The sequence below is a fragment of the Spermophilus citellus genome (assembly GCF_964194105.1).
Source record: "Spermophilus citellus genome assembly, chromosome: 1".
NCBI classification, from domain to species: domain Eukaryota; kingdom Metazoa; phylum Chordata; class Mammalia; order Rodentia; family Sciuridae; genus Spermophilus; species Spermophilus citellus.
Genome location: NC_138182.1, coordinates 14,091,694 through 14,163,782, shown reverse-complemented (window position 1 = coordinate 14,163,782; position 72,089 = coordinate 14,091,694). Strand labels below are relative to the sequence as shown.

Below are 72,089 nucleotides of genomic sequence, written 5' to 3'. Positions count from 1 at the left end.
TGCAATAGTCAAAAATACAAGAAATCATCCAAGAGTCTTTCATATTGTTAAATGAACAAATAAATTATGGCACTTCTGCACAAATTGACTATCAGTTATCAACAAAAAGAACAATATTGATTCAGCACAAATGTTGATAAATCTCAAAAGTATAATGTTAATTGAAAGACGTAACAAAAAGATGTAAGAGTGTGCATTCTATTGATATGAAATTTTCAAAAATCAATAAAGTACATCAGAAGTCTCTAGAGCTTGGAGGTGCGGGAAGAGGACGGATACAAGGAATATGTGAGAAATTTTTGGCATGATAAAAGTGTCCTACATAATGACTGTGGTGGTGATCTGCACTACTGTGCAAATTTTTCAAAATGCAATGGATTTTACCTATAAATTTGATGGATTCTATTGTATGTGAATTATACCTTAAGAATGCTGACCAAAACACTCATGCATTTCATTAATTAACTAATTAATTAATATTTTGTCTTTCTGCCAGCTAACACAGAAGTCAGCAAGCGTTTCCTGTCAGGGACCAGAAAGGCCTTATAGTTCCTACAGTTTCTATTGTAAAGTATACAACTCAGCCACGATAACTTCAAAGCAGCCACAGATGAAACATAAACAATGACAATTTCATTGATGACACTAAAATCTGAATTTCGTATATCTCTCATGCATCAAAAATATTCTTCTGATTTTTTTTCAACCATTTAAAAATGAAAAAATAAAAATAAAATAGCCAGTGGGTCATACAAAAACAGAGAGACTATATTTGGTTAATAGACTATATTTGGTTAATAGTTGGTTTGTAGACTCTTGAGTTAGGAAATTCAGTTCGGCATTGAGTGAAAACCATCATGGTGGCACCATCAATTTGCTTTCCCTTTCTAGGAAAGACATTGGACATTTCACCATTATTATATTTGTTATGGGTTCCTCATTAGATAGGTAGGGTAAGAAAGTTTGCTTCTATTTCTAGTTTGCTAAGAATTTGTATCATAAATGGAAGTTGGATTTACTGAATGTTTCTGTATTTATTGAAAAGATCATATTATTTTCCTGTTTACTTTTTTAAATAAAGTGAATCATGGTTTGGATCTGGACCTGATAGCTCATGTGCTGAATGCTGGTCCCCAGAGCAGCACGGTTCAGAGGTGGAGTTTAGGCAAGATCAGGAGAGCCTGACCTCAGCAGTAGATCAAATCAGTTGATGGACTACAGGGAGTTGGAGCTGGGTGGAGGGTTAGGTCCCTGGGGTCTGTCCTGAAAGTGTCTCTGTCTCCTCAGCAGGAGCTGAGCAGCTTTCCGCCACCACACCCTTCTCCAGGATCTTCTTCTCCACCTCAGCCCCAGAGCAATGGAACATACAACTATGGAGTCAAACTTCCCAAACCCTGAACTAAAATTGATTTCCCCTCCTCCAAGTTGTTGTTATCAGGCATTTTTGATCACAGTGTGGAAAAGCTGACTATATACAAATCTATTTTAAAATGTTAAATCAATGTTGCATTCTTGGAATTAACTCATCCATTTATGTTGCATTATCTCTTTAAAAATACATTATTAAACTAGTTTTGTTTTTTGTTGGCAGGGGCCAGGAGGGCTTTTTACATTTGTGTCCACCAGTGAGTTCAAACCCTGTTTTTCTTTCTTTTACAATACTTACATTTTTCTTTCTTTCTTTGTAAATCCAAGTTAGACTATTCTCTGTTTTCCAGGCATAATATTTTGTGAATATGCTTTTTGAATGCTTGATAGAAGTTGCTTGCCTGTTCATTTGGACTTGGTGTTTCTTTAGTGGACTACCTGAAATTCATAATTTTATTTTTTTCATTATTATAGATCCATTCCATTTTTTTATTCTTCATAGGTTATAAGCTTGTTTTATATTTTTGATGTGTCTAAAATCCATAAGCAAAATCCACAAAAGTGTCTAAAAATCTACATTTGTCTCTTAAAAAAAAAGACAGATTAAACTACTCTGACATGTAGTCTGAATTTCATTTTCAAGCCTTTTATGTTTATTGTGATCACAGTCATTTTTTGCATTTACTCTTCCACCTTATTTTATGGTTTCTGTTTGTCCCATTTTTGTTTCTTTTCTCCCTTTACTTCTTGATTTCATTTGGTCTAATTGGTATTTATTTAAGCATATGAAATAATTCTTTATAATTCTTAGGTGGAATTAGATTAATCATAATCCTCTTTGTTCCATGAGAGACGCTCACCATTGATGTATGAAAAGTCTTCCTTTGCCTAATTGCCTGATGGCTTGTTTCTTATTACAACTAACACTCATGATCTAATGACACAACTAAGCAGCAGTATCAACAGCAGCTAACTCAGGTGTGCTCTCTGCTACTCCTCCTGTTTTGCTTTTTCCTTATCTTTCTGCTGAATTATCATATATTTAAATTATTTAAGTTTGTTCTTTCAGAGGTTTTTAAGCCCTTGATGTTTTCACACTGAAAAGTAACACACCCTAAAGACATTCGGCAAATTTACTTTCCTCCTCAACAGTACAAATATCTTCTTGCACTCCTTACAGTATCTCTTCTCCCAAAGTAAATACTAACAGTCCTCAATGTTTTAGTTTCACCTTGTGTTTTAAACCCTCCCAAATAAAGTACTATCATTATTGTTGTATAAGGCAATTCTCGTTTACTTTTACCTAGACTACTGCAAACATTCTTGTGCACACCATTTCTTTTTGTCACTAAGATGTTGACATGTTTGTCCTTCTTCCAGAACGACATTCCTTGAAATTTTCTTTGGTGAGTCTGTGGATGGTAAACTTTCTAACTCTTCTTTACTTGTAATGTTACATTTTAAAATGCTTTGCTTCTCAAATGGTACTGTTTCTGAATACAAAATTCTCTATTAATGCCTAGTTTCTTTTTGGACATATTGGAGACTTTTCATACTCTTGTAACTTATAATTTTGCAATTAAAGTCAGTCTTCAGTCTTACAGACACTCCTCTGCAAGAGATTTATCATTTCTCTCTGGCTGACTTTGATGGTCTGTACTTTATCTGATGTGTTCAGTTATCGATTTGTTTTGATTTACACTCCCCTCCCCGGATTTGGGGGCCTTGCAACAAGAGGGCCTGAGAGTTTTCAGTAATTCTGGAAATCTATCAGCCCTAATCTTTTCAAATGCTTTTGTTGATTTTTGTTTGTTTGTTTGTTTTATTTTCCTTCACTGTTCTCTCTTTTATTTTCTTCTGAAAATCTTTTCAGTTATATGCCAAACATTCTTGCTCTAGTCCAGATCAAGTTTGTTCCTAAATTTCATTTTCTTGCTTCTTTTGGGTTGCATTTCAGCTCATTTTTTCCTGATCTCACTTCCAGTACATAATTCTCTGCTTGCTGTATCTAATCTACCATTTTTATTTCAATTTATTACTTTTGTTTTTTCTAAAAGTCATTTTTTTTCAACTTTACTGATTCATTTTCAAAGATTCATTTTCCTTGTTTATTTCTCCAACCATCTCCTTTATTGTTTCAAATGCAGTCTACATACTATTTTACAACCAGCATCTGATATTTCTCAGATATGAAATCTTCGAGGGTCTGATCCTTCTAACTTCTAATCTCATGTATTTCCTATATTTCCACCTGTGAAACATTCAAGGGTCTGACTCTTCTACCCTCTAACCCTAATGTATTTTTCACACTGGGCCTCTGTGTTGGCATTTCTTACGATTTCTTTTTTAATGTGTTTCTCATTATCCTTGGAAACTATGCCAACGGGAATTTTTGGAGACTGGGGTTAAACTTGTGTTCCCTTAAACAGGTTTAGCATATGCTGCTACAATTACCTGGTGGTACTACCCATCTGGAAATTCCTTTGAAATCAATTCTCCACTTGAACTTCAAATTTTACCATGCAGGTAAACAACACATTTACATGTAAGCTGGATGCTGACTTTGATTTCTTGGGGGTGGGGGGTGGGGGCAAATTCATTTTTCTTCTATCCAGTGTCAAAGTCAATGCAGGCTATTTTGCATAGTCCCTTTCTATTCTGTAGTTTATTTGTCTTTCACCTTAATGAGGAGAATGCAGCCCATTGATAGGCATATTTTTGCAGAACCCGACTGCTAGAATCCCCACCTTGGTGGAGATGCATCCTTAGGTCCTAGCTGTCATGCTCAACCTGATCACACATCATTCCAGAAACTTTGAAGAATAAAGGTAGGTGCTATTAATGATTGTACTGGAGAACCCAGGATGTATGATCAACCTACATATCTCAACACAGATGTCAAAACTTAGTCTAAAAAGCTACCAGGATGTTCCAGATGCCGTTGGGAAAATTGCTGCTCTTGTTACTTGCCAACTTCTAAGTCCCCACCTTTACTTTTTCCCTTATAGGATTCTTTAGTTTCTTACCAGCTCAACATTTTTGGGGGTCGGCAAGATTCTACTGGGGATTGAACTCAGAGGCACTCAACCACTGAGCCACATCCCCAGCCTTTTTTTTTTGGTATTTTATTTAGAGACAGGGCCTCACTGAATTGCTTAGCGTCTTGTTTTTGCTGAGGCTGGCCTTGAACCATCGATCTTCCTGCCTCAGCCTCTGGAGCTGTAGGGATATAAGCATGCACCATCACACCTGGCAGCAAGCACGTTTATAGATATTTATAAAAATATTTTATTTATCTGTTTTTATGGTTTTCAACCAGAAGGGTATGCAGTAGATTGAATCCAGAATGTTAGCGAAGACAGAAGTCAGTCCCTTGTGAAAGGCAACACAAAGATTCAATTAAAGCAGGAATCTTCGATTTCAAGCAATTGGCCAAGTAAGCATTAGGATTCAAAGCAGGTGACTTCTGTTTCTAAAAGAGGCTTAGTTTTGTTATGGTTCTGTATATGATACCTCCTAGGATATTGCTGTGTGCCAGGAACACCCAGAAATGTGACTGTGCATTGAAGAAGTTGATAGCATTGGGGAGAGAGAAATCACAGGGACGCAGAAGACTGGAGCCCAGGTCCTGTAGGAGAAATGCCCCAAATGCTTCAGAAACAAACCAACAAATAAAAGATGTGGAGCCACTTACTCTGAACTAGATAGTTGGAGAAATATTCACAAAAGCTGAATTTTAGCACTATTTTCATGAATAGTTGAGATTTGAATAAAGATGTCTACATTGGCCTTGTTTTAGTTCTTTAATATGAATACTGTCTCCATTTGTCCTTAAATTTAAAGGAAAAACATCAGCTCCACTATTTCACCTTTTAGATGTTCTATATGAATTGGAAAACATTTTATAAAAAGGAGATAAGTTGTTGCTTGAGCACTGCTTATGGTGAGTGTGTAGGATTTATTCTTCATTTTATCAGTGTAGGATTCAGATGTTCACAATGTTTCCTTCAATGATGTGATAATAGCAAGTTTGTAACAATAAAAACTGTCTTGCTCTTCTCCTGCATGCTTCAAATAGCTAATTAGGGCATTTGACCATATACAACTAGCAACCAAGGATCTCTGTATATATTTGGGACACACTTTAGGGTTATTAGTGAGAGGGATTTAGATAGATAGATATTTTTGAAATGTATCCCTTGTGAACTCAGAATATAGCTAGAATAATGGTTCACTACAGTTGCCAAAAGAGCTGGGTAAATATTTTGTTGACTTTTGATAAGCAAGTGCACCATACCAATCACTCAAACTAAAAGGTACACATGACTAATGTGGCTAGTTTGCAATAATGTGCTATCTTTGAAATTAGAACTGTTTTCTTATGCAGGTTTTAATCTAGGGTATACCATGGTTCCTTGCACACAGTAGGGGCTCAAAAGATGCTGGTGTTCACTTACCAGAAGTGCAGTTAAAACAAATACACCTGCAAGTCACGCATGCTTCTGTTCTATAAGTCCTTGCTTTTATAATCCAAGACATAATCAAAGAATATTTTATGCTTCTTTGCTTTATTTTTTAGATGTTTGTAGAAGCTATTGTGATTAATCAAAAACAAATATTTAGCAGTATTAATATAGTGTAAATGAGCATTTTCAAAAGAAAAACAGTATGCTTAGGCTACAGATATATTTTTTAATCATGGAAAACAAATTTTATGTTGTTATCCATAATATATATTCACATACCATATAATATGTAATCTCCAAGGTAGGATAAGTATAAGCAAATAGAGCAACTCTAAGAAACTTATTGATTAAAGAGCAGGTTTTAGAAAGCCTGCTCCTCTAAAACCTCCAAAATGCATACAAAATAACAAAAATCAGAGTACTTTACCTGCAAATCTGGAAATAACTCTGCCATCGCACTACCAGCCCCTAAGACTCTCTTCTAACAGGATCAGTGGAGAGAAGATGCCAGGATTCCACCCCTCCTGCCTACCCTGGGCTCCCAGGAACAAAGCACATACCAGATCTTAGCAGTTAGTGGAGGGCATTTGGAATAACCCCCTAATCTCCCTGGCTTAGTAACCAAGAGCTCTTTTAGTTCTTCAAACGTTCATTTCTGTTTCAAGGATGTCTCTAAGTATATTAATTACTGCTTTTTTGAAGTTTTTTTTTTTTTTTTCTTATGCTGTCTGCGGTATTTGCTTTCTGAGGACTTCTTTTTTCTTTGTTTTTATTTTGGAATCTCTAATTCCCATTACTGGCCTGCTTGAGCTGCCTGGTTATTTATGGCTGCCCACTCATCCTGAAGAGGAAGGCCCTAAGTCAGTTCCCCCTGTGAGTGAGCAAGTCCATAACTGGGTGAGCACCTGGAGCAGCTCCTCATCTGTTGGCTCTAGAATGGTCTCTCCTTTGGTGCAAGGAACCATGTGTGGTGTGCTTCTTCTACCCACTGGTTCTGGAGTCCGCCTGCCTGTGTTCATGAAGCAGGCAGTTAAAACAAAGTTCAGCACACGACTAATGCTATATAAGTTGCATATATTAATGCTACATTTTTCATTATTGTAGAGACTTCGCCAAGATTTCGCTGGGAATTGGAAGCCTGAGCTGCCAGTGATATCAGAGCCAAGTACTTCTACTCGATATTTGGGACTTTTACTGTGCTTTAGTACGTTTTTATTTTGTGTAGTTTTGGTTACTTGTGGTCAACTGTGGTCCCAAAATATTGCATGGAAAATTCCAGAATTCACAAGTTTTAAATTGCACATCATTCTGAATAACATGATGACATCTCATGCCATCCTGCTTTATCCCACCCAGGACACGAATCATCTGGTGTATCCAAACCATATATGCCGCCTTCCCATCAGTCACTTAACAGCTGTCTCAGTTATGAGATCGATGGTTCTATCACTGCACTTGTGTCCAAGTAATCCTTCTTTTACTTAACAGTGGCCCCAAAGTGCAAGTGTAGTGATGCAGGAAATTTTAATAGAGTATATTGTTATAATTGTTCTATTTTATTAGTTATCATCAATCTCTTACTATGCTTAATTTATAAACTAAACATTATAATAAACACACATGTAAAGAAAAAATAGTTTATATGGGATTTGTATTATTTGTAGTTTCCAGTATCAACTGGAGTCTTGGAACCTATCCCCATGATAAGGGGACTAATGTATGAAAATTGACCTCAGCCTTTCCTATCCTCTACTATCCCCCCTCCCCTCCCCTCCCATCTTCTCTCTCTACCCCATCTACAGTAATTCATTTCTCCCCCTTGTTTTTTCCCTTTCCCCTCACTTCCTCTTATATGTAACTTTGTATAACAATGAGGGTCTCCTTCCATTTCCATGCAATTTCCCTTCTCTCTCCCTTTCCCTCCCACCTCTGTCCCTGTTTAATGTTAATCTTCTTCTCATGCTCTCTCTCCCTGCTCTGTTCTTAGTTGCTCTCCTTATATCAAATAAGACATTTGGCATTTGTATTTTTAGGGATTGGCTAGCTTCACTTAGCATAATCTGCTCTAATGCCATCCATTTCCCTGCAAATTCCATGATTTTGTCATTTTTTAGTGCAGAGTAATACTCCATTGTGTATAAATACCACATTTTTTTTATCCATTCATCTATTGAAGAGCATCTAGGTTGGTTCCACAGTCTAGCTATTGTGAATTGTGCTGCTATGAACATCGATGTGGCAGTATCCCTGTAGCATGCTCTTTTTAGGTCTTTAGGGAATAGACCAAGAAGGGGAATAGCTGGGTCAAATGGTGTTTCCATTCCCAGCTTTCCAAGGAATCTCCATACTGCTTTCCAAATTGGCCGCACCAATTTGCAGTCCCACCAGCAATGTACAAGTGTACCCTTTTCCCCACATCCTTGCCAGCACTTGTTGTTGTTTGACTTCATAGTGGCTGCCAATCTTACTGGAGTGAGATGGTATCTTAGGGTGGTTTTGATTTGCATTTCTCTGACTGCTAGAGATGGTGAGCATTTTTTCATGTACTTGTTGATTGATTGTATGTCCTCCTCTGAGAAGTGTCTGTTCAGGTCCTTGGCCCATTTGTTGATTGGGTTATTTGTTTTCTTAATGTTTAATTTTTTGAGTTCTTTGTATACTCTGGATATTAGGGCTCTATCTGAAGTGTGAGGAGTAAAAATTTGTTCCCAGGATGTAGGCTCCCTATTTACCTCTCTTATTGTTTCTCTTGCTGAGAAAAAAACTTTTTAGTTTGAGTAAGTCCCATTTGTTGATTCTTGTTATTAACTCTTGTGCTATGGGTGTCCTATTAAGGAATTTGGAGCCCGACCCCACAATATGTAGATCGGAGCCAACTTTTTCTTTTATCAGATGCAGAGTCTCTGATTTGATATCAAGCTCTTTGATCCATTTTGAGTTAACTTTTGTGCATGGCGAGAGAAAGGGCAGCAGAACACATCAGACACTAGTATGGCAATATGTAAAACAGTGGATGTGTAGACCGATGTTATTCTGCAATCTGTATATGGGGTAAAAATTAGAGTTCATAACCCACTTGAATCAAATGTATGAATATGATATGTCAAGAACTATGTAATGTTTTGAACAACCAATAATAAAAATGAAAAAAAAAAAAAGAAAATTGACCTCAGGTCAAGAGTCTTTCTGCTTCATTCTTTCCAGAATGAAAAATCTAGAATTCTCCTGGTGTAGAAAACGGTTAATCTTTGCTTTGCACAAGACAAGGGAAAGTATCTAGGGGTATAATGTATAATTGTTTCTTATTCAAGTTTAAATCAAATTTTCTTTTGTAACTCTTGTAATTCTCTTTCAGAGGAAACTGGCAGCTCTAATTCCTGAGTAGTTTGGATTTAAGCAGAATGCAACCTGCCTTTGGTTCTCTCTGCTATAAGATTTGGATCCATTTGGTTTCATGGATTAGGTGATGGCTCTCCTGACCTAATCATTTTGCCTTTGAACATTTCTGCATTAACATAGGAACTCAGTTTCCAAAAATTTAAATATATATATATATATATATATATATATATATATACAGGTCTAATCCCAAAGGCAAAATGATTAGGTCAGGAGAGCCATCACCTAATCCATTCACCCAAGTTTGAATGGATTGACTGGGTGGTAATCATAGGCAGGAAGGTGTGGTTGGAGGAGGTGGGTCACTGGGATCATGCCCTGAAAGGGTTCACCTTCCCTATGAGCACTTCTCCTTTCCCTCTCTGCTTCCTGCCCGCCATGCCGAGCAGCACTCCTCTGCCTTGCCCTTTGGCTGATCACCTTGCCCTTTGGCTGATGCTCCACCTCACCTGTTACCTAGAGCAATTCAGCCAGCCCTCCATGGATGGAACCTCTGAAACATGGGCCAAAATAAACTATTTTCATCCTCTAAGTTGTTCTTGTCAATTTTGTTTGTTTGTTTTTGTCACCGTGATGAAAAAATTACTAATATAAAATGTTGTTCCTGGGAAGTGGTTCTGTCTGTGACTAATCTGTGTGACTCAGAAGAGTTTAGAACTGGTTTGTGGGAGCAGTTTGCAAAAGTTTGGTTGGAGAAGTCTTTGAATGTTGTACTCAGATCTTAATGGGTGTTTCTGGTCGGAGCTGAAAAGACCAGAATGCCAATATAAATGTGGACAGTCAAGACTGTGCTCATAAGGTTTCAGAGGCGAACAGGGACTCCCCTGGATATTGGACTAGAGACAGTCACATTATGTTTTCACAAAGAACTTGCCTACATTTGGCCCATATCCTGAGACTTTGTGAGAGGCTGAACTTAATTCAGGTGGTGGACTAATTAATCTGGTGGAGAAAATTTCAAGGTAGTACAGCATTCAGGCAGGTGGGATGTGATTGGAGGAGGTGGATCACTTGGGAAGTGCCCTGGAAAGATTTACCTTCCCTGTGGCCAGCCCTCCCACGTCCACATTTTCTGGCCACAGTAAGTGGAGCAGTGCCTGCATCATACCATTCCAATATGATACACCTCCTAACTAGGGCCCAGACCAATGGAGGAGTCCTGTTCATGGATTGAACCTCTGAAATGTGAACCAAAATAGACTTTCCCCTAAGTTGTTCTTGTCAGGTATTATGGTCACAGCAATGAAAAGCTAGCTAACACAAACACCTTAGAGGGGAAATAGTCAAAAGCTTGCGTGGGATGCCCAGGAAGCATTCTGTGTGGGTCCACTCCCTCACCTAGGATAGGTCGTACGGAATAGAAGAGAGGGGTTTTCTCACTGTTAACAACAATAAAAGTGGACAAAATATATTAAGCCAAAATTTTAGGCATGGGACAATAGACAGAGCGGTAGCATGAGTCTCACACTCCCCAAACCCCTGCCTCCTTCCTGGCTATGGGGCAGTGCACTGGAGTTCCACAGAACACAACAGTCCCTTTGAACTGAGGAGGTAGAGGTCAAACTTGGACATAACCGGAGTGTCTTCCGTATCTGGAACTGGACACCAAAGCAGAGGGAATCCCTGGAGGAGTCAACTCAGAAGGAATGTTATGGTTTGGATATGAGGGGGGCCCCCTAAAGCTCCTGTGTTAATGTAAGAATAATCAGAAGTATAATGATTGAATTGTGAGAGCTGCATCCTACTCAGTCCGTCCTAGTTTGAACGGACCAACCGGGTATTAACCACAGGCAGGTGGAGCACGGCTAGAGGAGAGGGGACACTGAGGCAATGTCTTGGAAGGGTTCGTCTTCCATGAAGGCCCTTTCTCTCTCTGTTTCCTGGCCACCATGAATGGGAAAGCACTTCTCTACCATGCCTTTCCTCCATGGGGTTGTATCTCACCTTGGGCTCAGAACCAAAGACTAAACCTCTGGAACTGTGAACAACAACAACAAAAACCTTTTCCTTCTCTAGTTGTTCTTGTCAGGTATTTTGGTTACAGCTTCAAAAAAGCTGACTCATATGAGTAGATTCCTGGGTCAAGGGCTGTTTGTACAGGGAGGCTACTTGAGTCTCCTCAGAAAGAAGTTGTTGTGCAGACAGAGATACCAGTGGCCACGTGGTACCAGGGCACATTAGAGTCCTGACCCGACTAGAGGGGGAAAACCTCATTACTACCCCGTCATCTCATCTAGCTACAGAAAACTGTAGAACAGCCGGAAAGGCCATGCCCTAGAGAAAGTCCCACCCTAGATCTGCTTTGAAAATTATGAAGAAAAAAGCAGCCATTTAAATATGTTTAAAGAGTTGAAGGAAATATAATTTACTAAGTGAACAAGGAAAGTTGAGAAGAGAAATAGAAAGTATAGATTCCAAAAGTAAAATAATGGAAATAAAAAACTCACTGAATAAGCTTAATGGTAAATTGGAGATAACAAAAGAGAACTTAAAATAGATCAGAAAGAAAGAGGGTCATAAGATGGAAAAGAAATGAGCAGATCTGAGGCTTGGAGAGACACAATAAATAACAAAATGAAATTAAAAACTGCCAGACCTACAATGTAGAAAATTCTACAGGACAAACCACTTGGTTCTTCATGACAGAAGTGGTAATAAAGGAAGGAGACGCTCTGATAGATCAGGAGGAGGGCTGGAGTTATACCAATGAAATGCAAGGCCTGGGGCTTATTTGTATCCTGATTTTGGGCAAAAACTATATATATATATAACACTTTTGAGGCAGAAAGAGAAAGGAAAAGCAGATTACTATTCAATAATATTAAAGAATAATCCTTACTTTGGTTTGGTTTGGTATGTTTCAAAGGAGATCAATATTGAAGCAGTTATTGGTGAAACTATATTTTGGCTAGAACTTGCCTTTAAATATTGAAGCCGCCAAACATGGAAAGAGATGGATAAAGCAAGAATGTTAGGATAGTGACTAAATGGTGAAATTCAGACAGAGGTGTGTGAGGTAATTCACTTCTTTCTCTAGTTTTGTGCCTGAAAATTTCTGATATAATGTTAAAACCAAACGGGAGGTGCTACTGTGCCTCACAGGTTGGGGACAGGATTCCCAGGTGTGCCTGTACTCTGGGGCAGGGAGCCTGACCCGAGCCAGTCCATAAACTGCCAGCACACCCACCCAAGTAGCTCCCTCCGGCAGAGTCAGTCTGAGCTCTGTTCTTTTGATCTCATACTTTCTCTTTTTTGGCTATTTGTATGAGGCAAGGTCACAGGGGTCCCATTCAAGTCTGGGAAGTGTCATCAATCCCTTTTTTTGGCCTCAGTTCAAAATGCAACCTCGAGCAAAATTAGCCCAGATCTCTTTACTTTGGAAAATAAAATTGACCCTTTGAATTCAATTTAGCTCAGATCTAGGTGATCAAGTTCAATCCGCAGAGCCCTGGAGGGCCGGCTGTCATCTGCACCTAACCCGCAACTGTGGGAAACAGGTCAGGTAACACAGTGACAGAAAAGCTGAATTGAGGGAAGGTTTTTGAGGATAATGGGAAATTATGCATGCTCCCAAGCTAAGGTCAATGATCCAGGGTAATAAAAATGTTAAAAACTTGAGAAAGAGGGATTAAGCATTAAAGCCAGGTCCCAAAGAGAGCAAAATAAGGATCATAGATAAAGCTGAAGAATTCATTTCAGAAAGAGAGGTGATTTATTTTTCTGTACATTGGTGGGGAGAAAAAGAAACAGCAAAAGAAACTACAGAACAAGGTAAGATGGACATGAAGGAGGCGGAGGTAGCATTTCTCTGGTGAGAGGGATTTTTGAAGTCAGAAGGAATAGAGAAGGAGAGAAAGGAAAGGGCTTAGGCTCAGGGCTAGAATAACACTAGTGGTATAAAGGCTCATCGGGTGCTCTTCAGTGATGGCCCAGGAGTTGGACTGGGCACTAGAGAGAGGATAGGGGAAAGCCAGAGAGCTGCCCAGGTTCCTAGTGGACCTCTGAATGTGACTTCAGGCTGTACAGTAAATATGGATGGGCGAGTAGGGGTCCTCCAGTCAAATAGCTCATTTCATGTGGAACAGAAAGACCAGGAGAGGACAGTTCAGAAGGTGGTGGTTAAAGGGCACCATGCTGCAGGGAAGTTCATGTTCAGAGCCATCAGCTTGCCTCTCTCTCCCACACCCCACTGCCTGCCTGGCCAAGGTCCCTGGTGAACAAGCTGGCTTAGATCTAAATAAGAGGCAACACCCTAAACAACCCTGGAGGGCATGGAGCATTCCTATGCTACCCTTTCCTCTGCTTAAGTCATGTTTTACAGCCCATTCTACAACAGATGTGTAAGCTTATCTTTGTTCTCTCACCATGGAGAAAATAAGTGTCATGTCAATGTAATAATGACAAGGCTGCATTTTCACACACAGAGAAAATATGGGCAGCCTATATTTTAAAGTAAGTTTATTTTTTTCTTTTTTTATTTTATTAATTTTTAAAATTTATATATGACAGCAGAATGTATTACAATTCTTATTACACATAGAGAGCACAATTTTTCATATCTCTAGTTGTATACAAAGTATATTCACACCAATTCATGTCTTTATACATGTACTTTGGATAATAATGTCCATCACATTCCACCATCATTTCTAACCCCATTCCCCCTCCCTTACCCTCCCACCCCTCTGCCCTATCTAGAGTTCCTCTGTTCCTCCCCTGATCCCCCTCCCTACCCCACTATAAGTCAATCACCTTATATCAGAGAAAACATTTGGCATTTATTTTTTGGGGATTGGCTAACTTCACTTAGCATTATCTTCTCTAACTCCACCATTTACTTGCCAATGCCATGATTTTATTCTGTTTTATTGCTGAGTAATATTCCATTGTGTATAAGTGCCACTTTTTTAAAAACCATTCATCTATTGAAGGGCATCTAGGTTGGTTCCACAGTTTAGCTATTGTGAATTGTGCTGCTAAAAACATTAATGTGGCTGTGTCCCTGTAGTATGCTGTTTTTAAGTCCTTTGGGTATAGACCGAAGAGAGGGATAGCTAGGTCAAATGGTGGTTCCATTCCCAGATTTCCAAGGAAACTCCATACTGCTTTCCACTAGTGTTATTCTAACCCTGAGCCTAGATTGCACCAATTTGCAGTCCTACCAGCAGTGTATGAGTGTACCTTTTTCCCTACATTGTCACCAACACTTATTGTTGTTTGTATTCATAATAGCTGCCATTCTGACTGGAGTGAGATGAAATTTTAGAGTAGTTTTGATTTTTCATTTATCTAATTGCTAGTGATGATGAATCACTTTTTCATATATTTGTTGATTGATTGTATATCATCTTTGATCAAGTGGAATTCATTCCAGGGATGCAAGTTGGTCCAACATACAGAAATCAATAAATGTAATTCATCACATCAATAGATTTAAAGATAAGAATCATATAGATACATAAAAAGCATTTGACAAAATACAGCACCCTTTCATGTTCAAACATTAGAAAAATTAGGAATCAAAGGAACATATCTCAACATCATAAAGGCTATCTATGCTAAGCCCAGCCCAGCATCATTCTAAATGGAGAAAAATTGAAGGCATTCCCTCTAAAAACTGGAAAGAGACAGGGATGCCCTCTTTCACCACTTCTATTTAACATAGTTCTTGAAAAATTGGTCAGAGCAATTGGACAAGTGAAAGAAATTAAAGGGATACACATAGGAAAAGAAGAACTCAAATTGACACTATTTGCTGATAATATGATTCTGTACCCAGAAGACCCAAAAAGTTCCACCAGAAAACTTTTAAAACTAGTAAATGAATACAGCAATGTAGCAGTATATGAAATCAACACCCATAAATCAAATACATTTCTGTATATCAATGACAAATCCTCAGAAAGGGTAATTACCCCATTTACAATAGCCCCCCCCCCCCAAAAAATACTTGGGAATCAACTTAACAAAAGAGGTGAAAGATCTATATAATAAAAATTACAGAACCCTAAAAAAAGAAATCAAAGAAGACCTTAGAAGACCTTGCTCTTGGATAGGCAGAATTAGTATTATCAAAATGACCATACTACCAAAAGCACTATACAAATTTAATGTAATTCCAATCAAAATACCAATGATATTCCTCATATAAATAGAAAAAGCAATCATGAAATTCATCTGGAAAAATAAGAGACCCAGAATAGCTAAAGTAATCCTTATCAGGAGGAGTGAAGCAGGTGGATTCACTATACCAGACCTTAAACTATACTATAGAGCAATAGTAACAAAAACAGCATGATATTGGCACCCAAACAGACTGATAGACCAATGGTACAGAATAGAGGACACAGAGACTAACCCACAAAACTACAATTATCTTATATTAGACAAAGGTGCCAAAAACATCCATTGGAGAAAAGATAGCCTCTTCAACAAACAGTGCTGGGAAAACAGGAAATCCATGTGCATCAAAATGAAATTAAAACCCTATCTCTCACCATGCAAAAAACTCAACTCAAAATGGATCATGGACCTAGGAATAAAACCAGAGATCCTGTGTCTAATTGAAGAAAAAGCATGCTCTAATCTCCATCATGTGGGATTAGGCTCCAACTTCCTTAATAAGACGTTTTTGGTGCAAGAATTAAAATCAAGAATCAATAAATGTGATGGATTCAAACTAAAAAGTTTCTTCTCAGCAAAAGAAACAATCTGTGAGGTGAACAGAGAGCCTACATTTTGGGAGCAAATCTTTACTCCTCACACATCAGATAGAGCACTATCTCTAGGGTATATAAAGAACTCAAAAAGCTAAGCACCAAAAAACCAAATAACCCAATTGATAAATGGGCCAAGGACCTGAACAGACACTTCTCAGAAGATGATATACAATTAATTAAAGTAAGTTTATTAATTGTATCAACACACCTACTAGGGATTTAAATATTTACACCAGATATTTTCTCAAATATTTCCTCTTACTGATAATCGAGCACACACAGACACATTTCAAAGAATAAATTCAGCAGTTTCAATTATATATTTTGTTTATAGTCACAAAAGAACAAAATATTTAAAGATAATTAATATTTCCTGGAGTGTTTCCCCATAGAAATCAAAACATTATTAGGTTTGACTTAACACCCAATGCATGCATGCTGTTAGAAAGTACTTCTGTTCCTCAAATGTGTGACCTCCTTCCCCAGGTCATATTGATAATTACAAATGCTAATCAGTCTTATAAATTCAGTTAACAACTTTTAAGATGCTCTACAACAATAAAGATATAGCACCCTCCATATCTTGCAGGTACTATTTACATTGACATCTTGTATAATGAATCTTGTTGGCTTGCTTCAATTTATACAACTGACCAAACCCAGTGAACAGACCCAGTTCAATGATCTCAAAGCAAAGTTTGAAGGACATGAAACTTGGAGCAAAGAGATTGTTTGTTTTGTTTTTCTAACTTGGCACTAATTTAAGATCCAGGAAACTCACATGAACTTCAGTTTCCACATATATCTAACAAGCTGATAGAATGAGAGATTCCCTGAGATGCCCCTCAGTCCAGTCATCTATAATTCTGCTTGATTGCTTTACTGGTGAGCATACATCTCTTATTTCTACCTACAGGAAGATCCCAACAAGCAGATTGTAGAGAACTCTAGTGCCCAGCCCTTGACTTTAGCCATAATTACCTGAATACACAGTATCAGCTGGGAGTTCATTGAAGGGGATATTCTGGACTTCTCAGAAGTGTAAGTAAATTATCAATAGGATTTTATTTTTGGTTGAGTATATGAAGTATCTCAAGGGTTATTTGAACAACTGACTTTCTTTGCTTGCTCAAGGTCCCCGCTTTCTTTGCACCTCACTATTGAGCAGATGGCCTGCTGGAAGTTGTTGCTGACCACCACGTAGAGTAACAGGTTACCAAATGTGTTCAGAGCAGCCAAGGGTCTAGAAACAATGTAAGCTTCATGGATCTGATTCTCGATGGAGCAGCTGATGGAAAGCAGGCGAGATTCAATCCGAATGACCCTCAAGACATGGAATGGTAAAAAACATATATAAAATACGAGCAGGAGCAGTATGGTCAGCCTGCGAGCTTTCTGTTTAAGGCAGCTCTGAGTCTGAGGTCCATGAGTTAGGGTGTTGATAATTGTCGTATAGCAAAGTGTCACGATCACCAAGGGGAGGCAGAAAGTGGTGGCAGTCAAAATTAGATTGTACCATTTGATAGTGGTGAGGTCATCTGAACTGGTGAGGTCAAGACAGGTGGATCGATTGGTCATGTTAGTTGATGTAATCAGGAAGGTCATGGGCATGACCGCCACCAGCGAAATGATCCACACCACCGCACAGGCTACCACCGTCCACCGAGTCTTGTGGATGGAAAAGCAGCTCATTGGGTGGATGATCACGATGTAGCGGAAGATGCTGAAACAGGTGAGCAGGAGGATGCTGCTGTACAGGTTGAAATGGAAGCCGAAGCGGATGAACTTGCACATGAACTCCCCAAAGATCCAGTTTTCCCCGCTGGCGTAGTAGTGGATGAGGAAAGGGAGGCTGGTTAGGTACAGCAGGTCGGTGCAGGCCAGGTTCAGCATGATGATGGTGCTGCTTCTCCAGGGCCGCATCTTGAAAATGTAAGTGGAGATGGCTACTGCGTTCCCCGGGAAGCCCACGAGAAAGATGATGCCATAGATAACAGGGAGGTAGTGCATCTTGAGGGAGATTTTTTCATCAGTGCAATTTCCAAAAGCAGCTGCATAATCGGGGAAATCAGAAGCGTTTGCTAAACCATCCAGTGGCTCATTCATGGTTGTCTCCTTTCATCTTGCAAGGAAACAAGAGGGTTCACTTTAGCAACATGAATGAAGTAAGGAGTAACTGGCTGGGAAAGGAAAACAGAAACCCTTAATGAGAAGGGAATGAAAACAATGATCGACTTTTAAATGAAAATTGCTCTTAACACCCTAAATTTGCCACTTTTTTTTCCTCTTTAATCTCAAAAGAGACCCTGTGGAGAAGAGATTGAATTTCTCAGAAACTGACTGTGAGGCAAGTTACTAAAGGCATCTAATAATAATATAAAAGTTAAATTGCCATGAGAATTAAAGTGAAGGATTGGGAAAGAAACTGCACATGGTGGGGGGGGGGGGACACAATTTATCAAGGTGACTGTTTGGCAAGTCATCGCTATCATCATTGGAGACCCGGCAACAAGGCCTACCATGCATCAAACCCAATACACATCTCTGACATATTAAGTCTAAGTTCATGAAATGTTGCAAAATGTTTCTTATTTTCTTAAGTTCATGAAATGTTGCAAAATGTTTCTCTTTTACAGAAGACACTAAGACCAAGAGAGGTTTTGCAACCTGTCCCTGATAACACACCGGGTGGTTTAGCAAGGGATTCAGCCCCCTGTTCTTCTGATTTCAAAGCTGTTCTCTAGCTTACCTCTCTGAACTCTCAATCTATATTTTATTGATTTTTCACCAGTGTTATGGTTGGATGTGAGGTGTACCCCAAGAGCTTACATGTGAAACAATATAAAATGGTTTAAAGGAGAAATAATTGGTTTATGAGAGTCTTAACCCAATCAGTGAATGAATTCCCCTGATGGGATTAACTGGGTGGTAGCTGAAGGCAGGTAGGGTGTGGCTGCAGGAGGTGGGTCATTGGGAGCATGCCTTTGGGGTATATATTTTGTTCCTGGGGAGTGGAATCTCTCTGTTTCCTGCTCATCACGTGAGCTGCTTCCCTCTGCCACACTCTTCTGCCATGGTGTTCTGCCCCACCTGGAGCCCCGAGGAATGAAGCCAGCCTTCTATGGACTGAGACTTCTGAACCATGAGCTCTCAAAACTTTTCCTCCTCTAAAATTGTTCTGGTCAGATCTTTTAGTCACATGAGTGAAAAAGCTGGCTAAGACACCCAGGATTATCCTCGATAACTGAGGGAACAGGAAGTGTGAAAACGTGAAAAGACTGAATACTGTGAGTTTCTTAAATCTGGATTTTTAATGCATTGCAACGGTATGTGTGTGAAAGATTCAATTGCAAATTTCCGCTCCTCTAATCTGTTTTAACAGCAGCTCTAATCTATTCCGTGTGTGTGTGTGTGTGTGTGTGTGTGTGTGTGTGTGTGTAGGGTGGGATCAGCTGTGCAGTACAGCAGTTAGGAGCTTGGGCTGTGGGGCGGGGGAATGATCTTGATGCTGGTTTAGCCATTTAGTAGCTCTGTGTCCTTGAGCAGGTTGCTTACACTTTTTAGGGCTGGAGGAAGTGCAGTTTTAACTCCCTTCATCTGGATTCTCAGTTCCTTCTAACATTTTGACAGTGAGTTTCTGCAATGACTAAAGCACAAAGACTGTTTAAAAGAGTTACTTAATTATAATGGATTCAAATAGCTGTTGGTAAAATACATCCCCTTATACACTGGGGAGGCCCCCACTGTGTATTAATTAGGCACTCTGCCAGGTCCCAGAGATAATGAATGAATAACCACAGAGAAGTACTGGGGGAGATAGACACAGAAAATTATTTTAACAAAATATAACATTATCTCATGGAGCTGTAAACATATTTGGTAAAATAGCAAGAAAAACACCCGGCACACTCCCAGGCACATAATAAGCTCAATAAAAGTTAGGTAGCTGTTAATTGTTAAGCCATTTGATAGAAAAATGACCCGAGGATACTGAGACCACACACACACACACACACACACACACCAGTTACCTGGAGAACAGGAAAGAGCACTAAAGGAAAGTCACTGAGAGGGAACACTTAAGCTGAATTTAGCAAGAGGAAGGATTTTTTTGAATCAAGGATGGAAAGGTATTCTATGCAAAGGGGACAGCAGCTTGTGCAAAGGCACCAAGAGATGACAGGGACAGGGAGGTCCGGGACCTTACTAGCCAGCATGGCTGCTCTGTTAAGGGGCACTGGGAGATGAAGATGGAAAAGAAAAAAATAACTAATGAGAAAAATAATAGTGCCTCCTTTGCAGAAAGCACTCCTCTAATTTAAATTCATCTAATCCTCCCAACAGATGAGGTAGGACTGTGACTGTCCCCATCTTACAGAGGCGTGAAGAGGCAGTGTGCCCAGGGTCCCAGTGCTGGTTGCGGCTGAGCCATCTGCCTGCAGGACAGGCTGCCTCTCACAATGGGGAGGCAACAGTGCCCCACGGTAGTGAAGATGAGTTGGACGTTGTCCCAGGAGAGCTCAATAAACACAGGCTGCAACTGTGACCCAGGGCTAAATGCCAATAATACCTACTTCTTTGGGTTGAGAGGAGATTAAATGATTTAAATAATTTAAACACAGAGTTGAGAAGGGTGCCTGGCTCCTGGCTTGTGCTCTCTCAGTATTTCCTGTTATTATTGCCATTATCTGATCTTAAATCTATACTATCAAGCATTTCTCAGAGTAGTTTTGAGACATAGTTCAGACTGGCCCAAACTAATGAATCTGAAATTGGTAGGCAAGAGGCAAGCCGATGGCTCTGAACATGAACTTCCCTGTATGATGGTGCCTTTTAACCACCACCTTCTGAACTGTCCTCTCCTGGTCTTTCTGTTCCACATGAAATGAGCTATTTGACTGGAGGACCACTACTCGCCCATCCACATTTACTGTACAGCCTGAAGTCACATTCAGAGGTCCACTAGGAACCTGGGCAGCTCTCTGGCTTTCCCCTATCCTCTCTCTAGTGCCCAGTCCAACTCCTGGGCCATCACTGAAGGGCATCTGATGATGAAATGATGAAACCATTTCCTGTCCTGTTGACTGGCCTTCAGTAGACTCCTCCAGACCTCATGTAGGGTGCAGGATGGAAGGCATATCTGGTCATTACTCTTATTCTGTATGAACTGGGGAAAGAATAGGTCAGGGATATGGGGCTTGCCTCTGTCACTGTTAGGATGCTCAGGGGAGAGGATCTCTGGGACCATGCAGTGCTGAATGGGCGGGCTTCTTGTTGAGTTAACTTACTCTAATTGGAAGCACTATGCACAGAACTAGCACCTTCACAGCCCTGGAGGTGACATCAGAACCCCCACCCCCAACCCCCCGACCCTGTGCAGCAAGGTGCTCTGAGGCCAGGAACCCACATGGGCAGCCTCTCCCTTGGCCAAATCCCTTACATGGGATCCTGCACTGAGCACAGGCAGTAACCTAACCCTGAAAGGAAAGGGTCACAGTCCGGAATCCCTGGAGCCCCCACCTCACAAAGTCAGTTCTGAGGATGTCCAGAGGCCACTCACTCACTTGTGTTTCTGAAGCAAAGATGTAAAGATTGTTTTGGTAACAACCAAAGGAGTCTTCCAGAATATCTCATTCTAATTGGAATTTGGCTTAAAGAGACGTGAGAGGGAGAGAAGAGGCGAGAACTCCAGTCCAAGCTGCTGTCAGCTCCATGAAAGCAGAAACACAAGACACCCCATACTACCCAGGGGATGATACTCAGAAGGGGCTCAATAAATATTACTGAATGCATTAAAGAACAATCTGTAGCATCCGCAAATGGTATTCTGTGCTGAAGGGCCAAGGAAGCCGTACCGATAATTCAATAACAAAACGAAAACCAGAGCTTGTTTCCGTAATGTCTTAGAGTAAGGATCAAAATTACTACTCTTGTCATTGCCAAATAAAACCCTGGCCTTGATCTGAGGACATTTTTAACAATAATCACATCAGGCAAAGGCAGATTGTAGGTAGAAACAATCACCTTATTGTTTTAAAAAGCAACAGTTCAACTTGGAATTTAATGGAGACTGACTAACCAATTGGAAGGCAAAAGGGATTGACTGAGAAACTTAAGCTGTCATGCATAACCTCACAGGTGTGGTCTGAGTTTACAAAATATGTGTGATATCAAGAACAAAACATAAAAACCAGCCTGTGCAGTGGGAAGGTAGGGTGAAGCAGTTTCTCTTCTCCCTCATTCCAGGGTCCCATCACGCAGTGCCCAGAATGCCCAATCCACAAACAAAACAGTTAAACTTTGAGGACATTAAATAATAATCTGCCACAGCCCCAGGGGAATTCCCTGTCTTTTGCCACAATAGAGGTTCTGGGACTTGAGGAGACTACAGACCACCCCGGACTAATGGGCTCTTTATATACTGAAAATATGGGTGTTCTGAGCTTCAATGTTACCCCATATGTGAGTGTTAACCAAACTATACGCAGTGTGAATAAAAGCAAGCACCGAAGGTTTGGGACTTTTTGAAGAAAAATATGTAATTTAAATCTCGTGTCTTTTCCATTGAAGTTGAGGAGCGGTTATGATCCTTTGAAGCTAGCTATAGACTGTCAGTGTTTGGGACCCCTGTCTTAATGCCCCCTCACCCCTGAACGTCACAGATTGAGGATCCCAGGTGCTGGGTAAAGAAGGCAGAATCAGAAGCGGTATCTACCTGGGGATCGGCATGTACCCCTCCACCTCCACAGGGTCCACGTGTCCATTCAGTGGAGTTACTGACATGAGATGGTGCTAGGGTGTCTGTCAGCTTTGCAGCAAACTATGATCCAACCACCACCCCCTCTGCGAGCTCCGCCTCCTTCTCCCCTCTCACCCTGGGCAGTTCCCATGCTGCTGGCTCTTCACAGCGGCTCTCTCCCCTTATCCCAAGCTGCCAATGGACCAGGAGGAACACACTGAGTGCACAGCCTTCACTTCTCCAGTCAGAGACTTTCATTCATGTAGAAGACTCATCTCGTCTCCAGTCTATACATTTGCATACTGAGTTGACTCCATACAGGTGGAAACAGCAATTCTTAACCTAGAAAATCTGTGGCTGGGTGAATATGATTCCCTAGGTGTCCTGGGCTCTTATCTCCATAAGGAAGGGCCGCGATCCATTCAAAAGATGAAGACTGCTCCTTCCCCAAAGTAGCCAACCCCAAAGACCCCACACTTCGTGTTGAAACAAAATTCCAACTGTGCTAGGCACTGCGGACTCTCTCTCTCTCTCTCTCTCTCTCTCTCTCTCTCTCTCTCTCTCTCTCTCTCTCTCTCTCCCTCCCTCCCTCCCTCCCTCCAGGATCCAGGGTGCTCCTGCTGCCTCCAAAAGAAGACACTGTGGGGAGGAGGCGCTGCTCTGCCCAGCCCGGTGTCCTGCATCGGGACACCCGGGCACCTGGCCCGCTCGGGACTATGCAGGGTCCCCAAGCACCTGCTCTCTCCGCTCGCCGCCTGGCTCCCAGATAGCTCTTCCCGGTAGCGCTGGGCTCACCTGGCGCCCTGGGCTCCGCCGACGCCCTGCGTGGCGGTCGCACTCTGGCTGCGACCGGGAGGGCAGAGGCGTCCCAGCAGACCCGCGCGCCGCCTCGGCCCCTCCCACCACGCCTGGCCCTGCAAACAGGTGCGCGCTCTGACCTCACCCAGCAGAGTGGCGGGCGGCATCCTCCCCCGCTGGCTTTCCAGGGCGCTGGGGACAGCACCTTCCACTCCTAGGATCTCAGGTCAGCCTCCGTCCCAGTTGGCGTGAAACTGGCCCAAAGGAAGTGTTTGCAGAGGTGTAAACAGCCTGGTAGGAGGGTGCTCGCCCCAGAAGGGTTGCGGTTCCGGGCCTCTTATTTAGCACTTAGTGGAAGTAACTTACTAAGGGTTGTCCTTTCAGGGCGTCCATCTACAGTCCTGCCCTCCACCGCTCAAGGTGGTTTCAGATACTTTCTGTCAGTGTGGGACAAATTATTTTTTGGACAAATTATTCTCAGTTTTACTGTTTTTAATCAAATAGTTCAAAGTGAACATTACTTTTGACCCTATTTTGTCCCATTCTTTCGACTGCATTCTCCAGATCTAGGAAGTAATACTGTCCCCACATGACTTGGGGACAGCACCCTCCCTTCTCTGAAAGTCAGCTGCAGCATCCAACACAACAGGACCCAAGGTCTTCCACCTTCAGAGGCTAGGCGGGTGTGCAGAGAACACCGGCTCTCTGCCGCGTCCTGGAGGAGTGTTGAATGTACCTTCTGGGTTTCCTTGTTGATGGATAGTAAATAACCTCAAAGAGTCCAGGCAACGTGGAAATGGTCTTAAAGATCAGCTTACTTAGAAACAAGTATCAGGTCCTAGAATTTTAGATGTGGAAGGGATATTTTAAAATATCTATTCTTGGAAATGCAAAACGGTGCAAGTGCCAGGGGAAAACAGTGAACAGCTCCTCTAAGGATTAAAATAAAAAGTCCACCCTCTGATAACAACACCAGCAGGAGCAAGGATGATAAACCAGGCATCCCATCACCCAGGTGAGATGACTGGCATAACCCTCCATTGGATATCATCGTTATTATTATTATCACCCTTATGATTATTTTTGCATATTTGGACAAATTATTCTCAGTTTTACTGGTTTTAATCAAATAGTTCAAAGTGAACATCACTTTTGACCCTATTTTGTCCCATTCTATACATTCATCCATCTGACATTGCTATATAATTATACTCTGTCAAGTATTGAAGGGGTAGTGAAGAATAACACAAAGTCTTTTCCTTTCAAGAACTAATATCCTAGAGAAAAATTAACAAGTTAAAAATGTGATTAAGGTTTGACACTGGCAAATAAGAATGCGACAAGAGCCAGAACTTATGTAGAGGAAAGAGTGGTCAGAAAAGCTTCTCTGGAGTAAACCTCATTTAGACATTTTTCTATAGTGAGTAGAATTTTCAGGAAAAGAGGAAATAGCCTAAAAATTAGGTTATTTAAAAACAAGTATTGGGTCCTGGAATTTTAGATGTGGAAGGGACATTTTTAAATGACAATTCCTGGAAATGCAAAATGGTACAAATACTGTAGAAATAGTACAGTGGTTCCTCTAAATATTAAAAATGGAATTATGATCCAGCTCTTCCACTTTTTAAGTAAATAATTGATAACAGGGATTCAGAGGGATATTTGCATACCCAAGTTCATGGCAACATTATTCACAATAGACAGTAATACAGTCCCAAAAGACATACTGCATGATTCTGCTTGTACAAGGTTCCTAGAGTTGTCAGATACATAGAGATAGAAGTAGAGTGGAGGTTGCCAGCTACCGGAAAAGAGGGGCCATGGGGAGTAATGGGTTAATAGTATGGAGTTTCAGGTCTACAAGATGAAACGTTCTGTGGATTGGAAGTGGTGGTGATGTTTACACAGCAGTGTGGATGTACTTAATGTCATTGCACAATTAAGACATTAAATTTTATGTTTGTTGTTTTTTACCACAATTTTTAAAAAGCTGTTTTTCTGAATGCAGTCTTCTGGTCCTAGCTTTACAAAAGATTTTGAGAATTAAGAGAAGCCCAAGTGACAAGCCTAAGGTCAAGCCTGTGTAAAGCCAAGGCTCCAAGCCCTCTGTTCTCCCTACCTTCTGCATTCTGGAAGAAGTAGCTGGGCCACTCAAGGGAAACCATTTATCAGACCAGAATTTGCCATAATCCAGTACACTAAATTGCTCCACCAACGTGATTACTAGAACTAATGGCCTTTTAAATATTTTATATTTTGCTTGTAAACATTGCTTATTATGATTCAAAATTCCCACCAATGCTGTAAGGCATTGCAGATTTAAAAAAATACTCCCCGATATATTTTTTCTCCTTTTTTGACATCTTAAATATATATGGAGTGTAACTCCCAATATAGATATTAAAGTCTCTACAGAAAGAAAATATGTCTTTAAATCAACTTGCATTAGAAAATGATGTAACTCTTTTAGACTATACACTAAACTTCAAATTTGGGACCTTGAGGTTATCCTTCATCAACTTGAAGTGAAGAACTTATGTAACTGTAAAATTGGTCTCTTGGCCAGATGCAGAAATGCACTTTCTTCTTTAAAATGAGCACCCAATGGAGCGGGATCCTGGCACTGAAATTCACAACTACTCAAGCAGCACAGGTGTCACCTGTCATGTGCTGCAATTGCGCCTTTGAAGCAAGGGATGGGGCTTATCTTCATGATGATCAATAGACTCAAAACCTCTCTAATTAGGAAGCACTGACACCTTAGAGTCTCCTGAAAAAAAAAAAATACTGCCTAGAAGGCAACATCAGTGAGCATTCTCCCCAAAGCCATTAAGTTGGTTGGCAGGGGGAAGAGGGGAGAAATAAGATGTTAGCTCTCATTCAGAGTTTTATTGAGAAGAGAACAAATAGTCTGAGTATGGGCCATTCTGTTCCCCTCTCCCTTGGTCATCATTACCCAAACTTTGGATAATCATGAAGCCATTTCTAGAGTTCCAGCTACAGCTGACTTTGCCATTCCTGGCCCTTTATAGCCTTGTCCTACTTTTTTTTTTTTTTGGTAACTTTGATTATAATATGATACGTTTGTATCAGAATATAATATTGAATCTCATGATATCATTTTCATGAGATGCCTTGATGTTTCGGAACAAAGGTTAACTTATTCTCTAATGCCCTTAAGATGGATTTCTCAGTGAAGGTGGACTGATGAAATCAAGCCAGGTTTTGATCTACACTCTACTAGGCCACACCTTGAATAGCGTAGTGTTTTCCAGATCCCTACAAGACTTCCTTGATGACCAGGAAGACTTACGGCACTGTGGAAGGAGAGAGAACTAAAGTGTCAGGTCCAGATTTTAATTTTGAAAGCAACTCAATTAGAGGGAAAAGGAAATCCCCTTTCAGGTATCTTTGAGACCACTGAGGAAAAGCCAGGGCAATTCCAGATTCAAGGGATTTTTGTTTAAAAATCTAGGAGAAACTTCAAGAATTGTTTATTTTTTAAAAAATGAGTATTTAATGTTGGGCTAGTGTGAGTAACTTTCTGTGCTTTTATGTGACCATCATCTGGTGCTTTTAAAAATGTTTTCAAAAAGATGTGTCATCATGGACACTTTGAAAAGGGTTCTTCTGGACAATTTAGAAGCTACTGAGGAAGATGTTGGTTAAATTGGCTATTTAGATCTACCTGGAATGTGATTTCAGAGGCAGCATTGGGGTCTTCCAGAAACACATAAAGAGCCAGGCAGGTGACTGATCTGGACAGGAGGACTACAGTTAAAGACAGGAGGGCCTGTCTGCTCAGGAGCCACCAGAGGGTGATGAGTGATGGCCAATGGAGGCAGGAAAGACTGAAGGAAATGCAGTATAGAAAAGTAGTCTAAAGGAGCCAGAGAAGAGGGATTCCTCAAGAAATTGACGTCTTCATCTTTGCTGGTGCAAGTCCCTGCTTGGATTATCCTGATTTGAATCTGATAATTTCTTTAAGATCTAATTAAATACTCTATTTGCCCAGAAATACTTGTTTCTCCTCTGAATTCATACTTTACTTGTTGTCTGTACCATACAATATTGCATTTATTCATTTTAAGTTCTTAAATGATTTTAAAGAGTTACAGTGCTCTTATAGACTTGAGTCTTGATGTTTAACAGAATGGCCCGCACCTCCAGAGAAAGCTGTTCATATTCTCCTCTCTGGGTATCACACAGCTCCTTAAATAGGTACATCACATGGAAGGCAATGATGATCACCTACAGTATCGGGCAGTTACTAGAACTAAGAGTCTTATTCCTCATTTATGATAATTAATACTGAATTCTTTAGATTTTTTAGTTACTAGTGAAGACTAAGGTCACTGGTCTCTCTCCAGTAAGTTGAACATCTGGAAGGAAATATGGCAAAAGTGTGGGCAAGAAATTAGCAAAATGAAAACTAAACTGGAAAGGTTGAATCGGGTAAGAAATTATTGGTGACCTTGGAACCGTCAGTCACATGGTTGAGCTAGTTTATGCAATAGGGTGTAGGGTAAAAATGGGAAGCTACAATTTGTTAGTAATGATAGAAAAAAAGAAATAAGGATGTAGCTTGATGATGGACATGTTTAAAGGAAGGCTTTTAAAGTATTTTTTTTTCAGAATAGAAGAAATTTAAGCATCGTGGTAACCATAAAGGACAAGAGAAAACTTTTTGGGTGATGTAACTGTCCTACATCTTGATTACAAGTAGTACTGGTGACTCAAGGACATTTGTTAATACTCACTGAACTGGATATTTTATATTTGTGCATTTACTGTATGTAATTATATCTTGATTCAAAATTAATTAACTCCTAAAAAAAGATCTGGTTTAATTGGTATATGGGAAGTGGATTGTGTATTGGGGTTTCTATAAGCCTGCCAGGTGACTGTACTATTAAGGAATGTTTGAGAACCACTGGGCTAAATCATCTGCTGGGAGTGAGGGAGATCACAGAGAAGAAGGAAACCTGGGAAAACTGATAAAGGTTTGAAATTAGCAGATGAGGTTAAATAGGTACGACTCTTGTTTCTCAGGATGTAGCCACGGATTGCCTGTGTCACACCTTCTATGTTCCTTGAGTGTGCATGCTAAGGGGCCACATCAGAACTACTGATACACATATCAAGAATGAAGCCCAGGGATTTGCACATTTGTGAGTTTCCTCCAGTTGATTCCCATATTCTGAAGTTAGAGGGTGTCCTGAATAAAGGGACCACATGAGGGTGAGACAGAGTGCCAATGAAGGGAAGGGGGTTCAAAGGAGGGCAATTCATAGCAGGTGAGGGCAGCTCTAACTTGGAGTAGAGACAGTATTTGGAAAATCAATCACATAAAGACTAGCATAGACAGGTGTCTGCATCAAAGCAGGGGAGCACGCGCAGCTACCCTGTGAAGACAAGCCTGGGAAATCCCAGGGCAGGAGAGGAGTAACCAGGCGAGGAACCAGCCTGGGGTCTGGGTGTCCATCGGTGGACTAGTGATCCTTGGGGATGAGTCTTTGGGCAGTAACCAGTGCTTCTTAATGATGAAAAATCCTGAAATGAATAACAAAAATAGATGGGCAGGTCTGATCCTTTTCATGAGACGTATATAACATTAGCAAAATGTCACATTTCCAAGAGAAATGTAGCATACGTTTGAGCGGGATCTGGGGTAGGCTTTAGGAAAATGGAGACATTGTTAAGAAGGAATTTCAGAAGGGGAGTCAGCTTATGCCAAAACAGGAGGCTGAGAATTGAAAGAAACACTTAGGTAATAGCATGAAGTCCAGTTTGCTCCTCCCCCAAAAAATTGTCTGAGAAAACAGTGGAGATGGATAATTCTAAACCATAGAATGGGGGCCTGTTGTGAAGGGGTAAGTGTTCTTTCTCCAATCCTGGCCGCAAGAACCTAGCTGCCATGAATCCTTCAGTCTATAAGGAAATGATTTCTGCCAACAACCTGAAGGAGTTTTGAAGCAGATCTCTCCTCACTGAGCCCCTGATAGGAACCCAGTCCTGCCCAGCAGCCTGGTTGCAGCCTGGTGAGACTATGAGCAGAGGAGCAGCTAAGCTGTGCTCCGACTCCTGACCTTGGACTCACAGAAACAGGAAGATAATAAATGTGTGTTGTTTTAAGCTACCAAGTTGCTGGTGATTTGTTATACAAAGTAGATAACTATGACGGACTTTGTCTTAGTATCTAATTACACAGGCCCTGGGGACCCATTGGAAGGATTTGAGCAGGCCAGTGTAATAAAAGCTGTCAAAAGTGTTTAGCACTTTATTGTCCACTAGGTTTTCTGTTGGGCAGGTTTTTGGTTCAGATATTTTATCAGCAAGTTTCCACTAAGAAACAAGAAGATCTTAGGAAATGTCAGAAAGAAAATATTTGTTGTTGTTTTATCTTAAGGATTGATCTTTCTTATTTCTTCTATTATTTATACGTGGGGTGACGTGAATTACATATTGTATTTGGGTCATTTGTTTGGGTTTTCATCTTCCAGTGTTTACTTTTGTGGTTGAGGTTTTGTTTCTTTGTTCTCTTTTTTTGGACATTCGAAACTATAATAAGAACTTCAGACAAGAAATGTATGGGTTCCCAAAGCTCTCTGCTTACTTAGTGGAAGACAAAGAGAGTCAGGATTCAATGCAAAGTCTATTACCAGCATGAGGAAGCTTTACTGATACCAGTTTGCCACATTAACATTATCTTTCTCTTTAAGACCCTCCTTTTCACACACATGCATACAGATCCCTACCATGTAAAACTACCCCCATGTTCTTCCCCTTTCCAAGGTGTCCATAATGCAGCCTGGGACTTTTGTGAGCCCCAAGTGGCATCATTAATGACCAGCATAAGGTGATCGAGGGAGAAGCGAATAGAAAAAAAAATTGTTCTAGCAATGCCCTCAACTTCTGAACCCTACTTTGTGGTATCCTCATGTGAACAAAATATTAATCTCAGACTTTTGGAAGCTCAGAGATTCAGATTCTTCAGTTCTGAGATAATGATTGTTTGCATTTTCTGTAATAGCCAATACTGACTATATGAACATCACCTAACATTAAAAAATACACTGTGAGATCCCTTTCCTTCCTCCATTAGGACTTCTCCTGTTTCCTGAGCTTTTCTAGAGAACATTGTATCATCATGAGATGCTGAAAGGTGTCTCTTTTCCCTGCTAATATCTTATGTCACTTTTCCCTTTCAGCAACCACAACTGGGCAATATCATATTTTCTTTGTCATGTGTCTGCATTTGAATCAAAATGCCTTAGAAGCACACATAATGGGCTCTGTGATTTCTTTGTTGTAGCATTTCCAATTTCTTCCTTCTGACCTTTTGTATGGTTTTCATGATTAATTTTTTTCTAAGGCTCTGTTGACACAACAGGGCCACTGTACTAACCTATTAACCTTTGAAAAATCGAAGTTGAAATCTGATTTGAGTAAGAAACCCAAAATAGTTTTCAACTAGCCTGGGGTTTATGAACAATAAACCAGACAAGTTCATCTCTTTGATGGACGGGGTCTGGATGTGGACCAACCGATGTGAAAAAGAGGAGATTGAAATGGAACTTGATAGAACTGAAATGTAAAGATAGCATCGGGTTTAATCTTAAGGCAGCTCGCCTGAGCCCTCGCTTTTAGAAACAATAAAAACACTGGTAATTTAATTATGTTAGCTATTTATTCCTTTCCCAGCTTCTCGTAGACAATCCTCAGGAGTCTGCCCTTTTCTGCTTTGTATGCTGATATATGATCGTTAGTTAAAATCGTTAAGCTGTTTATTTGTTCCTCCCTTCCTCATTATACCAGATTGATATTTCATTAAACTGGAATTTTAAAAAATCCTTTTAAGTTGTAAATCCTACTTTAATCCAAATTGTGAGTATAACTGTATCCAGACCTTGGTTAAATTCTCACAACTGTCTAGTGATCATGGAAGGCGTGATGTACGCTCCTTTTGGCTAATCCGCGCTTGGAGAACAGAGTGGCTCCCTCGTAGGTCCTTCGACTTCAGAAGTGCTTTATTCCTGGCCTGGGCAAACCTCCCTGATCCTTTCATCCATGTCAAATCAGACTGATCACCAGCCCAGTGGTTTTAGAAGCTTTTTGAGTCTTTATATCCTAGCTCTCGGTTTTATTTTATTTTTAACTAGGGGCAAATAGGTCACCGCCATCTCAAAGTGTTATATACCCATATTTGGTTGCTTTATTATCTATTTATTTGAAAAAAAGGTATACCAGTACTCTGTTCCCTCACAACTCCTTTAAAGCCTGGTTTTCTTTGGTCTCTGCGGTTGTCACAGTGAGTCCCAGGGGGTAGCTACCCGTGAGTGTGAGAGTGTGTAAGGATGGAAGGGAGTGTTGCAGGTCTGTCCTCTGAATAACTGACCTTCCAGACCAATTATGATAAAAGAACAGCTCCAGGGGGCCTGGGTTTTTATCAGGTTCTGTACCCAGTGCCATCAGTCACTATCTCTGCGAAAGAGCAGAGGTCTGGCCACATTCTCTCCTGACATTAACACCTGGACTGGACACTGTCTCTACACCATGAATCCATGCCCTCACTTACTGCTTGAGCAGGGCTAGCTATGTTATTTACAGGACCCTGTGCAAAATGAAAATCCAGATCTCGTAGTTTTAAAAGCAGAGAAATTTTCCTTTAAAGGCATTAAAATACAAAACTTTTCTCTTTCTTCTACAATCTCTCAATCTGTCACAGAGTTTTTAACTTATTATTTGACATCATTCTAAAGAGAAATTAAAATTCTGATGTATCAACATTAAAATTGGCCATCTATCTTTATGAGGTGCCATGCCACATTTAAATACAGATATGGGAGCATTTAAACTTATATGAAGCATTCTCAAAATTACACAAGCCATATTTCAAAATTCACCCAGGTGTGTTTTGGTTTTACCAAAACAATGGAAATGATGCACAAAACTAACTCAGCCGTTCTTTTGCTTTCTCATATCTACATCCTCTCTCACCACTATTCCTAGTTTACTGATGAGTGAAGAAAAATTGAAATCAAAAGGAACTATGGGTCACCCTATTTTTCCCTCTTTTCTATGTCATCAGTATAGTGCAAGTGTTCAGCTGTAACACACAAGATAGGATATGATAGGGTCCTTGCCTTCATTGTTCAAAGCAAATTCTAGTTCAATCAGGAAACAAAGCCTTTTTGGTCCAGCCACAGATGGAACACACTCACCGGTTCTCAGAGTACCACTGAACTCTAATGCCATGTTTGTCCACCAGAATTCTTTGTCAATGGGCCCTGTGAATGCTGTTCGTAAACAGGGGTGTAGGGACTGGGCAGTGGGAGTACATTTTGCACCTTTCCTGTCTGCTCACACACCTGCTTCATTATCCCAGGATATTTTGCTTACATGTAGAAGTTCAAAGATTGTGTCATTAAGGGTTTCAAGAAAGTGATGGCACAGCATTAAACCAAAGAACCCTTTCAAGTGTGGGACACTTGGCTATTGTGTACCCATGAAGTCAACCCTGGCCTTCAGTTAGGAAACCAGTTGTTTGACGGACTCAGGTGTAACCCTAGGAAAATTACCAAAGTTAAAAACTTTTTCAGAAATGTCAGAAGAAAACATTTCAGTCATCATTTCTGATGATTGTAGACTATAAAATATATCAAAACCTGATTATCTTTGATTGAGGTTGATGGGATGGCTTCTATCACCTCTGGTTTCATGCTGCAGTGTGATTTTTCCAAGCTGAATGAGCCGGATTATCTCTAGCTTCTGGTACCGTTGTATCTCTCAGTGATCATGTCCACAAAAGCTTATTAATGCCTTCCCTCCCAGGTTGCAAAGCTGAGCTGGTTTCTTCATCCTGAGTCACTCTAGCTCATGATGTCCTTTGGATATGATGCTTGCACACAAGTGATTTATGAGATGCCTTCATCCCAGGTGGGCTCTTTCTGTAGGGATCACTCTCCGTCCATTGAGGGTTAACATGTAAGTAAGTAATTGTGTCTTAAGAGACAAAAGAATAACAGTGGAGACCTTTGAAAATTTGCCCCAAAGGAACCACTGCATTGTGTACACATATGCAGAGGTGAGGGTGGCTGGGAGAAGGGTGGATGGAGAGGAGAAGGCAATGACATGGTTTTCTTCCTCAAGGACTTTGTGATAGCCAGCAATCTGTTTGTACTTCATGTTTTTAAAGCTTTCTCTATGCACAAGCTTTGTAAAAATTAAATTACTGGAGACAAGGAGGATATTACCAATACTCTGCAAATACAAATACTTTGCAAATACCCTGTCCTCAGACCTAACAGAGCAGTTGCCAAGGACTTGTTACTGCTTTAACCTGCTTCAGAGAATGTTCCCGTTACATATCAATAGAAATCATCAGAGAAATATGCCCATGTTTCTCAAGTTAGTGGCATTCCAGCCACATCGTTCTCCTTGTGTACCCTGGAAAGCTTAGGAAATAAATTCTTGCCCCTCAACTGTTTTCCTTGAAGCAAGGAATGAGAGAAGTTTGCACTCAGGAGTTCAGTGTGCTGGGTTCTGAGGTGGGAGTCCTATGACCACCCTTCCTCTCCTTGCCCCTGTGCACTGACCCCAGCCATGCACATGTGCAGGGATAAACAAAAGCCAGTTTAGACCTGCCTCTACTGTTGCCCTGAGTCTCTTTGAGGTCAAAGAGTCTGCACATAAGTGATTGGTACTCTGCACATTTAGCAAGGTACCCAGGACATCATACTTGAAGCTGGTCAGCAGGGCTGAGTCTGTAGAAGGACACCATTTCCATCTCCTCACTATCTCTCTAGTCCTTCTGGGGAATGCCCCAGCCCCCTCACGTTCTCCATGACTACTGTTCCCATCAATCAATCAAAATGTGCCACAGATATTAAGGGGGAGCCCACTAAAGAATAGCCCAGTGACATGAGCAGGCAGCCATTGAGTTGGAAATGACAATCACCATAGTGCAGAGTTGGGCTCTGGGTATTTCTAATGGGATGAACTTAGGTTGTGTAATTCTGGAGGCTTGAACGTTCTCAAGAAAAAATGCTTCCCTGATGTTTCATAGAAAGACTGGACAACTTTAAATCTGCACATGTAATACATGCCATCAGGGAAATTGTCAAGGGCGATTGCAACATCAGAGGTAACAATCACGTGCCTACTGCCATGCTTGGCAGTGTGAACTAAAAATATCCAAGATTTCATGCTTATCTGAAATAAATTCACAATCTAGTTGGGAAGAAAGACTCTACATATGACAAGATGTTATTGTATATCTACATATTATGCATTGATGACAAACAACACTTTACCTTTAAACTCTCAAAAGTCAAATAGGTATAGAAAAGTGACTGATCCAAAATATGAAATTCTTAATTATATGACACCCTGCCATCTCCTTCTGTTGGTATTAAAGGTGCACTATAGATCGTAAGCCAGTGGGCTTAGTTATGAAGAGATCAACATGGGAATCCTCTCAAGGACCCTGAGTATCTTGGCCTCAGAGTCTGATTCTAGCTTTAGGACAAGCCATAGTAATCGTCTACACATTAAAACTAGTGTGTCGCCCTGCAAGTTCTCAGCATCTGTCAACCTGTTTACAATGCAGAGCTTATGCAGCCTGAAGACGGGAGGCTCCACATGAGTGGAAATGACATCTTCAAGGAAGCCTTGACACCTCCCATAGATGCCAATAGCTTTGCCACGTGCAGCTGGTTCTGCCAACGGACAACATATCTTATAAGGACCGCTGTCATCATGCTTCTTGCTCAAAGGTGCCAGTTATTACATAGCTCCTGTGAAGCCATATTGGTCCCGTGCTATATTTGCATGAAAGAGAATCCAATGGTCTTTCTTATTTCAGAGAATAAGGAGTGATGTGAACATACCAAGCAACAGCAAAATCACAAAAAGAAGAGCAGGATATAACAAAACTTCATTTATGTCTTTGGTGACTTTTTCTAAAACAGAATCCTGATATCCCTGCCCCTGTTTCTGGCTCTGTTGATGACTATATTGTGTTCATTTCAGCACAACAAAACACCAAGACAATATTCTAAGGACATTGGTGAGTAGTGCCCAAACCCCATAGACTCCTCTTCATAGTAGAAAAGGGAGTATTTTTCTCTGAATGCCTTTATGAGTTTTTTTTTCATGAGCTTTCATTTAATGTTTTGATATTGAAGACTGTTTTGTGCAGGCAGGCTCTCAAGACACCTTATGGTCCCTCAGTACCACTCTCCTTATGCTAAGGTGACTACTTCATGGTTCCCTCCCCTCTTGGAGGCTTTGTCTTTGATATTAAAACCAAATATCAAAGTGCAGTGACTCAAAATCAAACAATTTCAGAGCACCTTCTCCAGTGAGTTTCTAATAAACATGGAGTGAGTTGTCATCTGGCATCCAGCTAGGGATTTGGCTAAAGAACTTAGGGTGGCCAGCCCAAGTCAGAGAGGCCATGTGATACCTCCCTGAGAACAACTCTGGAGTAAGATGAGCCCTTTCAGGATCTAATAAGGAACCGCAGGCCAGTCTCTGGATGACTTGGATGCGTGAGTTTTCAGGAAATTCTAAATACGGCGAGATACAGTGGACCACGTCATATATTATTGGGGTCAGGGTTTGTCCTCCTCCCTGTAAGTCTCTCTTGTTCTCTCTCTTTTCCCTATGCCTGGCTCAGGACTTGGTGCATGCTAGCCATACCACAAGGTAGGGTAGCCAGTTCAGGGAAGGAGTGGATGTCTGGGGCGGGGGGGGTGGTCAGACCTGGTGAGGCACCATCAGGACCCACAATTGCGCTATGATATCAATGCTCCCTTAGCAGACCTCAAAATGTTCGTGCTGTTTCTCTTCCTGGGGTTAACTGATGGATCTGGAGGATGCAGGTCCTTAAGGAAAGTGCAGTGGGGCTGCATTTCTGTAGCCTCCTTAAGGTTGTTTTCCAGCACACACTTCCTCTGGCCATCTTCTACAGAGAGTCCCGATTTGTTCTCAGATTTGTTTTTTCCTCATCTTAAAAGCTAGCTACATAAATGAAGTAAATTCCCCCCTGACTCTTAGCTTTGTGGGAAACATGCTGTGTGTCTAGAGAGCAATAAAAATTCCAACCCAGGCAAGTTAGGGGCAGTAGAGAACACGTTCTTGCCCAACGGTAGTAGTCCAGTGTTTTGGGTGTTGGCCTTGTTGATACTTGTTACATAACACTGTTTTATAACACTCTTTCAAAATTGGATGCTCTGCTCTCAAATTCAATTTGGTACTAGGGATTCTGAAACAACGAAGGATTTATGTGAATTTGGACTTTTGTGGGATGGTGGGGTCATTCAAATCTGTGGGGTCTTCCGGCTAGATGGGTTTGTGTTACATACCTGCTTCCCCTCCCATGTCTGGATGCACGGTCTTTAAATCCATAATTTATTTATGCTGCTGTTTTCCCCAAAGAAGAATGGACACACCATAAATTTCCTCGGTGGGTGCTCTGGTTCAGATGTAAGGTGTCCCCCAAACTCCTGTATTCATGCAGAAGTGTTCAGAGGTGAAATGATTGCACTGTGAAAGCTGTAACCTCATCAGTCCACCCTAGATTAAATGGTCTGAGAGGGTAGGCAGATGGGGTGTAGGAGGGTCACTGGGGGCGGTGCATCTTCCCTGTGACTCTTCCCCTGCCCCCCCACTCTGCTTCCTGACCCTGTATGAGCTGAACAGTTGTCCTCTGTAACTCCCTTTCCCCATGATGCACTGCCTCACCTTGGGCCCAGAGCATGTGGGGTCAGCTGTCCATAGCCCGAGACTCTGAGACTGTGAGCCTCAAATAAACTTTTCCTCCTCGAAGTTGTTCTTGGAGAGTGTTTTGGCATAGGAACAGAAAAACTGACTAATACAGAGGGTCAGGAAACTTTTCCTCTGGTTTTAACTCATGTTGAAACCACTAACAGTATGAGGAGGCATCCTAGCAAGTGTTTCCTTTCCACAGGTACAAAGCCACGCCAAGTGGGGGCAGGCTCTTGTTTATTTTCACAGCTCCTCTATGAGACACCATAGTACCGTTCTCCCTGTTTTATATGAGAGGAAACAGGGCATCAGAGACGCGCCCAGTTGGCCAAACAGGTGGCACAGTTATCACTCTATGGCCTGTGCCTGCGCTCCTTGTTGACTCACCAAGTGCAGTCAGTAAGGACTCCCGGAGCCCCATTTCCCCTTCCCCTGCAGCAGGTGGCCCTGTTAATGCTCAGAGTTCTCCTGCTATTTAGTCACCAATGATTCTTTCCACTAAATCCTCTCTATCAAGACATTGATTGCTTAGAATTTCAAAGGAAGGTAAGGGAGGCCCACAGATTTTTTTTTTTTGGGGGGGGCAATATTCAGAAAGTGTTGACTGCTGTGGCTTGTAATTAAACTGTAGTAGTAGATAAATGCCTTATTTTTCTTTCTTGTCACATATAAAAAATAAATCTCAATATCCATTGTCTGCCTATAATCTTTTTGCATTTTTTTGTGATATTTCTTTAAATTAATTAAATCTTAGGAAAGAAAACTTTAAAAACCTGCAACACTGGACCAACCGCACATGGGTGTTGGACTGGGAATTCATACCTAAGTCTGCCGGGTGATGTGCTTAAGCATCTGAGCTAGGTGATAGGAGAAAGCACTGAAACAACTTTTCTATAGGCATTGTGGAATAAGGGGGAGGAAAGTTGTTCTTCTTTGCTAGTTTTGAAGCCTAGGGAAAAAAAAGGGTGAATAAAGTTTTAGAAGCTTCTTTAAGATTTTCTCTGGTCTCTACGGCCACCCAGCTGGAGAGACCACCTTCTCTACTTACTATCCCTCCGGTGTTTACAGGCTCCCCTTCCATCTCCTTCGGGGCGCATGGCAATGCTGCCCTTGCTGCCTCTTCTGACGGTACCTGTCATTACTTCCTTTGACCAATGAAGTGGGAACAGAAGTGGCCTGTGTCATTCCCAGCAGAACCTTAAGAGCTAGTATATGACTCGCCATGGACCCTTCCCAGTCCTGAAAAGAATGAAAGCATACATCTAAACAGGATGTCCACCAGCCCAGAGGCTACAGTGCACATCTGCACTGTACATGTGATATAGGGAAAAATAAATGTTTGTCGGCCCATGTGTTTCAGCAGCATATGGAAGCCTGTCCTTATGCATCCACACAGACTCCCATGTGCAGGGCAGTCCCTCCCTCCCACATTCTTAATAGCTTATTCACTTCATTTCCAGGATGGTGTTTCTGGCTAATCCCTTTACCCTCATGAGCATCTCCTCTTCTGCAGCTTTTCTGGATCCTTCTGCCATTCTGTTCTGTAAATGCTGAAAGGATCCAGGGCTCAATCTTCATTTCTTTTCCTTTATGCTTTCTTCCAGAAAAAGTCTCATTTGATTCCTAGAAGTCAATATATATCCACCCATAATCTCCCTTAATGACCAAACACATAGAATGAACTACCTGTCAATCATCTCCATCATGGTGTGTCACTGAGCACTTACATTACAGATACCTAACAGGAGTGTTATTTTGCAAAACCTTCTGCATCTCATATATAGTCACACCAGTGTCCATCCAGCTGCTCAAACTGCAAACCTAGAAGTCATTCTTGATTCCACTCTTCACCCAACTGTCCAACGTCCCATTTACTCCCACAGTAAGCCCAGATGGCTTAAATTCCAAAGTATTTCCCAAATTTGATCACCTATCACTGCTTCTCCTATCTCCCTCCTCTCTTGCATCAGAGGCACCACATCTGTCATGTGGTAAACTTCCATAGCCTCTAACTAGGTCTCTACCTTCTCTCTTAGACTGCCAGTAACCAGAGAGCAGGAATAGTCTTCTTTTAAAATATGAATTGCCTCCTACTATTCTCATTTTTAAAAACTACAAGGCTTTCTGCTGCACACAGAATAAAATAAGACCTCTGTGGAAAGAGTAAATTATGCTGTCCTTGTTTGTAATTCTGAAAATGGAACTGAAGAAGAAGCTATAGACTGCCTTTCAGAGTTTAGTAAGAAATATTGGAATAATGGAAGAATGTGAAACAAAAAGCTCAACTAGGATTACTTTGTATTATGTTAAAAAAAGGAAAATATAAATAATATAAGCATATTAGTTACCCACTAATATGCTTTGTCATCATTGAGTGAATCTCCTCAACTCACAGAATAGCTCTTTGACCTTTGCAATTTGGGAAGTATTTTTATAAGTTCCAGGAACCATTGAAATGTATCATTGAGACTAAAAATGTCTAGCAGAGGAAATCACATTGGTAAGAGTGTTTTGTTATACAAAACCATGTTTGTTCACCTAAAGTGGTTAATTAAGTTTGTTGTTGGAGATTGATTTTTACCTACCAATCTCATAGTAATTCCTTCTTTCTGACCTTCCTTGTCTATTTCTAATGAAACTAACACATACAAAAGGACTTTGCAGATTCTTTTAAAACTAGGAACACATCTAAGAAGGATTTTTTCCTTATAATGATTTTTAGTAATAAAATTTTGTAAGACACTTTAGCATTAAGACACAAAGTAGAATAGCATTCTGTCACGGTTCTCCTTGCCTGGGCTCCCAAGGCCCAATGTCTTTGGATCAACATCTACCTCTCTGAAATCTTTTCCTGTGGCCTGTTTTCTTACTCACTATCTCCAGGAACTCTGGCCTTGTTGATGTTTCTGGAATACAGCAAAGTTACTTCAAAGTTAGGGCCTGTAGGCTTGCTGATTGCTCTGTTGGTTCTTTTTTTTTAACATTTTCTTTTTTAAAAAATTTGTTTTAATTAGTTACACATGACAGTACAATGATCTTGACATATCGTACATTTGAATCAGATGGGATATCATTTCTCATTTTTCTGAGTGTACAGGTCTGTTAGTTCTTCCCATAACTCCCACCTACTCAATATTTGGTTTTGGCACAAATGTCACCTCCTCCAACAAGTCCCACAACACTCTGACTTTCCTCTCCACCCCCATTAAATCACTATCTTATCACCCTCTTTCTCTTCTACACTTGATGCATCCTCTGGAAATATAATATCTGTTACCCGTTTATTTGTCTTCTTCTACTAGAACATGAATTTCATAAGAGAAAGGACCTTGCCTGCACTGTTCACCATTTCTCCCTGGCATCTTGAGCTCTATCTAGTGTGTAGCTGGCTGTGGAAAGGCCGGAGTGAATGAGTAAATGTGTCTAACTTCAAAAGCATCTTAATGGATACTAATATCAAGTATTATCTCATATCTCTACATGAATTAGGTCCAAGGACAATTTTATAATAAGATAATTGCCTCATTCTGACAATTTAGAACATATTTTATGGGATAAAGTCTGTAATCAGGTTTAGCTAATGAGCATGTTTCATAGGAAAGACCACTTGAAAATTGTCTGTATTGATCTACCTCTGAATTAGCAAGAACTCAGCCTTCAAGATGGACAAACAACTCCTGCCTCCATACATCTTGAAAGTCAGGTTGAGCTGGTACTGTACCCAAGTAAAGTTTATTGAAATGTTTAGGATTGTCTAAAATCCTCTTCTAAGAAAGTTATCAGCATCTCTATTTGTATATCAATAACTGGACCTGAATAAAACCTGGCATGGACAGAATATTGCATTCTCACCCGCTTGTTTTGATGGGATCAGGGGTGAATCCAGGACATGGCCAAGGACTCATAGTCCAGCGGGAAACATCAGCCCAAGCTGATGTTATGCTCTCAGATCCAGCTGTGTGAGACTCTAAGAGAGCAATGGTAGGGGCAATTGGAATGATCCTTCCACGTGAGTTATAAATTTGTATTGTTTGTTACTTCTAGCAGGGATTCAAAGATGTCTCCATGGCACAGTACTAAGAACACTTGCCTTCTATTTGTAGAAAAGAGTGAAATGCACCTGTTCAGTCTTGGTCTGAGGCTTCTTGTTATTACAGTGTCAATTTTTCCACATAGCTTTTGGTTCATTTGTGTTTTCCATTTCAATTGTTTTCAATCAATTTCCCTAGAGATGTATCTCTTTCACCTAGGTTTTCAAGTATGGTGATTTTGTTGTATAACACATGCACAAACACACACACACACACAAACTTTTAGAATCTTTGTTAGTTTTCTGTTATTTCTCTCTTTTTAATACAGCATTGGAGTATTTGGATCTTCTGCAATCTTCATCTCTCTTCTAGCATTTTCAGAGCTGGACTGTATATGCAAGGAAACTCAGCCAGGGATATTTTTTCTTTGTTTAATTAATATTGATATCAATAATTGATATTAATAATAAAATTAATATAAAATATTATTAATATTTATATTATGAAAGTTTTCACAGATTATTCTAATTTTATTATCCCTTGAATATGCAGAAAAATTTCATGGGATTTTTTTGTTAGATGAAACAGTAATGAACTGAAATATTTCAATGCAATGTTTGTATCTTAAACCGGCCCCCATCTGCAGTTATCTCCTTCCATCTTTTCCCATATGAAAATAAGTTTAGTGAAAAACAAACCACGGGTTAATACACTTTTTGGTTATTTTACCATGAAATTCTTTACAAATTTATTGCTGTTGCTTCATATTTAAAGTAAAGCAGATAAATAAATAAAGCATGGCAAAAATTGGTTTGGTTTCAGCTTATCAGTCATTCAAGTATTATGTGCTTGGGGAATATTCAAATGTTTTAAGTTTTTTGGCAGGGAAAGCATTTTTTGAAAGTCTACCTCTTTTTCATCTAAAACAGATTTGAAAACAATTATGTACTAATTTTATCAGTTTTAGATATGAATTTCATATTTCAGTGTGATTTTGAACTTGACTTGGGTTACTCTATCCACTTGGACAAGTAAAATTTGCTAATTTTTCTAGTGTACAGATTTAATCAAAATTTAAGAATACAAAAAAAACCTTTGTCATTAATTTAAAAAAACAAATGCTGGGGCTGGGGTTGTGGCTCAGTGGTAGTGGGCTCACCTAGCATGCTTAAGGCACGAGTTCGATCCTCAGCACCACATAAATGTAAAATAAAGATATTGTGTCCACTTAAAAAACTAAAAAATAAATATTAAAAAAAATACTAACAGGGTCCTGCTCTTGACGGGGTCTGGCTCTGCTGCCTTGTGCATCAGTACCTGACACAATGGTCTATGGGGTTTGCAGACCTCCCTTTCAAAACAACAAGATCTAACCTGAATCTGTACCGACAATAGGGCATTTCATTCTGATATTATGGGGGTTACTGTTGCCATCATTGCTTTCTATCTCTCAGTGTAGGGGTAAGAATCACACCTCATCAAGGAACATCCTTGTGGTTGTTTGTGTCTGGTGAAGTTTTGATTAATGCTATTTAAATGACTCCATTTAACACATACTGGTTTTCAGAATCTGCTTATATCTAATATAACATTTAATACCTTTTACTATTTAAAACATAGAGCTATTTTTTTATTTGTTCCAATTAGCTATATATACTGTAGAATGCACTGTGATACTCATACATAGATGGAGTATAATTTCTCATTCCTCTGGTTGAACACAGTGTGGAGAAAATATACAGCTATTTTAAAATTGTAAAACAAAACCATTCATTTGGAATCCTAAAAGGATTCTATCTTCATGCAAAAAAAAAAAAAAGGCTTTCTATTTTCTTCCTTTGGATTTCCTAATATATTCAATTGCTAGTAGAAATAGGACAATTTATAATGCTTTAAAGAAAGCAATCTTTTCTATTTTTAAATTCAGAAAGGAGGTTTGTAGAACTTGAGGGTTGCCAGGCAGATTTGTTTTGCTATGGAGTTGACAGTGATGAAATATCTGGTATTTTTAAGGTTTTTTTGTTTGTTTGTTTGTTTTTCTCCCTCTCTTTCTCCAGATCATCCTTCAGGATTAATATGAAACATTTCATAACACTATCAAAACAAAATAATACTTAAATACAGTATAATAATAAAATAATGAGGCACTGGGGCTGTGGCTCAGTGGTAGAGCACTTGCTTGGCACATGTGGGGCATTGGGTTCTATCCTCAGCCACATAAAAATTAATAATACATACATAATAAATAAATATAATAAATACAACTAAGATAAATATATACTTTGTACAACTAAGATATATACATACTATATACATATACATATTATATATAATTAATATTATATATATGTTATATATATAATATGTGTATATAATAAAATAATGAAAGTAACAATTAAATATAAGTAACAACACCCATAAAGTGCTTACTCTGAGCCAGGCACTATGCTAAGTACTGTTCTATTTTAGCTCATTTAATCCTCATGAGAACCCCCTAAGTAGGTACTACTATATATTTCCAGTAAGAAAACTGAAACACAGAGAAACTCTATTGCTTTCCCAGGATTATGACTGCTAAGTGACACAGGTGAGATTATAACCTAGATCCTTACCATACGATCTGCCTGTCTGATAACCAGGCTACACCATCTTGGCGGAGTGTGAAACACGTTGGTTGTTCATTGGTTTGTTTTGTGCTTCTGTGTAGTTAGTTTGAAACTTGTTCTCCATAATATCACAACAACTGGGGAACTAGTGTTTTTCAATTTCAAAAAAATAAAATAAAATCTCAGAAATATGGTGTCCTCGAGGGGGTCCCCTGACCTGACCTGCTCACCTATTTTGGTTAAAAATCTCATATATATGTTATTCAAATAGTAAATAACATCCATTCAGCAGTAACAATATACACTGCATCACTGTAAAAATAAAGCCACTCAGGAATTAGGCCTCATCTTATTGGTCAGTGTGGTTTTGACCTTACTAGAATTTCATACTCTGGAAATAATTATTGGCTGAAAGAGCTTCCCTTTGCTAGATGGTACCATTGCCTCAGTACTGTATTAGGTTTAGTGTGGGCTGAAGTACAAAGATGCTGGAGGACAAGAGAGGATTTTACTAGGAACTCTGTAGACATTGGGTATACACATTGCTTGATGTATATGAATATGAAAAGTCATTGCTGGGGGAATAACCTGTCTCCTTACTTCTACAAGAAACACATAGTGGATTTTGGACCGCTCAGTGCCCCTCTGTTACCCCAGAGGCAGCAGCACTTAGAGGAAGGTGAGGAAAAGAGCTCCAAGGTCAGCATAGATCCCTTCTCATTCCACATGCCGGCGGGACTCAACCAGACCATGAAGGCTAGCAAAGAGAAGGCTGTGGCCACAGGGTGGAAGTGAACTTGCTTACCAGTGTGAGCCAGGCATCATCTAGGAAGTTCTAGCAATTACTGGGGCAGGATTGGCAGAGCCTGAAGGGACCAAGAGCAGTAGGAAAGAGATCCCCCAGAGGCACGGAGCATCCCTGCTGCTGCACTCTGTGAATGTGAAGCGAACCTGACACGACCCTGGACCTGTGCTCACCCTGGAGGCAGCAGGAACGTGCTAGCGCCTCTGGGAAATCAGAGAAATGGGGCTGTGGAATTTCTACACATTCCCCCTCTACAAACCCCAAGTATCCTACCACTTCTTGAAAATAGATCTAAAACACTGGCAGGTCTCTGAAAAATTGACACAGTTGCTTTTAGTAAAGTGAGGATGAAATCTTCAGTTATTTGAATGCCTCGATGATCAAGTGATAGAATGTCTGTTTTGTTGCCTACAGATGTGTCCATTATTTGGAGTTTAAAATATCTGCTACTCTAAAATACTTACTTATCTCTGGTAAATTCTGTTATCTAAGGTAGCCAGGAAATATAGTGCACTTAAACTTGAAGTTGTTTCAGGGATCATTATGAAAAACTTTTCTAAAATCAATCAATATGCTCTTCTGATTCCTACCTGGTGGCGGGCACGGAGAGATCAAGTCTCTGACCTCTTCAGCTGTGCGGGCATAGGGAGTCGTAAACAATCTAAATTCTGTTTGCTCAGGATCACTAGGCAATGCTGAGCTGACGTGGATCTGGGGCGAACAGTCTGGGCCTCTCAGAACACACTCTGAGCCCTGATCGGCTGAATTCAAGCTCCCGTTCGCCTGCTTCCCGCAGACAAACAGCTGTGACTCCGCACTAATCCATCCGGCTGAAACAACTGGTCAGCCCTTCTGATCCAATGCCAACCGAGCCATCATAGGTAGTGGCCACAGATTTGAAACGGGGCTTGGGAGAGACAGTAAGGAGCCACCTGTTGCATGGTCACCCGGCAAAGGGAAACGAACTGTGGCCATTTGCAAGAGATACCACCATGGCAGAGAACTGATGTTATCAGACTGCAGCAGAGGAGATAACTTCATTGAAACCTGCGGCTACAGGTGTGTAATCCCCTAGCCTTCCCTGTCCACACATAGGGGAAACCTTAAGGGCCCCTCCCAGGTCTCCCTTAAGGGCCCCTTCCAGCTCTCCCATGAGCGCAATAGCCAGACCTAGGGAATCAGACGTGGCGTGGGATGTGCGGTGCGGAACTCCCGGCTACTGCTCCCACCAGTGCTGACAGCTGAGGTCTCTTGCACCAGCTACCGGGGGAGTGGCTACCAGAGGGCAAGTAAAATTCGCTGAGGATTCTCAGCCCCAAGCTCTACAAACTTAGGGTCTGAGGGAATGGCAAACAGGGAGAGTGTGCCCAGTCGTTCATGAAAACAGGGCTCCCGGGAGCAGCAGACCTGGCATGTAGCCAGTATTGTGGTGAGCGGCACCCGTGAGAGGGGCCTGGCTAGAGGAAAAGTGTGGAAGTGACTAGACTCAAGAGGAGGCCCTAGGCACTCAGGATTGGAGACTCGCCCAGTCTGGGAGGAAGAGCTGCTGCACACTGATTGGTTCCCGCGTACTGACAGGAGAAACTTGGCCTGGTGGGCTCAGCGCCACCTACTGGAAGAGAAGTTAATCAAACTCTAAGACTGCATTTATTAGGTTTTTTTTTCTCTTTTTTTTTTTGATTTGGGTTTTTTCTTTCATTTTCATTTTTCTTTCTTGTTGTTTTTTAAATTTTTTTTCAATTTTTTTCATTTTTTTTCTTTTAATTTTAATTTATTATTATTATTATTATTATTATTTGTTTTTAATTTTTTTTCTTTTTTATTTTCTATTTTTTTCTTCTTTTGTTTTTCATTTCTTTTCAATTTTCTTATTTCCCCTTCCTTGAATTCTACCTGCTTACTCTCATTCTCTTTAGTGACTTTTTCCCTTCCCTTCAAATACCTTTCCTCCCAAGCATCAAATAAATCTATAGGAGTAAACAGTAACTCAGCAGTCAAATATAACAAGAAGTAACATGAGCAGCTTGAAAAAGCAAGGAAGAAAAGGAGTACAAACAATGCAGGACAGCCTAAATATTCAGGAGGACCTAGAGTCATCAGAAAAATGGTCATATAAAGAACTCAAGGAACACCTTAGACAGATGGAATGGAACCTTAAAGAGGATACGAGACAGCAAATTCAAGCAGCGAAAGAATACATTGAGAATGAATTACATAAACAGATAAAAGAAGAAGTTAAACATCTTTATCAGGAGATAGAGATTATAAAAAATAATCAAACAATAATTCTAGAAATGAAGGAAACGATAAACCAAATTAAAAACTCAATTGAGAGTATCACTAACAGAGTGGAGCAAGTAGAAGCCAGAATGACAGATAATGAAGACAAAATATATCATCTTGAAAAGAGTCTATCCAACTCAGAAAGGCTGGTAAAAAATCACGAGAAAAACATCCAAGAGTTATGGGATAACATTAAAAAAACAAACTTACGAGTCATCGGGATAGAAGAAGGTACAGAGATTCAAACAAAGGGAATGAGTAACCTGCTGAATGAAATAATTACAGAAAACTTTCCAGAAATAAAAAAGGAAACAGATATACAAACTTAAGATGCATACAGGACACTGAGCACACAAAATCACAGTAGACCAACGCCAAGACACATTGTTATGAAGATATCCAATATACAGAACAAAGAGAAAATATTAAAAGCTACAAGAGAAAGGAGGCAGATTACATTCAGGGGTAAACCAATAAGGTTAACAACGGATTTTTCATCACAGACGCTGAAAGCAAGAAGGTCATGGAACAATGTATTTCAAACACTGAAAGACAATGGATGCCAACCAAGAATTCTGTATCCAGCAAAATTAAGCTTCAGGTATGACAACGAAATAAAAATCTTTCATGATAAACAAAAGTTAAAAGAATTTGCAGCCAGAAAACAAGCATTGCAAAGCATTTTGAGCAAAACACTACACAAGGAAGAAATGAAAAACAATAACCAAAACCATCAGTGGGAAGTGCCTCGGTAAAGACAGAGGGCAAGGGGAAAGGTAATCATGGAGAAACAAACTAAATTTTTTTTAAAAAAGGATAAATAATCAAACATGGCTGGAAGTACAAACCATATATCAATAGTAACTCTAAATGTTAATGGCTTAAACTCTCCAATAAAGCAACATAGGCTGGTATCATGGATTAAAAAAACAAATCCAACAATATGCTGCCTCCAGGAGACACATCTGATTAGAAAAGACATACACAGGCTGAAGGTGAAAGGATCGGAAAAAATATACCACGCACATGGTCCTCATAAGCAAGCAGGGGTGGCCATCCTCATATTGAATAAAATCGACTTCAAGACTAAGTTAACCAAAAGGGATAAGGAAGGACATTATATACTGTTAAAAGGAACCATTCACCAACAAGACATAACAATTATCAATATTTATGCACCAAATAATGGTGCTGCGACATTCATAAAACAAATTCTCCTCAAGTTCAAGAATCAAATAGACCACCACACAATAATTATGGGTGACTTCAACACACCTCTCTCACCATTGGACAGATCCTCCAAACAAAAGTTGAATAAAGAAACTATAGAACTCAATACCACAATCAATAACCTAGACTTAACTGACATATATAGAATATATCAACCATCATCAAATGGATGTACTTTTTTCTCAGCAGCACATGGATCCTTCTCAAAAATAGACCATATATTATGCCATAGGGCAAAACTCAGTAAATATAAAGGGGTGGAGATAATACCATGCATTTTATCTGATCATAATGGAATGAAACTGGAAATCAATGATAAAAGAAGGAAGGAAAAATCCTACATCACATGGAAAATGAACAATATGTTACTGAATGATCAATGGGTTACAGAAGACATAAAGGAGGAAATAAAAAAAATTCTTAGAGATAAATGAAAATACAGACACAACATATCGGAATCTATGGGACACAATGAAAGCAGTTTTAAGCGGGAAATTCATCGCCTGGTGGTCATTCCTCAAAAAAAGAAAAAACCAACAAATAAATGAGCTCACACTTCATCTCAAAGCCCTAGAAAAGGAAGAGCAAAACAACAGCAAATGTAGCAGAAGGCAAGAAATAATTAAAATCAGAGCGGAAATCAATGAAATTGAAACAACATAAACTATTGAAAAAATTAACAAAACTAAAAGTTGGTTCTTCGAAAAAATAAATAAGATCGACAGAACTTTAGCCATGCTAACGAAGAGAAGAGAGAGCTCAAATTACTAACATACGGGATGAAAAAGGCAATATCACAACAGATGCTACAGAAATACAGAAGACAATTAGAGATTATTTTGAAAACCTATATTCCAATAAAATAGAAGATAGTGAAGACATCGATAAATTTCTTAAGTCATATGATTTGCCCAGACTGAGTCAGGAGGATACACACAATTTGAACAGACCAATATCAATGGATGAAATTGAAAAAGCAATCAAAAGACTACCAACCAAGAAAAGCCCAGGACCGGATGGGTATACAGCGGAGTTTTACAAAACCTTTAAAGAAGAATTAATACCAATACTTTTCAAGTTATTTCAGGAAATAGAAAAAGAGGGAGCTCTTCCAAACTCATTCTATGAGGCCAACATCACCCTGATTCCGAAACCAGACAAAGACACCTCAAAGAAAGAAAACTACAGACCTATATCTCTAATGAACCTAGATGCAAAAATCCTCAATAAAATTCTGGCGAATCGAATACAAAAACACATCAAAAAAATTGTGCACCATGATCAAGTAGGATTCATCCCTGGGATGCAAGAATGGTTCAATATACGGAAATCAATAAATGTTATTCACCACATCAATAGACTTAAAGATGAGAACCATATGATCATCTCGATAGATGGAGAAAAAGCATTCGACAAAGTACAGCAACTCTTTATGTTCAAAACATTAAAAAAACTAGGGATAACAGGAACTTACCTTGACATTGTAAAAGCTATCTATGCTAAGCCTCAGGCTAGCATCATTCTGAATGGACAAAAGTTGAAGGCATTCCCTCTAAAATCTGGAACAAGACAGGGATGCCCTCTTTCACCACTTCTATTTAATTTAGTCCTTGAAATACTAGCCAGAGCAATTAGACAGACAAAAGAAATTAAAGGCATAAAAATAGGAAAAGAAGAACTTAAATTATCACTATTTGCGGACGACATGATTCTATACCTAGAAGACCCAAAAGGGTCTACAAAGAAACTACTAGAACTAATAAATGAATTCAGCAAAGTGGCAGGATATAAAATCAACACACATAAATCAAAGGCATTTCTGTATATCAGTGACAAAACTTCTGAAACGGAAATGAGGAAAAACACTCCATTCACAATATCCTCAAAAAAAATAAAATACTTGGGAATTAACCTAACAAAAGAGGTGAAAGATTTATACAATGAAAACTACATAACCCTAAAGAGAGAAGTAGAAGAAGATCTTAGAAGATGGAAAAATATACCCGGTTCATGGATAGGCAGAACTAACATCATCAAAATGGCGATATTACCAAAAGTTCTCTATAGGTTTAATGCAATACCAATCAAAATCCCAAGGGCATTTCTTGTAGAAATAGATAAAGCAATCATGAAATTCATATGGAAAAATAAAAGACCCAGAATAGCAAAAGCAATTCTAAGCAGGAAGTGTGAATCAGGCAGTATAGCGATACCAGATTTCAAACTATATTACAGAGCAATAGTGACAAAAACAGCATGGTACTGGTACCAAAACAGGCGGGTGGACCAATGGTATAGAATAGAGGACACAGAGACTAATCCACAAAGTTACAACTATCTTATATTTGATAAAGGGGCTAAAAGCATGCAATGGAGGAAGGATAGCATCTTCAACAAATGGTGTTGGGAAAACTGGAAATCCATATGCAACAAAATGAAACTGAATCCCTTTCTCTCGCCATGCACAAAAGTTAACTCAAAATGGATCAAGGAGTTTGATATCAAATCAGAGACTGTGCGTCTGATAGAAGAAAAAGTTGGCTCTGATCTACATATTGTGGGGTCGGGCTCCAAATTCCTTAATAGGACACCCATAGCACAAGGGTTAATAACAAGAATCAATAAATGGGACTTACTTAAACTAAAAAGTTTTTTCTCAGCAAGAGAAACAATAAGAGAGGTAAATAGGGAGCCTACATCCTGGGAACAAATTTTACTCCTCACACTTCAGATAGAGCCCTAATATCCAGAGTATACAAAGAACTCAAAAAATTAGACAATAAGATAACAAATAACCCAATCAAAAAATGGGCCAAGGACCTGAACAGACACTTCTTAGAGGAGGATATACAATCAATCAACAACTACATGAAAAAATGCTCTCCATCTCTAGCAGTCAGAGAAATGCAAATCAAAACCACCCTAAGATACCATCTCACTCCAGTAAGATTGGCAGCCACTATGAAGTCAAACAACAACAAGTGCTGGTGAGGATGTGGAGAAAAGGGTACACTTGTACATTGTTGGTGGGACTGCAAATTGGTGCGGCCAATTTGGAAAGCAGTATGGAGATTCCTGGGAAACCTGGGAATGGAACCACCATTTGACCCAGCTATTGCCCTTCTCGGACTATTCCCTGAAGATCTTAAAAGAGCATGCTACAGGGATACTGCCACATCGATGTTCATAGCAGCACAATTCACAATAGCTAGACTGTGGAACCAACCCAGATGCCCTTCAATAGATGAATGGATAAAAAAAATGTGGCATTTATACACCATGGAATATTATGCAGCACTAAAAAATGACAAAATCATGGAATTTGCAGGGAAATGGATGGCACTAGAGCAGATTATGCTTAGTGAAGCTAGCCAATCCCTAAAAAACAAATACCAAATGTCTTCTTTGATATAATGAGAGCAACTATGAACAGAGCATGGAGGAAGAGCAGGAAGAAAAGATTAACATTAAACAGAGACATGAGATGGGAGGGAAAGGGAGAGAAAAGGGAAATTGCATGGAAATGAAGGGAGACCCTCATTGCTATACAAAATTACATATAAGAGGTTGTGAGGGGAATGGGGAAATAAACAAGGAGAGAAATGAATTACAGTAGATGGGGTAGAGAGAGAAGATGTGAGGGAAGGGGAGATGGGATAGTAGGGGATAGGAAAGGTAGCAGAATACAACAATTACTAATAGGGCATTATGTAAAATTGTGGATGTGTAACCGACGTGATTCTGCAATCTGCATTTGGGGTAAAATTGGGGGTTCATAACCCACTTCAATTTAATGTATGAAATATTATATGTCAAGAGCTTTTTAATGTTGTGAACAACCAATAAAAAAAAATCAATATGCTCTTCTGACTTAGTCTTATGATTTTGGAAATTCATTTGCAGAAGGACAGGATGTGGAGTCTTGCTTCTAGATGGTGCAGACTATCCTTTGGTCAAGTTGGTTGGCAGTGAGGAGGCAGCTGGAGAATGAGTCTCTATGCTGTGAGGGAACAAAGAGGCCCCTTCAATTGACACTAATATTTAAAACCGTATGTCATGAGATACATTAATTCCTAGGCAACAAATACTTTCAAAGTGAATAGCCATCCTTTGTGGAATTCTGTAGTAAAATTAAAAAAAAAAATTGCTGTGATTATCCTGCCCCATCCTCTGGGCCAGATATTTCTCCTGAGTTTCAAACTCATATTTGAAGTGCTTAAAAAATGTCCAAAGTACCATTTGGATGTCTCCGCATATTCTAAACTCATAAGGTAAGCAGCTATATCAACTAAAAATACAGAATGTCCATTTAAAATTGAATTACATATAAACAAAGAATAATCTTAGTACAAGTATGCACACTGCAAAAATAGTCCTATTTGGAATGTAGCTAAAGTGAAAATTATTCATTGTTCGAAATTTAAATTTAACTGGATGTCCTATATTTTTTCTGGAAACCCTATAAATAACATGTCCCAAAGCAAAGTTTTCATCTTATCAAACAAGATTACTGCACTATTTCCTCTATCTTTTTTGCCCCCTTTTTAAATATTTTATTTAGAAACAGAGTCTTGCTGGGTTGCTTAGGGCCTTGCTAAATTGCTCAGGCTGGCTTTGAACTTGTGATTCTCCTATCTCAGCCTCCCAAGCTATTTTCTTTATCTTCAGAATGAGGATATGGCACCAATATCCACTCATGTTACTTTTTCCCCTTTCAAATCTATCATTCATTAAATAGTTGGATATCTGTTAAATTGTAATATCTCTTAAAATTTAATTCTTCCAGTTTTCTCTATTTCTATTAAGCCCCCTCCCGAGCGTGACCACACCGGATCTTGTCTACATTATCGCATTGGTGTACTTCTTCCTCCAATCCTCAGCCTTGCTGGTCTTCCCAACCTAAAATCATCATGGCTCTCTAGGGCGATGATGGGTGGTCCCCATTTTCCTAGGGTGTTCCAATTCAACTTTGAAAATCCTACATTCAGGGAAACTCAGTCCCGGGAAAATGAGGATCGTTGGTTGCTCTCTTCAAGATGAAGTTCACATTCTTCAAATTTGTTTTACAAGACTCTCCGTGTCTCTCCTGCCACCTAATTACGTTTGTAATGGCATCTCCTGTTTCTTGCCCATTGTAGTCAGTATTACTTCCAGTAATAGGAACTCTTAGCTCATTTATAAAAGTACCTTTGATCTTTTGTGTCTCCAGCCCTTTGCATTTATTTCATTGTTTTCCCTTTCTGAAAGGATGCATCCTCTGACTCCCCCATGGTCACCCTGCTACCTCCCCAGGTCTGTACCACTACACACCTGCTTTGTACCTACACGTCACCCGAATTGAAACTTAGACATTGCTTACTGTGGAAATTCTTCCCTAAAACTCGGTTTGTTTCAGAGCCCTGCCCATGAGCACCCCAAGTTCCTGGAATTTAATGCGATCATTTTATTTTACTGTCCTTTATCACATTACATTGTAGATGCTTTCCTCCTTTCCACCAGGGGAAGAGGCATACTTATCTTATTGCACATTAGTGTTCCCAGTGCCCAGCAGCAGTGTCTGGCACAGAGAAATTTATGGGGTGTGCCTTACTGGATAGCCGTACGTGGTTGCCCACAGCAATTCAGTTGTGGTCTTCCCAAACTCCAGCCCTCTTCTGCAGCATTACCGCTGCTCTCAGCCTCTCAACCTTCTCCTCTCCTGAGTTCTCTCCATAGGCTGCTCCTCTTGCCTTGCCCAAGACAGGCATCTGACTGGTGGTGGTTTCCAGCCACCTCCACTGTCACTTCCAGATAATTGTCCTCTCCAGTTACTTCACGTTCTTATGTGTCTCAAGAGTCCACTTAGATCTCCACCACCGCCCTACTTCTCCCCGTCATTTCTCAGGGACAGTGTGCTAACAGCCTCCTACCTGCCTTTTACCTCTTCTGTGCTGGACTCTTTGCATACTAGTTTCCATATTGTGGCCAAAGTGATCTTAAATTTAAATGAAAAATCTGCTTGTCTATTCAATGTCCTCTCTCTTCCAGCCTTCCTTCTCGGACCTCTCCTGGAAATCTCCCTGATTGCTCAAGGCTGGTTCTGGGATGTCCCCATGCTACACTGTACAGACCTGTAAGTATTGCACTTAAAACACTGCCATAAAATTGCCTGATGACTCGACTTTCTCCTCCCCTACAGGGTCAACTCACATTCCGGTGAGAATGCATCACTTACTACACCTGCCAGTACCCAATACTCAACCCAGTACCCGATCAATACTCAACCTATTTGTAGCATCAGCCAGTGCATAATCCTTCCAAATGGCACCTTCACTGCTTATCAGTGAGTTAATTATTTACCTAACTGCTACGGGACAAAAGCAAATATATTGATGAAGTTCAGGAAAACATCTATCATGCTTAGAATTATCACAACCATTATTCTGACTCAGGGGAAATAAAATTAGCCAGTCAATACTCACGAATTTACAAAAATAAATGCAAAAGGAAGCATAAGTGTGTAATTTTTGTTTGTAAGCTTTTCTCCTATTTTATTTAGAAAGAAACGGTATAATTAATAAGCACAGATGTTTTGATGAACACATAATGTATAAAGATGTAATTGGGTACAATAATAACATAAAGGGACATAGAGTTTTTGTACCATGTCACTCAATTCAGAGACTCATAATGGAAGTAAGAAGGAGAGTCCAGCCTGTCAGAGCAGCATGGGGGATCAATCTTGGCTGCAGAAGTCCTACAGATGTGTCTTCTGCTATGTCCAGAGAAGAAAAACTTCTGAAGGCAAGAAATCAACTTGTTAAGGGCTGCTCCAGCCGGCCACAGTCAGTGCTGCAATAAGACATTACCTTTTGGTTATAAATCATCAGTTCACATGGCTTGTTATGTGACTCTGCTATTTGGGATTTGTCTTATTTAAGCCTTTTACTCCTTGTTCCAGTAGATGCATGTTTTTCACAATCCTTGTGGATTTTAAATTTAAGACTTCAAAACTCAACTCAAGAAGACAGATCTAATACCCAACTAAAAACCCAGTCAGATGTCTGAAAGATGAGTCATATTTCCAGGTAACCATCAAACACGGAAATCCTCTTTGAAAAGGTGGATAAAAAATTTACAGATTATAATTTCCTCTTCCTTGAACATTTCCCTGAACCCCATAAGAAAAGAAAAACTGCCCAGGAGAATCAAGATGATAATAGAGAAACCTGTCTAAAGAGCTAAGGGCGTCTCCATACAGTGACTTTTAAAAATTAATAAATCTGGGGAAATTTATTAAGTTTATCTATTCAGAGAAAGAAATTTCAAATTAATTTTCTAAAAGAATAATTTTAAAAGACCAATATGTGAAGGACATACTTGGGACAAAATGATACAGGGAAGACAAGAATAAATGAATAAAGGTATTTATATAAGAAAATTAGTTAAATCAAGTAAATATAGAAATATTATAGCAGGTAAAATATGATTCTTGATAAAAGAATTTGGGGCAAGTGGATATAATGTCCCCCCACAAAGTTGTCCCTGTCTTAATCCTGGAAATCTGTGAATGCATTACTTTTTTCATTTGTTCTAATTAGTTATACATGATAGTAGAACGCTTTTTGACACATTATTCATAAATGGAGAAAAACCCATTCTTCTGATTGTGCATGATGTAGAACATGGGTCGAGTAATCATATATGTACATAGGGTAATAATGTCCAATTCATTCTACTATCCTTCCTATTCCCTCCCTCCACTCCCCTCTACCTAATCCAAAATACCTCTATTTTTCCCTAGCCACCCCCTTGTTATGAAGTAGCCTCTGCATATTAGAGAAAACACTTTAATGTCAATAAAGACTTTGCAGATGTGGTTAAGAATACAGAGATGGTGGACATAATTCTGGATTATGTAGGTGAGTCCAATGAGATAATAAGTGTTCTTTATTAAATTTTTATGGATTCTTTTTAGTTCTATATAGCATCAGGATACATTCTGACATAATCACAAAATCATGAAATATAGTTTTCTATAATTTAGTTCCCAGCACTTCCCTCAACCCCCAACTCTCCCCCCCAACTGTTCCTCTCCCTCTGTTTTACTAATCTTTATGCAAGTTATTTATAGTTTTTTTTTTTAAAAAAATAATGTCATGTATATATACTCAATGTTATAGGAGAGAGATGCTGGGTCAGAGCAAGGAGATATGATAACAGAAGCAGAGTTCAAAGTGATATGGGGCATTCAATTGTGACCTTTTTAAACTCATGCCTGCTTGCATTCAAGCCATCAATTAAAACTCCCTGTGGAAAACCTGTTTGTACAACACTATGGTCCCAGTGAAGGCATTAGCTCATGGGTTCTGTCCATTTCTCTCCCCTTATGCATTCCCTGACTTCTGTGTGGCCTCTGAACTTGCAGTAAATCCCCCCTGCCCCCACCCCAGGACCTGTAAGTAATAAAATGTTGATGTCAAAAAAAAAAAAAGAGTATGGGTTGTGGGACATGAACCAAGGAATGCTTGCATGTTTGCAGTGTATAAAATTTGGAAAAGAGAAAAAAGAATGAATTCTCTCCCAGACTCAAGAAGGAATATGGCCCTGCTGACTCCTTGATTTTTAACTCATTGAAACTGACCTCACTTCTGACTTCCAGATTGGTTTGTTTTGTCTTAAGCCAAAAAGTTTGTGATAATTAATTATAGCAATAATAGGAAACAAATATGGATTTTCATACCTAGAATGGGGTACTACTACAACAAGTATCAAAAATGTTAGAATGGATAATGATAAAAATTGGGATAATTTTACAGGGAATGGTATAAAAAAGTATGAGATTGCCCTGAATGGACTATTAGAAGAGATTTGGATGTTAAAAATTCTGCTGGTGAGAGTCCAGAAAGTAGTGTGGAGGGTCCTATATTATCTTTAAAAAAATATCCCCAATAATGAACAGATTGCTGATAGAAACTTGAACATCAAAAGTAATGAATGCTATTGGAAACTCAAAAGGACATAAGAATCATGTTGTAGGAGACCGGAGGAAAGGAGAGATCCTTCCTAGAGAGTGATAGAAAGCTTAGTAGAATTTTTTTCCCACAGTTGCATGGAAAGCAGAACTTGTAAGAGATGAACTTGCATAGTTAGCTGAAGGGATCTCCCAGCAGAATGCTAAAAATGTGACCTGGTTTCTACTTCCTATTTATAGTCAAATGCAAAAGGAAAGAGATAAATTGAGCAAAGAACTGGTAAGCAAAATAAAACCAACACAATGTTTTGGGGAATTCTTAGCTGATGCAGATTGCAAAAGATGCTAAAATTAAGAGATTCACTGATATAAAGAGTGCTCTAAAAAGGAAGCCAAGAATTCAACTGGAGAACTTTTTAGTATTGCCTCAAAAGGATCCAAATGCCTCAGCATATTGTCACACCAAGAGCTCTTTTAAAATATCATGAGTGCCTCCTGTATACTCTCAGCCATCTCAGTAGAAGCCTAAAAGAAGATGGGATTATTCAGATGGGTAGCAGCATTTGTCAAATGCTTCCTCCTGTATCGTTGAAGACAGAGTCATATTATTTTTCTTTTATTTTCTTAATGTGGTAAATTGCATTAATCTTCTGATGTTATCCCAAACTTTCATTCCTCAGGTAAACCCTGTGATGTATTGTTTTCTTTTACACTGCTTGATTCAACTCATTAACATTTTGTTAAAGATTTTTTTTTCTTGTATGTTCTTGAGGGTTATGAACACTTAGTTTTCTTCTTTAAACCTCTTTTTTCTTCTTTTCTTCTTCCCTCCCTCCCTTCCTTCCTTCCATCCTTCTTTCTTTCTTCTCCTCCCCTCCTTTCTTTCTTTTACCTATATGATTCAGGCCTCATAAAATGAGTTGAAAATGTTCTTTCTTCCTTTTTCTGAAGGAATTTGGGTATTATTCCTTCTTTAAATATTGGATACAATTTACCAGTGAAATTATCTTGACTTGAAGTTTTCCTTGTAGGAACAATCTTGCAAGAAAATTCAATTTCCTTAACAAAAATTTCTGTTTCCTCTGAATAAGATTTGGGAGGTTTCATTTTTCATCAATGTTTTCAAATTTATTGGCATAAAGATACTTACACGATTCCCTTATTTTCTTTTTCATCACTGCAGTGATCTGCTCTTTCAATCTTGATATCTATTTTTCTCTTTTTGCTCAATAAGTCCTTTTTAACTTTTTACCTTTTTGAAGAATCATTTTCTGCCTTTAACTTTCTCTGTTATCATTTTTGCCTTTTTAATGATTTCTGCTCTTACCCTTATTATTTAATTTCTAACACTTATTTTAGGTTTAATGTGCTCCTCCATTTCTAGCTTTGTAAGATGCACTTGACTGATTTCCTTTCCTACTGTAAGCATTTACCACTTAGCACGGCTTCAGCTATATTGCTGCTTTTTAAAAAATTTTTCAGCTTAAAATGTTTTCTATTTTCCTTGATATTTCCTCTTTGAACAATAGATTTCACATATTTGGGGGTTTAAAATATATCATCATCATTATTATTTTATTTTGTTGCATTGTGGTCAGAGAACATATTATGGAATCTTTTGAAATGAATCAGTGTATTTAATGGAGCAACATAGGCTATTTTGGTGAATATTTATGTCTCTTGAAATTATTGAGTATTCTGCCACTGTGAACAGAAGGCAATCTAGGGACAACCTTTACACTTTTCAGTAATCTTACTGATACTTTGTTTGATTCTGTGAAATTCTAAGGAAGTGATGTTAGCACTTAAATTTTTTGTTATATATTGCCTACACTTCTGTTAGTCTTGTCAATTTTTGCTTCATATATTTGAAGCCCTCTTCTTGAGGCATATAAGCTTATGTCTGTTAGTGTAGCCTGATTAAATGACTCCTTCATCCTGTGACATGCTGCTGTGCATTTCTCACAATATACTTTGTCTTGTAGATTTCTTTGTCTGACATGGAAATCCTCACTCACCCCGGTTTGCAGATCCTTAGTTTTGCACACAGCACAACTTTTCCTGTACTTTATCTTTCAGCCTACCGATGTCTGCTCCAGTTACACATCTGGAAACTGAGGGAATTGTCCATGGACCCATTGAGTGCTGCCTGTGAGCCCAACATGTCCTCTCTCTATCAGAGGTCATGATGATGCTTCCTGCCCCCTGGTACCAATATCACCCTGTCCTTTCCCGAAGGAGCCTACCTGGCACTTATAAGGGTATCCATACAGCAGGAAAGAGGAACACCTGAGGATCTCAGCATCTGTGGGTGCCAGTGGATGGACAGGTATTCCCCAGCAGGACCTCAGCTCTCTCTCTCCATTCTTATGTGGCCACTCTCTCCTGAGCATGGGCATCTGACTTAGGCCTTCATGCATACAGTCATGCCCTGCTGTCAGCCCTCAGTCAGTCCCTCAATCACAAGCATGCCCTTTTCATATGTCTTTTCCTTCAGGTTAGGAATAAGTTAAGATCCCCACAATGACCTTCCCTGACTGTAATATGCAAAGCACTTTCCTCCTATGACTCTTTACCACAGAATCTTGCTCATTTGATTCACAGTTCTAACCTGAATTATAGATACACATATTTATATAAAGGTAAATATATATGCATATATATATATATATATATATATATGCATGTTTTAAAACTCCTTCTCTTCTATCTGATTTTAAGCCCTAGAGACCTTGTATAGTCTATTAACAAATAGATGTTGAACTTTTTTGGCACACAGAGTGGATGATCAACAAATAATTTTTAAATGCCATTAAAGTGAAATATCCTAACAATGATTCAGCTGGTTATTTTTTTTTTAATTTTACAATGATGCAAAAACAATTCACATCCAATAGAAACTAGACTTTGAATTTTGAATTTTGATCTTTCCCAAAGCTAGTGATGTGTGAGAGGTTACTCTCTAGCAAGGCTGGGTAGAGGCAGCAAGCTCAGCCCCCAGTCAGTCCCTCAATCACAAGGAGGAAATAGTGGATACTCTGCTGCGTTCTGTGTTGCTAAGCTAGGACGTGTGGTAGATTAGGTGTATTTAATGCATTTTGATTTATGGTGTTTGCAATTTATACTTGTTTATTGGGATGTAACACATTGTAAGTCAATGAGCACCTGTATACTTAAATATAATCTGTATTAAATATAATCTGCACGACTATATGCATGAAGGCCTAAGTCAGATGCCCATGTAACTGAGACAGAAGCTCAGAAGAGAGTGGCCACATGAGAATGGAGAGAGAGCTGAAGTCCTGTTATGTCTATGGATTGCATGCATAGATGGAAACATCTCAGTCTGCACAGGCCTACTAAATTTATGGATGGGAGAGGGGCAACATATCTTTCTATCTTGACTACCCACCTGCTTGATTACTTGGCCTTTGGGAGGTCCTTAAAAGTGCTGCTACTGTTTCATTTTCTGCTAGGATTTCAAGTGATAGGCAATATTTCTCTAATATGTTTGCTCACCTGCATTCAGATAGAAATGTCTAGCTGTCCAGTATTTTCAATTGAATTGAACAAAACCACACATTTCTGCTTTTCTTTCCTTCCCTCTTTTTATTTAAAAGATTGCCTGAAACCACCCTATGACTCACCTAAACAACTCCCTATAATCCCAGAGAATTAAAATCATCGTACTATATGCATATAAATCATCATACTATATGCATTATATGCATGCCCATGTTTATAGTAGCCCACTTCACAATAACCAAAAGGTGGAATCAGCCTAGGTGTCCATCAATGGATAAATGAATAAAGAAAGGGAAAAGGGAGGTTCTGGGGAAATAAAGTAATGGAATTATATTATAGTATTGTGTGAATGTAGGAATATTTAACAGTGAACCCCACTAGGTAGGAGGAGAAGTTGTGGAGTTATTTTTGTTCTTTGGGAGTTTGTTTTTTCCTTCTCAGGTCTGCAAAAACACACTTGAAGCCTCAATTCCATTTCCAGAAGGCTGCAGCCACAAAATTAGGTTTGTCTGCCCTCTAGTGGCATATTCGGTGATTCCCACAGAAGCCAGGTATTTTGACACAGGCGTTTGATGGAGCTGTGACAAAACCCCTCTTTCCAGATCATTTTAATCACGAAACCACGATCCTGATTCTTCTTCAATCTTTAATGTGCACTCTGTGTGAAAGAAAACCTCTCACTTTCCTTTTTATCAATGTTTGCATTTTGATACTGAATATTGATTATCTTCATGTGAAAAAATGGAAAATATTTCTAAAAATACCTTTTGTAACAGGTAAAGCCTTTAGAAAGGTATGAGTCTGTCCTATGAAACTAGAGTAACAAAGGAGTCCTTACACCTGAAAATAATGACATAACTCATAACAAAACAGATGATGTAAAATATTAAATGATTCCTGAACGGTTGGAAATATGGATAAGGGATCGTTCTTATTGTCCAATATTCTCTACACCTGTTACCAACCTACTTTCTGATATATGGCCAAACGGGGATTTTAAAGCAGGGATTAAAAAGCAGGCATAATGGCCCCCATGTTTTGTTAAGTGTTTCATGATAGTGTGATCCTTGGCTCATTTTGATAAGCAGAAAATCGTGGTATGTTCTCCTCTCCTAGACAGTCACAATACCATCCAGGAAAAATTTCTTTAAGCTTTATCCTCAATATTTTGTGTGACAAAACAATAAGCCCATTTTTGTTTTTAAATAAAGAAACCGTGTTGAATATCACCTTGCCTGCCCTTGACTTGCCCCACCCCAGCACAACCCAAGGCATATCACCCGTTGAAGCTCATTGAAATTCTGGCTTCAATAGCACAGACATCTTCATCCTTGCCGGTCTCAGAAGGTACAAGTGAGGATTCCAAGTGAGACATATGTTCCTTCTTAGGTACTGTGAATGATTTGCATCTCTGACATCTCTCTTAAAGTGACATAGTTCATTGCCCAGGATCACTGTCTAATACACTGACCAATGGCCATGGCAGATTCGGACTACAGACTTTATTACTTGTCTTCCTCGTGGGACCTGACACTTGTGCTGCCTCCATCGCCATCCCGGGTTGGAGTCAGGAATGGGGAGGCTCATGAGGGAGAACATTCAAGGAGTACCTGACATGCACAGTAGCTAGTAAATGTTCAGAGTTGAAAATTGAAATTTATTTGATTACACATGCTTACCCACGCAAAAACTGTCACAAATTCAGGGTATCGGGTTTTGAGAAAGTGAAAGATTTGACTAGTTAAATACTGAGCATTCAAAAAAGAAAAAAAGAAAAGAAAAAGAAAGATATCTTATTGTGGGGGCAGTGAATAAAAACAATTGTGAAGAAGAGTTATTACTTAAGGTAACATTTTACTTTTACTTTCTAAATTGCAATCTGGTTAAAACATGTATTTTAGCGCACTGAAAACTGGAAAAGCTATGATGGGTGAGGACATTAGTAATTATTAGTAATTCATTAGTATTATTAGTAATCCAGTCTTCCTCTCTTCCTTTTCTATTTTTCATAAATTTATCATCTTTTATGTTTGTGTTTGAGAGGTCTATGGAAGCGAATAATTTGGATAACAAATCTGAAGTTAAGACAATGAAAATATGTAGATTTCCAGTATGGACTGTATGATAACTCTTTTTTGCTGGATAAATCATGGCCACAAGATGGGGATGTAACCTAATCTTCATCTCATGCTGGTGACCAGCAAAAAAACTGAAGAAAGAAAAAGTCAGATTTTAAATTAAGGCAACTCAACATTCATACGAGGTTTACCCTGATTTCTCATAGAATGTAATGGTAACTTTGACCCTATATCCAAAACAGAAAATGTACTTGGCAGAAAGACCAAATATATATTTCATAACAGTTGTTTTGAAAAATAATTTGCACAATATAACAACCCAAGCTTGCTTACCTATTACCCTATGAGCTACTGGAGAATCCCAGGGTCACTGCATTCTGAGGGAGACCTGGTACACAGGTATGGAGGTTTGGGTCTGCTATCTAGTGGTATCTGACTGAGTTGTATCAGATGTTTTTCCAGTCTTCCTCTCTTCCTACTCTACTTTTCATAAATTTATCATCTTTTATGTTTGTGTTTAATCTAAGAATTCTTCAGAATGTTGAATTGAAGCATTTCCTAATATAACAATTTTATTGTACCATTATGGCTTCCCAGAGTTAATCATTTGAATATACTGACACCTGATGTAGCCTTTTAGAATATCAATACATAAGTGTTATATCCACGAAATATCTATATACAGATAAGGTACAGATATATAACTATGTCTATCTCAAATATGTGAAGTCTATATTTAAGCATGGACTCAATTCTTATAGAAGCTTATATCAACAATTACAGAAGTTTGTATCAACAATTCTTACGGATGAATTTATCTACATGTAAGTATAAAAGATCAACTCATCTTCACATATGAATAGTTATGTAGATATAAATAAGGGGTGTGTGAGTGTATTGATAGATGTCAGATCATGAATTGTGAATGCATTCTGATTACCCAACATCTGACTAATGAGAATTATAGAGGCAAAGAGAAAACAGAAGAGAAATCATTAGAAAGAAATTCAAATGACAGACATTTGAACATTGAAAGGGTCATTGAGCACCCAAAGAAATAAAAAGAACTAAACCTCTGCACAGGGCATCACTGGCAATTTCAGGACACCAACTGTATGTTTTCTTAAATCTAAAAGTTAACAAAGAGAAGAAAAAAGTGAGTCATAAGTGAAACGTGAGGAATCATCATAGCATTTGACTTCTTCCCATCAGCCCAGAGGTGAGAATAGGGGGCATGACTCCAACCTCCACAGGAAACTGTTCCTCTTTGAATTTCACACTCAGCCAACCTAAGAGACAAGAGGAGAGGTAGATCAAAATTCAGCAGGTAGAGAGCAACTCTTCCACTTGGGAGCAGAAAAGTAAATGACCCTGGGAGGGCTGTCCCCAGAAGGAAAAGAAGTGGTGTCTGGCAAGAGGAGTTCTCCTAGTCTCACGGAATGGTTAAAGAAAAATGCAGCATGGGACAGACATGGCCGACTCAGTAGAGAAAAATTAAAATAAGTACTTCTTAACTGCAGGAAAACAGACGTCTAAGCAAAGGATTATAATAATTACACAATGTGGCTCACTTGTGAGTAATGGTCACAGTCACAGTGTGGACAATGAAGAATTGTGATACACATGTTTTGGAAAATAGGTGGGAAAATGGAAAAAAAAAACTAAACTGTCTTCCATCATAGCAGAAATCCATGGATAGCTAAACTTTAAAAACAAAGAGCTAGCATATGAACTGTTTATATGAAAACATGAAGTAAGTACCTGAAACACAGCAAAACGATTTTAAAGTAAGGGATAAAAGCAGACAGGACAGAGGATTTTGCTTTTTTTCAAAACCTTATAAATCGCATAGGCAAGGAAGAACATGTTTTACTTTGATACAAATTATACTAAAATATTTATCCACAAGTAATTGAGAAAAACCTCTTTTTGGTTGCAGTAAAGGAACTCTGAAAGCAAAAATGACTCTTTATGAAGACTCGTTTCCAGGGTCTGGTGTTCTGTTTGTTTCCAGGGCTTTTAGCAAATATTTCTGTGCAGTCCTAAATGGGCCTGCTACACCCCACCATAAATGCTAGGTGGATTGAAACATGAGGAAGCTTTCTGCCAGGAGAATTTAAGCATCATAAAGAAGAAATTATTGGGAAAAATTATTTTAAAAATTAGCCATCTGTACAGTGAGCTTTCAATCACATCCAGAACATTCCTCCCTTGGAATACAAAATTATAGTCTCTCAATTATTAAGAAGTAAACACTTTGTGGCAATCTTCACTCTTTTTATATCTTTTTTAATAATAATAATTCTATAAATCCTATGAATTATCTTATCAAATGCCATTTTCTTTCTAAGGAGGGGCTTTTAGAAATGTAAGTACATTATTAGATGTAAGTACATTATTAGACTATAACAGTAATCTGTATTCTTTACAATATCAATAATATTGCCATGATAACTGTGATAATGAACTTATGTTCATATTATAAAGTTATGTGTTAAAAGGGATTAAATCTGTCTGTGATGAATATATACATTGATGAGCAAAATAATTTCTAAAATTGTTGTGGTTTTTCAATTTTAATGGGATGGAAAATCCCTAGGTGAAGTTACCAGGGCTGTAACATGATGGGATTCAGGACGATTCTTACAGAAAGCTTTCGCTTGGAATCAATTTATAAATGGTCCCTCCTTCCCTTCCCCCTTCTCATCTCCCTTCCTTTTATCCCTACCCCAAATCTAACTCTATAGAGAGTGTGTTCACTGATGAGTTCGTGGAAACAGCAGCTGTATTGATTCTCTCAGTAAATCACTGCTGTGGTTTACAGGTTGTATCTCCTCAGGGTCCACGTGTTAAAGGCTTGGTCCCCAAGGTGGCACGAGGGGGTGGTGGGGGAAGGTGTAGGAGGTGAAGCCAAGTGGAGGTCCTTAGGTCATTGTGGGCATGTCCTTGCAGATTGTTGTACCTGGTTTCTCTTTCTCTACTCAGGTTCTAGAAGTGACTGCTTTGTTGCTACACATGCTCCTGCAAGATGTATTGCCACCTGCATTTCTCACCACAGGCCAAACTAAGGACCACTTATCTTGAATTTTGAATCCCCCAAACTGTGAGCTAAATGAATCTTTTCTTCTTGTATACGAGCTGTCTCAGGTATCTTCTTGTAGTAACACGAAGCTGACTGGTGCAATCACTTTAATGACAGGGTTGAGAATCCTGGTTTGTTTTCTCTCTTGGAAAAAAGCAAAATTACTTGTTTAAAAGAACTCTTATAAGGATGTATCAAAATAAGCCAGTTTCACCCTAATTATAATCCTGCTTAAAACATTTATCTCTTTGTAAGAATTGCTCTCTTGTCTAGGTGTATTCTTTCTGATCTACTGAGCAAAAGAAAAAAAATTTGTACTAGAAATTGAACCCAGGGGCGCTTAACCACTGAGCCACATTGCCAACCCTTTATAGTTTTTATTTTGAGACAGGGTCTTGCTAAGTTGCTGAGTCTGGCCTTGAACTTGCAATCCTCCTGCCTTAGCCTCAGGAGCTACTGGAATTACAGGTGTGTGCTACCGCGCCTGGCTTACCTAGCAAATCTTAACCATCTTTTAAACTTGGTTTTGAATCAGCTCTTATGACTTTTGATGATCTCTGTTAACAGTTGTCACTGCCTGACCCTCTTCTTCCCTGCTCTATAAAATGCCTCAGCTCATCTCACGAAAGCTTCCATGAGGATGTTCTCTGGTGCTATGCCTGCTGTCCCTTCATATCAATGTGTATTCATTAAGAGTCACTTCAAGCTACTTGTTCCCATGGTTTATATTGTTGTAATCATGCCATTCAATTAAATCTTACACAAAGCAGGAAAATGTGTACAGGCAAAAGATGTATTTCTTTGAACACTAATTTAAATGCCCTTTTGAGAAAACTCAATAAGGTTAAGTCTACACACACACACTACAAAAACTAAATAGGCAAAAGAGATTTGAAATTCAGAAAAATAATGTAAGACCTACAGGGTTAGGAACTGCTGCTGCTTTATAAGTGTCTTTTGGGTTCACTGATTTGTAAATACATTAAAACAAAAAATAGAAAAGATGTTGTACCTGTGATTTATAAGAGAAAGAGATTTAGTTTTGCATCTATGATTTTAGACATGCAAAAACATTGATGCTTTCTCTAAGGATTGGCAGAAGTTGAAAAGAAAAGTTTCAATGTTTGTATGTTGTTTCTTTGACTACCCACTTCAACCAAACCTTTTGGTCAACCAATTGTCTATGCTGATTTCAAAATAGGGCTCCGGACTTTCAATCCCTCGCCCTCCTGTGGCACTTCTGTGATGTGAATGTTTGTGCTTCTCCTACCAAGTCCATATTTTGAAACCTAATCCCCAACATGGGGGTACTCGGAGGTAGGACATTCAGAGATGAGTAGGTTATGGGGGAATCTTCCGTCACACTGGGATTAGTGGCCTAAAGAGGTCTGCAGGAGTCTGTTCACCTTTCTGAGCTGTGAGGACGCATGAGAAAGCATCATCTTTGAAGCAGAGAGCCCTCATCAGACGCCACATCTGCTGGTACCCACTTGTAGAACTGTCGGACATAAACATCTGCTGTTTATAAGCAAAGCAACTTAGCATGTTTTGTTACAGCAGCCCAAATGAGCTGAGACAACAAACCAAATATTTATTCAAAATATCCAATATTGTAGGCATGAGGCTAATTTCTGAGACATAGTTGTTTAAAAGGAAAATGTGGTCCTGTCGCATAGACCTTACAATTGTGCATAGTTATGTTATCTTTTCACATCAACTTGAACTATAAATATCTTTTACTTATATGTTTTCCTTGCTGTTTGGCAGGCAGCTAAAAGGCGGGAAATGAAATTTCTATTTTTAGATTTTCAGTACCTTAGGAAGTATCTGGCACTTAGTAAAGACTAAATAAATGTTGGTTGAACTAAAATAAAAATCCCAAACTATATTTTCTCTAAAAGTTCTCATGTCTACCGGCTCATGTAGATCAAAGAGTATTGTGATATAGTTTGTGGATTTGTCTCCTTGAAACGGATGACTGGAATTGGAGCATAAATCCATCAATGATTTTTTAATGAGGGAAAAAAATAACTACATGATTGCACAATTACCTATCAACTGGGGCATTATTTACAAAGAAAAGTACTTACCCGGCGAGGACCTACTTTCAGAAATGTTCCCCATAGTCTGTCCTCAGCGGGTCTGCAGCACAAAGGGTCAGCAAGGGAAGAACCTCACGGCCAGCAAGTGCTTTTCGATAAATTTGGTCTGCACAAAGGATGAATCAGAAGAGCACTTGGTTCCAGGGAGGGACGGCCTGGGAAGCAGAGATGCTTTAAGAGCGAGCGGTGCTCCTCCCACACTTTCAATGGCACCCCCACCCCGTAAAAACAGCCTGGGATACACACCAGGATTCCTCAGAACAGCTTGCACTTTTAACAAGTTTGATTCAGCTAGAAAGTTTCCGATTCCCGCACAGCAGAAAAATCAATGGAAAGTCATGAAATCAGAATCAATGCCATTGAGAACTTCACCTTGAAGCTCTCCATACTCTTGAGCAAAATCTGGTTTTTGTTTCTAGGACTGGTTGCTTGACAGTCCCTGGGACGTGGCCAAGAAGCTTTGCTGGGTCACATGGCCGTCACATCAGCCCTGGGTGTTTCTGTGCTGACTGTGGATGTCAAGATTCCTTTAACAGATGGTGGAGTTTCACACTTCCAGGTTCTCATAGAGCTGGAGCAGATATCTGGGCAACATGCAGCCACATTTTACTAAAAGTACAGTCACCTTATTGTGTTGTTCTTAAGAAATTTAAAAATACAGTCAAGAGCAAACAACACACCCAATATCCAGGAGCCTATTTACCACCCGGCATTGAAAGTTGTTAACATTTTGACACGTTTCATTTAAATATGTTTTTGGAAAGTGAATACGATAAAACATTCTGGATAAAGCTGAAGCCCTTTCTCCTTCTCTGTTCCCAGTCTGAATCTCTCCTTCCCTCCACCAAGGTAGCCTTTGTCAGGAATTTTATGTGTGTCAAAGGAAATTGTACATATATTTTTTCATAAAAAAGCATTGATTTGTATGATTTTTATTAATGTAAAGAAAAAATTATTGTTTTTCTTTTTTACATTCAAAATCATATTTTGTAATCCATATATGAATCCTTTTATTCAATATCTGATATTCCATCAAATTTACATCATATAATTTATTCATGCACTTATTGATGAGCTGTTAGATGGTTTCTAGTTTTTCACCGTGACACCATGCCTCAGTGGTTTATGATGTCTCTTTGTTCCCATCATCAAGTTGTCCTCGACCTGTGCTTCTTGGAGTGTGGTCCACACACTGGCTGTTCACCTGCAAATTTTTACAGTCCATGGCCACATAAAACATCAGTGACTGGAAAGAGTCAGCTGTGTCACAGGGCACGATTTTTGGTTCACCTGACATTTCTTTTCTCCATATTTTACTGGTACCTTAGAGTTGCCATAACAGTGGGATTTCTCGTTACGTATTTGTGCATGTGCACACTACAATGACATAATTTGACCAGGAGGCAGCAGGCGTGGAGGGAAAGGAGAAAGACTGGGAATGATATTGGCCGAGTCACCCGTCATGTCCCAGTAAGGCTTCCTCAAAGAAGGAAGTGACGGTGGGCTCACATTCTGGGGCAGGCCAAGCATGGACTCCGAAGATCACATGCATCAAAACGGCATTTCTGGGTCTAGAGTTTGTGTCTTTTCATTTTACTCTGTACCAGGAAACTTCGTTCCACAGCTGCACCGTAATAGGCTCATCCACAGTGTCTGGAACTTCAATTTTACCCCTATGTTCTTAGCGACTCTATTTGGTTTTTGGTATTTGTTTATGATGGCTTTATTGGTATATAATCCACATACACATGATCAAGACCATTGAGTATTTTTCAGCATATCCACATAGTTGGGCAGCTGTCTCCATAACCAACTTCAAACATTTTTATCACCACCAAAAAGTTCACCTCCTTCCAACCATCACCCCCAACCTCCCCACCCGTGACCCAGAGGCAGCCAGAGCCTGCTTCCTCTCTGTATGGATTTGCCCGGGTCTAGACATTCTGTAGACATGGTCTTTTGTGACTGACATCTTTCACTCAGCGTGACGTTCTCAAGGCTTGCCCACACTGTCACCTGTTGGCAGCACTTTTGATCCTTTTTACTGTCAAATAATGTTCCGTTGTCTTGGTTCTGCCACATTCTATTTATTTATTTCTCAGTTGGTATCTTGTGGCTCATTTCTACTTTCTTGGCTTTAATGAATAAATCTGCTGTGAATGTTCATGTACAAGATTCTGTGTGAATATACATTTTCTTGGGTATATATCCAGGAATGAGGTTGGTAGGTCAAATGATAACTTTGCATTTAATTTTGGAGAACTGGCAGGCTGTTTTCCAAAGTGTCTACACCAGTATACACTCCTACAAGCGGTTTGTAAGGGTTCTCTTTTGCCACATCCTTATTCTAGAAATTTTTGATCATCTCCAACCTATTGGTATGATATCTTAATATGGTTTTGATTTGTATTTCAATAATAACTACTGTTGAGCCTCTTTTCATGTGCTTATTAGTCACTGGTAAATCCATGTGGAGAAACATCTGTGCGGACACTCAGCCATCTTTAATCAGTTTGTCGTTTTGATTCTGAGTTATTTATTCTATTTATTCTAGATACAAATCCTTATCAGGGTATTTTGCAAATGTTTTTCTCTATGATTTTGTTCTATTCATTTTTTTTCTAATTGTAAATGAGAAAGGACATATTTCAAGACAGGCATGCATCTTAAATGTACAGTTCAATTAATATGTAAAAATTTGACACATAAATATTGGTGTGTATGTATGCGTGTGCACATATGTAGATGTGTGTGCATATCGATACACACAATGAACGCATATTTCTCTTGCTAATTTAATACATTACCACTAATGTAGTAGTGACACATTACTACAACTGCTAAATTAACACTCTTATTTTCTAGTGCTTTGCTAAGGGTATTGCGGCTATTTTCACAAGAATTGCTCTGTGGCTTCCTTTTCTTAGAAGTTGTTTGGCTTTCCTGACAATATGCTGTCCTCATGAAGTGGGTGCTTTTTGCTGAAGCATTTGTGAAGAATTGGTTTGATTTCTTCCATAAAAGACTGTTAGAATTGAACTGGACTCATCCGATTCTGATATCTTTCTGTGGGAAGGACTGTGGTTACAAAATTCTCTTGTGCTGGGTGCTGTACAGCGTGCACTTTGTGGTGTTGTTCTGGGTTTCGTTATCTTTCTGCAAAGAATATTGGACTTTAGGAAGGCACTTAGTTACTCATGGACCATTTGATGAATTTGAGGTCAATTTTACGTTTTGTTCAGTGGGTTTAGAGAACCCTTCACACTAGGACTAGCTTGGTCTCACTACCAATATTGGACTCTGGCCTCTCTATCGGACACTCTGGCTGGTTGCAGCTCGAAGTCTGTCATCCTCTGAGTTCTCAGACTTGTCCAACGTGAAGCTCCTCAGCAGTTCTTTGGACCTTTCCTGGTTTCCTACACAGCAGAACTCAGCATTCAGCCTCAACAGTCCCTCTGCAGGCTCCTGCTCTGTTCAGACTCTTCTGGCCATCACTCCACCCTGCAGAGAAGACTCTTGTCTTTCCCATACTCTAGTCTCTGCTGCCCATGAGGACATCGGTGGCTTCCCTCATCTGCTCCCCTATCATGGAGACCACAGCTGAACCCATGAAGTCCAAGCTACTCCTGCCCATCCCTGGGTCCTCTGGTGGCCATGTCCCTGCACTCCCCTCACTCAGAAGAGCCTCTCCAGGGTGCTGGACTGGGAGAAGAGACAAAGAGACACCTCCCTCCTGTGCGTGTTAGAGTGTCGAGGTCATTGCTGATGTGCCAGCTCCTTTGGTTGCACCTGTGCACTCACTCAGGATGGCATCGGAGGGGGCTGACCAGCTGGGAATGCTTTGCTACTATTGTTATGTCTGTGTTCAAAGTGACCAGTGTACGATCGTTTCTGTGATGCACTGTGTTGTTTTAGTATCGGTGATACGTAGAACAAATTGGAAATTTTCTGGCTCTATGTTCCTCCAAACACTCTCAGAACAGAAACTCAGTACCTGGAAGTTGAAAAGACCTCAACAATAAAGTCTTCTAGACTGGCGCCTCTTGGTGGGGTAATATTTTACTAAATTTTTTTCATAAAAATAAATTTAGCTTTTGGAAAAGCTACACATGCCACTAATAAAGAATCCAAT

The 72,089-nt window shown here is 39.5% G+C and overlaps 1 protein-coding gene across 1 annotated transcript; it reads right to left on the bottom strand.

The window, feature by feature from the left end:
* Window positions 1-17,044: 17,044 nt before the first annotated feature.
* Window positions 17,045-18,058, bottom strand: OXGR1 (oxoglutarate receptor 1; the record flags this gene model as incomplete). The annotated part of the gene is made up of 1 exon (XM_081280503.1): window positions 17,045-18,058. The coding sequence occupies one exon, from the start codon at window positions 18,056-18,058 to the stop codon at window positions 17,045-17,047; it is 1,014 nt and encodes a 337-aa protein (XP_081136629.1).
* Between the last annotated feature and the right edge of the window lie 54,031 nt (window positions 18,059-72,089).